At 39.5% G+C, this 72,089-nt stretch overlaps 1 protein-coding gene across 2 annotated transcripts; it reads left to right on the top strand.

Moving 5' to 3' along the window:
• Positions 1-2,244: 2,244 nt before the first annotated feature.
• Positions 2,245-31,890, top strand: LOC126248122 (heterogeneous nuclear ribonucleoprotein H-like). Of its 2 annotated transcripts, none has more exons than XM_049948815.1 (9): positions 2,245-2,316; positions 3,016-3,124; positions 20,284-20,442; positions 24,669-24,812; positions 25,762-25,900; positions 29,349-29,524; positions 30,423-30,697; positions 30,774-30,893; positions 31,019-31,890. In XM_049948815.1, exons 2-9 carry the CDS (start codon positions 3,028-3,030, stop codon positions 31,208-31,210), a joined length of 1,302 nt encoding a protein of 433 aa, XP_049804772.1. In that variant the 5' UTR covers positions 2,245-2,316; positions 3,016-3,027; the 3' UTR covers positions 31,211-31,890. The 2 variants fall into 2 exon arrangements, with proteins under 2 accessions (XP_049804772.1, XP_049804766.1); XM_049948809.1 differs by having other exon boundaries at positions 2,257-2,379.
• The last annotated feature ends 40,199 nt before the right edge of the window (positions 31,891-72,089 follow it).

Below are 72,089 nucleotides of genomic sequence, written 5' to 3' on the forward strand. Positions count from 1 at the left end.
AAATACCTTTATGCACGTTGTAATTACTGCAATCTTGTTCTCATTATCCCTATGGTAGTGATATATATATTCCAAGAGTCATCATTTAAACCCAGTTCTTGAAACTTTGTAACTATCCTGTGGGATAGTTTACTTCTATATTCAAGATTCCGCCAGTTCAGTGTCTCAGCATCTCTGTGGCACACTCCCACTGGTCAAACAAGCCTGTGACCCTTCATGCTGCCCTTCTCTGTATATATTTAATGTCTTCTGGTAGACCGATTTGGTACAGGTCGCACACATTTGAAAAATTTTCCCAGAAGGGTCACACAAGTGATCTGTAAAAAATCTCCTTTGTAGATTGATTGCATTTCTCCAGTATTCTACCAACGAAATGCAGTATGCCACCTGCTTTATCCACGACTGTCCCTATGTGATCATTGTATTTCACGTCCCTACAAATTATTAAATCCAGGTCTTTGTATGAGTCCAGTGATTCCCAATGTGACTCATTGATATCATGTTCATAGGATTTTTGGTTTTGTGAAATGCACAATTTTACATTTCTGAACATTTAAAGCAAGTTGCCAGTCTTTTTTATCAGTCTGAAATTTTATGAAGAGCTGACTGAATATTTATGCAGTTACTTTCAGACAGTGGTTCTTCTTCTCTTTCGAATAACCCATTTGGAGGGTACGATGAATCAACTTTGGCTACTCTTCATTGTATTAGATTTGTTCAGTTTCCAAATTTCCTTCATCCTTTTAGAGTGTTGTTCCCTTTCTTCTCGAGTCCACTATCGTCTAGTTATTTTCTTTCTCTCCTGAAATTCTGCCTTTTGAACTGCCTTTCTGAAATGTGTTCTGTTTTCTATTGTGGCTATTGTAACTCCAGCATTTTCAATGTCCTTTTCAGTCTCTATGAACCATGCTGGCTTGGATTTGTAGCTATTTAGTAATGTGAATATCCGCTTGGTTAGTCTGTTGTTATCCATTCTGAATATATCTCCAAAAAACTGTAGTCTCCTCTTCCTCATTACATCAGTTAGTTTCTCCGTTTTCAGATATAGCTCTCTGTTTGGTCTTAACCTGTATTCAGCATTATCGTTTCTTTTAGCTCCCAGTATTTTCCTTAAAATTCTTCTTTCGACCTTCTCTAGTTTCTCAAGATCTCCATTTCTTGTTAGTTTAAGTGTTTCTGCCGCATAGAGAGCTTCAGATCTGGCCACTGTTTGGTAGTGTCTTAATTTCGTGTTCCAGGACAAGGATTTTTTATTATAAACGTTTTTGGTCATATGAAACACTCTTTCCATTTTGTGCACTCTAGTTTCTATAGCTATCTTTTCTCTGGCATTGTATGTAATCCACTCTCCTAGGTATTTAAAGGAATCTGTTTTGTGTATTGTGTTGTTGTCAACTGCAATATTTTGAGGAGCATCACAGATGTTTGTCATAAACTTTGTTTTTTCATAGGATATTTGTAGTCCTACTTTGGCTGCTTGTTTTTGTAGTTCTCTTATTTGTTCTTGGGCAATTGTCTAGTGAATCTGTAATCAATGCCATGTCATCTGTGGTTCATTATAGATAACTGCATCATCTGCGAAGTGCTGAGATTACTATTGATATTGTTCACAAGGTTATTTATATATCACACGAACAGTACTGGTGTCAACGCACCTCCATGGAGCACAACCGAAATTACTTCTATATGTCGATGACTCTCTATGCAAGATAACTTGCTGCATTTTCCCTCCCAAAAAGTCCTAAATCCAATCCCAAATTTCGCTTTATACGCAATATGATTGTACTTTTGATAACAAACATAGATGTGGTGGACCTAATAGTCAAATGTTTTTTGGAAATACTGCACTATCTGACTGCCGTTATGTAGAGCTTGCAGTTTGTCATGTGAGAAAAGTGCGAGTTTCGGAATCCGTGCTAGTTGACATGGAGGTCGTTCTGTATTACGGACAGTATCTTATAACCTCACTTTCACCGATCGGTACTGGTTTAAACGAATTGATGCGAGGTGAACATCCGTTGATGTCTCGTGTGAACCGGTGTGTACTTGTATACACCTGACGAAACCATGTCATGTGCATAGTCAGTAGTTGATTAATTGATTTTGAAAAATATAAAAATATTTTATTTTAAATGAAAATTAATAATTATTGAAATTGCTTTCATATTTTAATGAATTGTTTTAGAGCATTGGAAGGCTGCATTAAGTAATATCTTTGTGTATGAATTGGAATGTAGTATCTTTGTTTAGGTTGACGCCATTCTTGTGGAAATCTTCGATCTTCCCGGTCCTGTAGAGTCGCCATCTTAATCGAACGTAGGTATTTTACTCATGGAGGAAACTCGTAGTACTGATGGGGATATGAAATCTGAAGTAAAGGTATGGAATTATTGTAATTATTTGTGAATGATGAATGTTGGAAGAATTCGTTTATTATATAACAAAATTGATCGACTAAGAAAAACATATCTTGCATAGCGTAAGTGGTCGGCTACGGGTGCGGGTGAAACAGCCATAACGGTTTTCGTATTCCTATTAAGGAACCCAATATATTCTTCATAAGTAAAGTATCAAGATTTCGTGTAGCTTAAAATCCAAGAATCTGAGCAGTCTGGAGGATTTCCAGCAAAGTGTCGTGAAATGTTGAAATGCATGAAGAAGCAAAACGCCGCATGTTAAAGGCATTGGATCTAGTGCATAATTTATTTCCCGTTTTGTATAGATATGAAATATTTTGCCCAACTAAAGGTTCCCGGAAAGTGTTATATCAGTGTTCTGCTTCCTAAGCTTTGTCAACGTGTTAGGATTTACACAAATGTTTTTCTCTTATGAATATTTGTAATGGCCAATGAGGAATTATGTTTTACATTGGTTTATGCCTTAGATATGTTCGTATGGCTTCAGATGTTCGTGGGGATACGTTTGCGTAGGATGTGAGATTATTTGTGTTAATTGTAGCAAGAGCATTATAGTGTTAGATGAATGATTTTCTCAGTGTGCAAAATTTATTTTCAGCCGGAAAGAAAGATGTCTGGCTCTGGTGATCATGACGACGAGGCTTACGTCGTTAAACTGCGTGGCTTGCCATGGTCGACTACGGTCGACGAAATTTTACAATTTTTCAGTGAGTATCGTAGAAGATAGTTTACCTTCCTTAAGCGGATGTCACTTTCTGATATAAAGTGGACGAGAGTGTAGGGCTTTTTGTGCTTGTAGTCGGAACTTAGTTGCATGTGACGTGAGCGAACACTAAATAGAATAAGCCTATTGTTAAAGGCCGGAACTGCTTCTGAGTTTAAGAGATTGGCGAATACCAGTACATAACAATGTTGTCATACATTTATGTTGCTGTAGAATTAGTTTTACTTCGAGCACTTTTATTGTTGAATACATAAGGCCATACATTCATTTAATGTTAGAAATGTCTTTAAAAGGTTTAGTCAGCAGGAAGATATGTTGTTTCACCTTGGGAATTTGATAATGCAAACTGTTGTTGGGATTACATTAAGCTGAAAATTTAGAATTTGTTTTCCAATTTTGGTATCAGATGTGAACAGTAAATGTCTACCCATGTATTTCTCTTGGCATTTGTACAGTTGTTTATGGGGTTGAAGTCAGTAAGGTAGATGATTGTTTTAGAAAAGTCAGTGGGGATCTTTATGGTTTAAATTTTACTTACGGCAGTGCTGGCATAGTGTGCTGATATTGGCAATGGCCGTTGAGTGCTGGGCATTGACATCCATATTAACACAAATATTTTGTTGTGAATTATTCACTTGATAAGGATAATTAACACATTTCCCTTGTTGTCGTGTTAAAATTTGCTTATTTTGCCAAAAATCGGCGGAATTTACAGTCTCGCCTCACTAACATGCTGTGCAGGTGTAGCTGTGAAAGAATTCTGAAACAGCGATTTATTAACTTTCCCCTCTGTTCCTCACTAAATTAAGGTCAGCATCTTACTAAAAGTGCATCCTTGGTGCAAAATAAATGTAACGTTTTTGCTTATGTTCCAAAACCCATAGCACTTTTTGTTTCACTAGCTAATGACAGCCTGAAATATTACTTTCTTTCATCAAAAAAGTCTAGTTAGTGGTATAACACGGTAGATGAAGATTTTGCATAATAACCATGTGGCAAAATACCCTGTGTGTGCTATCATTTGCCAAAATCTCATTTTGATTTGGGGAGCAAAATAACTGATGATGGTCGAAGTAGAGAGGATATAAAATGTAGACTGGCAATGGCGAGGAAAGTGTTTCTGAAGAAGAGAAATTTGTTAACATCGATTATTGATTTGTCAGAAAGTTGTTTCTGAAAGTATTTGTGTGGAGTGTAGCAACGTATGGAAGTGAAACATGGACGATACATAGTTTAGACAAGAAGAGGATAGAAGCTTTTGAAATGTGATACTACAGAAGAATGCTGAAGATTAGATGGGTAGATCACAAAACTAATGAGGAAGTATTGAATAGAATTGGGTAGAGGAGGAGCTTGTGGCACAACTTGACTAGAAGGGGGGATCAGTTGGTAGGACATGTTCTGAGACATGGAGGGGGGATCACCGATTTAGTATTGGAGGGTAAAAATCATAGAGGGAGACCAAGAGATGAATACATTAAGCAAATTCAGAAGGATGTAGGCTGCAGGAGGTACTGGGTGATGAAGAAGCTTGCACAGGATATAGTAGCATGGAGAGCTGCATCAAACCAGTCTCAGGACTGAAGACTAAAACAACAACATAGTGTCTGTAAAATTATTGAGAAAGATTCTAGAGCATGTGCATCAATTCTGTCATTGCTAACCACCCAAAAGTTTGCAAATGCTTGTCTGCCTCCCCTGAACAAATGAATGAAGTCACCCACCCCGTTATCCAAAACTAGTCATTGGACATCGGCCACCGTATCCTCCGCGAACTATACTTGTCATGGGTCTGCTTCCCAGTACAAGAATTTTGTAACTTTATTCCTGCATGAAAATGACTTTTGATATATATACGGAGTGGAATTTCTGTGGAATTGACATGGAATGTTTCCTTGTGATGGAATTGGAGGGACAGCCAAGATTGGCAGCCCACACTAGTTTTCAGAGACCTTCAGATAATGAAAAATTGATGCCTCGTGATTTAAGTTCTGTGATATTTCATGCTGCTTCTGCATTGCACAGAAAGAAATTGAACAAATTTATTTGGATCAGGAAAGAAACTTTGCCAAAGGCCACACAGTTGCTGGGACAGGCGAGTGTCCAGTTGAAGTCAGAGTAAGCAGAGCTTCCAGGACATAGTTCACATGTTGTGGCTTGTAATCTTGAAGTATAAGAGTTCGCAGTTTCCAGTGATGCTGCAATATTGACAGTTAATGCATTGAAAGCAGATGAAATTCCAGTTCTAACTACCGGATTACAGTCTGGGTAGTGGTGTGTGTGTGTGTGTGTGTGTGCGCGTGTGCGTGTGTGTAGTGTCATTGATAAAAAAATTACTTGTGCTGATTTCAGCTGTAGAAATGGAACCGGAGCTGTCCATCCAAGACATTGTGGAATCTAGGTTAAAATGTCATTGGTTTCAGAAATGGTTTGAGCTGGAACTCTAGCACCAGTCCACTGGAAGTGTAATGACCTACATCATTCATTAACAAAGAGCCTTTCCTTAATGTTTCACAAAAAATGTGAAGATTGCACTCAGCCCATCAACCATCACTTCACAATTTGTCTATCTAAAACAACTGTGTTAACTATCTATTATCCTACTACATTGCCTTATAGGAAGGCATAAAATCCCTGTAGCCATATGGAAGAGAGATTTTAATTTCCTTTATTTTAACAATACCAAGTGTGATGTCAAAGACAGGAGTACTGCTGAAGGCTGGTGCATAATGTAGTGATTTATTTATTGAATAGTAACAGCAAACATTGACTTGTGCTGTTGTCTTGAACAGCCGTGAGACTGATCTAGTATAGCTGCCGGTAGAGTGGACTTTTGCCGTCCTGCCTTAGCAGTCTTGTCGCCTGGGTACACCATCTTGGACGTTGTCTACATGTCACCTCCCTGTTACTGGCTGTTAGACTAGTTCTACCATTGGAAACTGTCCATACTTGACCTTCCTTGGGAAGGTGGGGGTGATTTAGTTCTGGTTGACACACGCCTGGAAGTTAGTAGTAGGCTAGGATATCAATACTGTCATTGTGAGTGTATCCGCATAAAAATATTAGTAAATTAAGGTCTCTCCACATATTCAAGTAGTAATATCAAAGAACACACTATCAGCAAGCACCATAAGTTGTTATTGCTCTTCCAAACTCCAGATCAGATGGGAGTTAGTGGTGCAAGTGAAACAGACAAGTAGATGTCCCCAGGGGTGTGATCAACTTCTTCAAAACCACCTGTACAGTGATGTTGGGTAAGAGTCACAGTATCACACCCTGAAGCTATTAACATGAGTGCCTGATTTGTGAATAATCAAAGAGGGATTTCGTGTGATTTGCTGGAGCCTTAGGTATGAGTTATGCAGAGTAGTGGTGTAGTGTAATGGTAAAGATAGTCCTAACATACAAAAAGTCATGGATTCAAATCTCTTCAGGTGCTTTGAAAAATATTTTTGAAACTTTGTTAAAATCACAATTTTTGTCATTCAGTTAGTTGGTTTTTTTAATCCTTTGTCACACCATTTAAATCAGTCTATTAACTTTATCATTTGCATTTTATTTTTTTCTTCCTACCACTCTTATCATTTGGAAAATTGAAGCTTCAAAGCCAATGGAATCAAAGTGAAATTCGGCAATAAGCAAGATTCCATAGTACAACCAAAGGAAAAATCCCAAAATTGTTTTATTCATATGATACGAAAAATATTTTTTGGCACATTTTATCCGACTGTCCATTCACCTCTGAGAACTTCTTTCTTAGGAAGTTGACGTAACAAATCGGAATGCCAGCTAAGGTCTAGTGTCCTGTGGTGGTGTAATAAATGTAAGCTTTTAAGTCAGTGCAGTCAAAAAGATATGGCCATTTACGTATCTCATTTTCATATCTTGCCAGTATCGATAACAGGTAAGAAATGTCGAAATTCTCAATTCTTGTGATGCATGATCTATCTGTTGACATAGTTAACTGTGTGGAACCCTTGGTGCGTGAGTAGTACTCGGAGTTAGTTGAATTTTTTGTTTATATGACTGTTATCGCCCAGAAAATGTCCCTCTTGTAGTAAATACATGTTTCAACCATTGCACCTCCACTATCCTCCGTTTTTTAACCAACAGATGAACATTTTAAAACTTTTAAATGTGATAGGTAAATGGAAATAATTAAAATGTCATGCAGAGTTTCCAAATGAAAAAAAAGGCAGAGAAATGAGAGCAAATAAAAACATAATACAATCATTAAAGTGATGAAGCAAATAATTAAAAGTTAATTAACAATATTTAAAAAGATGAATTGAACAAAAATATTTTGGATAAATGTTTACAAATAAGAAATTTCAGAGTACCTGATGAGAAATTGGAACACAGTCTTCCGCACGCAGGAACCCAACTGAACCATTACATTACACTGATATTGTGTAACATATTTAAGGCTGTTTCGTCAAGTGAAATCCTTTTTTGTCAATTACTTGCAAACGATGGTCCACTTCGAATGATTCCAGGTTATGAGACCTGGGACCCTAACATACACCACTGAAATGGTGATAATGGCCTCTTAATTCAACCAAGGACACCCGGGAAGGGCTGGACCAGTGACAATTTTACTCACTTCATTTACTGGCAGAATACATGTTTATTTTACAATTTCAATCACATAGCAGCCAATTCAGCATTATTTTTAAATTAATTAAAAGGCGAAGCAGTGAGAGATCCATTTAAAATTCAATGCAAATTTAAATAATTAACAGAAAATTTAAAGATTAAGGTATAAGTTGGGGTTCCAATACACATCAAAAATAGCTTAAGCCGAAGACAACAAGCTAAAGGATACAAATTCAGAATTATTCCAAGTATAACTTCAACAGGAGCATTACCGTATTTACTCGAATCTAAGCCGCACCTGAAACAATGACTCAAAATAAGGAAAAAAAATTTCCCAGATCTAAGCCGCAGCTGAAATTTGAGAATCAAAATTCAAGGGGAGAGAAAAATTTTAGGCCGCACCTCCAAATCGAAACAAAGTTGGTGCATTGTAATATGAGAGACAATTTAGGTCGAATGAATGACAATGCAGCTACAGTAGTTTGGTTCGAGAAGTAAGCTTAGCAGTTAAGCTTTACCAGGTAGCCATTGCTATGTGTCAAGCGCTCTGTCAGGTGCTCCGTCTGTATTTATACGGGTATCCTTCCTTTCTCACATGCTTCTTCTGGTTTGAATTGATTGCTTACTTTTCTTTGATCTGATAAGTGCCGTTCTTTGTTATAGGTGTTTGTCACTCTAAGCTGAAGATGCATTACTGTACTGTCATGCATTTTTTGTCGCATTCTGATAATGAGCGTTTATGGCCTGTCGCTTCTTGCGGCATGGCTTGCTTTTGTGCGTGCTACCACCGCTTACAAAAAAGGGATTTGGGGGGAGAGAGAGGGGGGGGGGAGAATCGTCTCATTAGCGAAACAATGGCAAGAGGCTGCTATTTGTTGTTACTTACACTGCTGCTTTCTTTGATAACGGTCAACAAGATCCAAATAATAGACTGCTTATGATGGAAGATGTTCTGAACGAGAGTTTAGCAAAGAAATTTTCTCCGTTTGAAAATCTTTGCAGACGCCTCTTAGTACATTACATTCTGCACAGAAGTTAGTCATCTTAGATTTAAAAATCTAGTCAATTGCCGTGCTTCATTTCTGACTGTATCACTATTGCGCATAAGAATAATATGAATATAAACATGACATAACATGATATGTATATTCTTCTGCGTTTGCTGTTGTCTCACTCTAGTTTCGTAGTTTATTAGGCAGTCAGAATTTAAATGAGATAGCAGCAAACATGAAAGAATACATGGCAAAATGTTTATATTTGTATTATTCTTATGGTGAAGAGAATAATGCATGTGATTCACAATTCGTAAAAGTTCCTATTAGCAACCGTCTTTGCTCACAAAATTCAGAACGTAGAGTTGGCCATATTGACAAACATCCATAACAGTTTTGCCAGTCGGATTTTCGTAGTACATTCAAATGCTGCAACATTCGAAGATAAAAAATACGGAATTTGTATTTACTTCGATTGATAATGTATGAAAATGCAGTGGTCGAAACTCGGGGCGAAGGAAAAAAAAGCTCGTCTTCCACCTTTTTTTTAATTTATTTACTGACGCAGAGGTTTTGGCGCCAGTATTTATCTTTGTGCCTGCAAAGCATGCCTGTGTAGCACTGCATATATTCGACGGCAGCAGTTAGTTGTGGCGGCACCTACCAACATTTTTCAGTACTTCCTTTACTTTGCACTCGATTCTAAGCTACAGGTGGTTTTTTGGATTAAAAAAAACGGAAAAAAAGTGCGGCGTAGATTCGAGTAAATGTGGTAAGTAGTGTGGCTGCAGTTGGAGGAAACAAGTGTGGGCTGCCGAACATATGCGCTCCAAATAGCGTAAAACAGCCAGTTCAGCAAGCAGACGAGGCATGGGTAGGTGGGGCCCGATCCTAAGTAATGCATACCAGCAGTGGATACAAGAAATTATTAATGGCAGTTCCCTGCAGCACAAATAATTTTAATTAGAATTCAAACACAGCCATGCATCAAATAATTAACTCTAAGGATAGAATTTAGTAATTTGAGCTCTTACCAGAAACCATGAAAACTTACTGCCTTTTAGCAAGTCAACCAAAATAATTAAAAAACCAGCTACAAATATTTAAAAAAAATGTCAGCAATATGATGGTAATTACAGAAAAATTTATCTTTCCAGCAAACCATTAAAGCAACTGCAAGGATACTTGCATGACATTCAAAGCTCATCAGTACACACATTAGTCCATACCAGTTCGGAGACAGCAAATGCATCCTGGAACAGATCAAAATTTATCTGTGCCACTTAATTAGAACAGATGCACTATATAATTCATTAAACAGCATTTAGCATTAGCTTCAAAGAAACCAGAACAACAAAAGCAAATTATAAATAGGCCAATAAACCAGCAGAAGAGGCACCTATTCAGACATGAACAATTAATCATCTGTGGTGCCTCCCATTGAAAATGATGGCCAATCATTTACTTTAAAAATCTGGATTAAAGGGAGGCGGTAACACCTACTAATGCACCCTGCCAAGATTCAATCAAAATAAGCTGTTTTCTGAAACGCGACACTTTATGCTGGCTTGATTTCATCGTCATATGGGTCATGTCAACTTGTGGTCGTGAATTTCTCGAGATATACATTAGACCTCTGTATAAGGTATTTTCCTTTATCTTAATTTTTTTAATGTATATTTTGTAAATAACTCCTAAAACAGTAGAGAACAAAAATGTATAATAAACCAAAAGTACTGGAGACCTGGCAGATGTTTAACATTAAAGCTCCCTCCTGGTGTTCTGAAATTTAGTGGACACCCGCACGCTAATGGGCTTCCTTTAACTTGCAAATTTAAGAACTTTCCCACTTCAACATTTTTCTGTAAATTGGAAAGTCACAGGATGCTATATTCTGTCATTTTAAGAGATACTACTGATGTAATTATAAACAGATACTACTGTTGAAAGCAAGGGGAAGCTACAGCTGTAATTTTTCCCAGGCGTATGCAGCTTTACTGTATGGTTAAATGATTGTGTCCACTTTGGTCAAATAGTCCAGTCCATTTGGATCTCCGGGTGGGGCTACTCAGGAGGATGTTTTTATCAGGAGAAAGAAAACTGGCGTTCTACGGATCGGAGTGTGGAATGTCAGATGCCTAGATTGAGCAGATAGGTTAGAAAATTTAAACACGGAAATGGATAGATACTGTAGGGATTAGTGAAGTTGGTGGTACGAGGAACAAGACTTCTGGTCTGGTGAATAAAGGGTTATAAATACAAAATCAAATAGGGGTAATGCAGGAGTAGGTTTAATAATGAATAAAAATTAGGAGTGCGGGTCAGCTATTACGAACAGTGCAGTGAACCCATTATTGTAGCCAAGATACACAAAGCCCACACCTACTGCAGTAAGTACAAGTTTCTATTCCAACTAGCTGCGCAGGTGATGAAGAGATTGAAGAAATGTACAATAAGATAAAAGAAATTATTCAGATAGTGAAGGGAGGGACAATTATTCATAGGGGACTGGAATTCAATAGTAGGAAAAGGAGGAGAAGGAAAAGTAGTAAGTGTAAATGGATTGGGCTTAAGGAATGAGAGGGAGCTGCCTGGTAGAAATTTGCACAGAGCATAACTTAATCACAGCTAACACTTTAAGAATCATGAAATAAGGTTGTATACATGAAGGAGGCTTGGAGGCACTGGAAGGTTTCAGATAATTATATAATGGTAAGAAAGATATTTAGGAACCAGGTTTTAAATTATAAGACCTTCCAGGTGTGGATGTGGACTCTGACCACAAACTATTGGTTATGAACTGTAGATTAAAACTGCAAAAAGGTTGAAATTTAAGGAGACGGGACCTGGATAAATTGAAAGAACCAGAGGTTGTAGAGTGTTTCAGAGGTATTAGGGAATGATTGACAGGAACAGGGAAAGAAATAGCGTAGAAGAAGAATGGGTAGCCGTGAGAGATGAAATAGTGAAGGTAGCAGAGGATCAAGTAGGTAAACAGATGAAGGCTAATAGAAATCTTTGGGTAACAGAAGAGACATTGAATTTAATTGATGAAAGGAGGAAACATAAAATGCAGTAAATGAAGCAGACAAAAATGAATACAAAGGTCTCAAAAATGAGATGGACAGGAACTGCAAAATGGCTAAGCAGGGATGGCTAGAGGACAAATGCAAGGAGGTAGAGGCTTATGTCACTAGGTGTAAGATAGATACTGCCTACAGGAAAATTAAAGAGACCTTTGGAGAAAAGAGAACCACTTGTATGAATATCAAGAGCTCAGATGGAAACCCAGTTCTAACTAGGGAACCTCCCCATCGTAGCCCCCTCAGATTTAGTTATAAGTTGGCACAGTGGATAGGCCTTGAAAAACTGAACACAGATCAATCAGAAAACAGGAAGAAGTTGTGTGGAACTATGAAAAAAATAAGCAAAATATACAAACTGAGTAGTCCATGCGCAACATAGGCAACATCAAGGATAGTGTGAACTCGGGAGTGCTGCGGTCCCTTGGTTAGTGTGAGCAGCTACGGAACGAGAGGTGCTTGGTTCAAGTCTTCCCTCGAGTGAAAAGTTTAATTTTTTATTTTCAGACAATTATCTGTCCATTTGTCGGATGCGAGGTAACTGCGCCGTAGTATGGGGACGCTACACCTAAACAAACATCGAAACACACGTCAGTCAACTACAGTGCACCGAAGAGAGAGTATTCCTGCTAATGAGGCTCCCTGGCTGGCAGTTGACTGTTTGCTACTTTGGACGAGAGTGCATTAAATACGTGAGATGTATTTCGTGGGCAATATGAATCCAGCAAATATAGCTCGCGACTTCAATAACAAGGTCAATGAATATTTTCCGAACTGTAAGGAATAGGAAAGTTCCTTAAGGGATCGGATGATCGTCGAACATTTGTATGATTACTTCCTACATTTGTTGATAAACAGTATGTGTGGTGATGACGATACCTTGCTGATTGCTGTGGGGCTGTACATACCAGATGAGATTGTTGACGATCAGTACGAAGAACACGAAGAGGAAATACTGGGACTTCAATCTGATGGTACTTCTTTGGGTTACATGAAGGAAATGCTCCAATACCGGTTACTGTCCAAACCAATTAAGACACAAATATAGATTATGGAGTGAAGTAACAAATTTAAGAAATTTAAAGGGATGAAGGAAAAAAGCACAATTAAATATTGCAAAGAAGTCGTGGAACGAGGTGGAACCCGAAGACAGAAGTTCAGTGAACTAGAAAACCATGTATACCGACAATTTATTAAAGCCAGAAATGAATTAAGTGCAGTGCATGATACAGACCTACAGATTTGGGGATTGTATTACACTAAACAAATAAGCCTGGACTTCAAGGATTCATTTCATTGGCTTGTCACATTCAAAAGAAAATACAAAATTATGAGCAGGAAGATTAATAAATATGTAAGCAAGAACTGCGCGAGTAAACTGGAAGAACTTTTAGAGTGTTCCAAGACGTTTGTTACAGCAACTAAAGTCAGATTCCAACAGTATGAAGACGCATATATTATCACCACACATCAGTCCGGTTTTAACTATGAAATGAAATTGACCCGCACGCTATAGTTAGTTGAAGGCGACACGGAATGTACTGTAGACCAGCTGCATGCCACTTCACATACAATATGCTCCGAACAAAGCAGGATTTCTTTTACCTACATTTTATTTATGTTTGCAGGGAAAAAAATGGTGTATTTGGACTGCAAGTTCAGCAACAGGTGAATAGGGTACTTGTGCAAATGCCGAATGTCATCCGAATTGCAGTGCGTCAGGAAAAATGGGGTCAATTATCAAGTTCAGGCACTCACACATAATCAACTTCGCTCTCCAAAATTGTAGGACATGTTCAGATTTGCTTGGGCATATGCAGAATTTGACAGTCTACACACGGAAAAATTTGAAAACGTTGAAAACCTATGTTTTGACACAGCACAGGGAAAACTGTGTGACCGTGAATCTGTTGCACTCATTTGTTGCAGTTTGTGACAAACTCTTATGTTTTCATCGTGTTTTTGGGAGTGATTATCACATTAACAAGAAAACCTAAATCGGGCAAGGTAGAAGAATCTTTTTACCCATTTGGCAAGTGTACAAGTTAGGTGGGTTGACAACATATTCGTCATGTGACGCGCATGCCATCACCAGTGTCGTATAGAATATATCGGACGTGTTTTCCTGTGGAGGAATCGGTTGACCTATGACCTTGCGATCAAATGTTTTCGGTTCCTATTGGAGAGGCACGTCCTTTCGTCTACTAATCGCACGGTTTTGCGGTGCGGTCACAAAAAACACTAAACTTACTACAGTGATCAGAGATGTCAATGAATGAATGGACAGATCATAACTTTGCGAAAATAAAGTAAGTTAACTTTTCACTCGAGGGAAGACTTGAACCTAGGACACCTCGTTCCACAGCTGCTCATGATAACCTCGGGACCACAGCGCTCCTGAGCTTACACTCTCCCTGATGTTGCCTATCTTGCACATGGACTACTCAGTTTGTGTATTTAGCTTATTTTTTTCATAGTTCCACACAACTTCTTCCTGTTTTTTCGATTGATCTGTGTTCAGTTTTTCAAGGCCTATCCACTGTGCCAACTAATAACTAAATCTGAGGGGGTTTTGATGGGGAGGTTCCCTTGTAAGCAAGGAAAGGAAAGCAAAGCAGAAAGGTGGAAGGAGAATATAGAGGGTCTATACAAGGGCGATGTACTTGAGGGCAAATTATGGAAATGGAAGAGGGCGTAGGTGAGGATGTAATGGGAGACATGATAGAATTATTTACAGAGAAATGGGAAAACTGGTAGAAGCTGATCTTGGGGAAGATCAGTTCGTATTCCGTAGAAATGTTGGAACACGTGAGGCAATACTAACCGTATGACTTATCTTAGAAGATAAAGGAAAAGTAAACCTACATTTCTAGCATTCGTAGACTTACAGAAAGCTTTTGACAATGTTGACTGGAATCACCAGAGACCAAGAGATGAATACACTAAGCAGATTCAGAAGGTTGTAGTGTGCAATAGTTACTTGGAGTTGAAGCAGCTTGCACAGGGTAGAGTAGTGTGGAGAAGTGCATCAAACCAATCTCTCTGAAGACAACTACTGATGTAATTATAAACAGTGTCTTCTCCGTTTCAGCTATCTGTATTATGTTAGTTACTAAAGACATAAAAAATGCAATTTTATAAGTTTTATGAATTATTTACTCAAAAGCCCCATCCGAAAACTTTTGAGAATTAGACAAGATATTGTTTGGTTAATTTATAGTAGTCAGTGCAAATGCAGTTGGAAATTTTTTTGTATGTGAAGTGTTTAACATTTTTCAGCATTCTGCATATTTTGCATCACTGAATTTCTAGTGTAAAATTTGCATGTTGGTAACACTGTTTCCAGCACTCCTGTTTATAACAAATGAGTTAGAACTTGCACACCTACCATAATGCTTTCAGTTTGGTTTGAGCTTTCTGTTAGCTACAGTGTCAGGGAAGAAATACAGTAGTGAAAGAGTGAGGTGTGTGGAATATGAAAACCCTCAGGTAGGTGGTTTTAAGAAGAGTGAAAAACACTTCATAGTTGTTGGAAATTAGCATCACATCCATTGCTCAGGAATTGCTACACCCACTACAAGAGGAAATTTAGTGACAACCCACGTAAATGATCATCCGAATGTGAAACTGAACAATACAGTACAGATGTTTATATTCATGTGTGTGAAGTTATGTTGAATTTTAGCATTTCTGCTGTATCCCCTACTATATCCCTCTTAAACATCCAGGAAACATAAAAAAACACAAGAAGAAAACAGTATGTAAAAAGGAAAGTGGAAGAAATTGTAACAAGTTTTACACAAGCAACGTCTTAAAAACTTTGAGAGTGTATATTGTAGATGAACTTGGTGCATAAACTGAGGATGTTCATGAAATGTGATGTGTGGTTTTGAAACCTAAATATTGCTATCTCAGCATCCACATGTACTTAGAAGATAGTCATTTACACTGATACCAGGTAGTTACTCGAAGCAGCAGATACAGAAATACTTCCTCACATTATTGAATTTCAAAAGCTCAAAGTCAAGAGGTTTTTGAGCATGCTTAGATTCTTATTGTGGGCATCTGTTGCAATATGATAAGATCGCTGTTGCTCTGGAATATTACCTAAGTGATGATAAATATTGCAGCGAGCAGTCATAACCAGGCTGATGTTATCTGTTGGTGAAAAGGTTAGAAAGGTGAAAAGATAAGAGAAATAGGAGAAGCATAGGAGTTATGCTTCTCTTGTTGATCTAGTCATTTATCTCCTAATGAAAAGAACCCAAATTTAAAAATTGGTCTTGCAAATTTCTGCTCCTTACATCCAAAATGGGTAAAATGGTGAAGGAGGTATGCACATGTATTTGCTGCACTAATTTGAAACTTGTTTGTTATGCCATAAGTAGTTTCACATGAAAGTAGTTCACAGAAATGAACATGATGCTTTTGTATGTATGTCAAGAGCCACAAGATAAATGGTAGTTTCAGGAGTGTGCAATGTGTCCTGGTGTTGAAGTGATGACTGTTGAAGCATTACACCTTCAGGACCCTGACAATAATGTAAACTGTGCATTGTGGGAGGCAGGGAAGTTGAAGACAGTAGAGCTGGAGAAGTTTGTTACAGAGGTTAGGCATTGGTTCATGAAAGGAATAGCTCACCATAATATTGGAGGATTCAGAGACAGGCCACAGTAGAAGTAAAATTGGCCACATCCCAGAATAATGACACATTATTTCATTTCGACTTTGCTGAGAACTGGTATGTTGCTTTTGCAACATGAAATTCAATGTTACCACTGGCACACATCACAGATATCAGTATTCACTTCCTAGGAACATCACACTCTTTTGCTATTATCAGTGACACACTCATTTATGCCAGTGCACATGCATGCTACACTGTCGGCATAATTGTTGACTTCGTATCTAGAGGCCATGCATTTCCTAGATATGTGTATGTGTCTTGATGGTACAGCATATCATTTTAAAAACTGCTTTCGGTTTATAGCTTGGACAATACTGTAGTACAGGAATTACAAAAAGAGGGTATTTTCAGCAAGTTGTGGAAAGTGCATGTGATGGGATAGGTGGTCTTCGTAAACATCTTGCAACAAGATTTAATCTCCAGCATGAAGCTGTTGAAGCTATAATAGATGCTACTGGATTGGTACACAACATATCAACATTTGTAACAAATCTGAAACTCTTAATTCTAAATGAAACTACATTAAGGGAATTCTGTTTAAAAAAGTGGTCTGCTTTTTGAAGCCTCTTGTAGGGATTTCATCAAGTCGCTACTGGGTTGCATCCTGGAGTGACACAAACATTGTGAGAACGGTTCTCCACAAAAAGCAGCCTATTACTGTGTGTGAAATGCAGAGATCACAGTATACTTTAGAAGACTTGGTAGTGGGCCACTTCATTTCTTGTGTGTATGACAATTAATGGTGGGTGGTACAGATACGTGTCTCATGAGCTGCAAGATATAACCTTTGACACCTAATGGTCCTGCTGATGCTTTCAAATGGCCATCTTGAGAGTAGTGTGCAGTTCCCATATCCCAAGTACTGCTGTTGTTGGATCATCATTGCCCGTGTGCAAATTCTGCTTGGTTATACAGCTTCAGTGAGAAGCAGATGAAAAAGCAAATTAATTCTTTTCAATGGTGCAGTGTTGATTGTTAAGTTGTAGGCAATTTTAATTCATGGAAAGTCATGAGGTAAAATCGTGATACAATAATTTGTGAATACTATCATAAAAAGAAAAAATGGGTATAAATATTCTAGATCTCATTTTTGTTTTAAAATATTTTTGAAGAAAATTATGAATTGTTTTCCAAATCTCTTATGTGGTAAAGTAATTACTTTGATTCAGAAATATCAGTTTTGCATCACATTTACATAAAATTGTGTGTCCATGATTTTTTTAGTTGGAGAGTAGAGCTAGCTGTACCCAAAAGATTTCTCACATTTTGTACAAACAAATATTGCCCATTCTGATTGTACATTCCCTAAATACAATTACCAATTCATGTACCATGAAATTTTTAGAACATTTAGGATGGGGGTTTTGGAGAAAATAATTTCTAAATAACCAAAAAATTTGATTCTTTCATCTTAACGTACAAATACATTGACAGTCCTTCCACTTTATCATTTCTCAAGACAGTTAACATTGTGACTTTTCATAGTTTTTTTCCAAAAAAGGAAAAAGCTCAGAAGTGTATATGTATTAATGTCTCGTAGTATTGAGAACAAAGTATTTATTGAAAATACAGATCTGTATCACTTTTGGCTTTTTATTTCAGTTTTCCCTTTCGTTGCGTTTTCACAAATACTCTTATTTAGAGAGGTCTGCAGGGATTTTACAAGTCACCAGAAAATCAAAATATTGTATTTTGGAGAGGTACTGTGTGGGACTTAAAGATAATTTTTTCGGTAAACTTTGTGATGTGACACAGCCACTCTTGACCTGTATGATTTGAGGTGAAATTGACCACAAGCACCATGGATAAATAAGGTTAACACAGACAACAAATTATAGTTGAGATATCATCCAATGAATCAGTTTAAAATGTCTACCAGATCTGTACCCAACAGAGGGAAGACAGACCAAAATGACAGTGAGCACAGCTCTGACAGTTGGCACCCTTCTGATAAATCGCAGCACAAGCCATCTCGGTACTCAATAACTTCAAACATGATCCCAGTATTGATTGCCCGTCAACAGCTAATACGGCAGCGAAGAGGCTCCATGGAAAGCTAGTTACAGCTTCGTTACTCAGCTCATACTTCCCACCAAACTGGCCACCATGCCAGAAACTGCCACATGAGATGGCGCTGTGCTCAAACGGCAATGTGTTAGTCTAACATCATACAAATACTGATATTGATACATAGTGAGAAAACCACCACAGCTCAACTGAACAGGTTGTTCCAAAAAGTTAAACCCACTCGTGGTAATTCTTACTCATTGCTTTAGTCTAGAACTTAGTCTACAACTTGCAGACGGTTCATTTTGCTATATCTGAAGCTTGCTTATTCCTTTTCCTGATTAAAACCTTTTGTCATTTATATTACAGAAAAAGGCAACATTTTATTTAGTTATCAGGGATTAACCTCACACTGATACAGGGTTCATTGTCATATACAATATAAATGGAAATATTACTTTTGTGTGCAGTTTGTGACCAATGACAAGCAGCTTGCAGCATGAGTAACCACTTAGACAGCTGGGTGCTTGTGGATGAGGTTGGACAAACAACTGATGTGCAGTCCAGCAGTTGTCAGACTGTGCATACGTGTGTGCACGCACATCCGTCCATAATCTGCAGCTGTGTGGCAGGTAGTCTTTGTTGCCTGTGGACTCCTGTTGTGCTGGAGGGATGCTTGTTCCGTGGGAAGTGTGGGAATATCTTGTTATAAAATATCTGCAAAGGTGTTTGCTAGTTAGCAATATGTCTGCAAAGTGTTCAGAATATGAGCTGTTGACTCATGTCCTATTAAATTTATTTTTGTGTTCTATGAATTATATTCAGTTAGTGAAAACTCTTTCACAGGTCATTTAATCTTCCTGATAGACTAGAGGAGGAAATCTATTGTTCAGAAGAAACCACTTGTCCCATTCGAAATGAAATAGTATGCCACTCGTATCCTGTTGGGGACACTTTTAAACCTTTTGCCAATGCTCTTCATAAAGGTTCCTCACATATGATGATTTCACTTGGTAATACAGTTGACTACCTCAACATGAGTTTCACATTTTTTTCATGAGATAATCTCGATACCATTAAAACCAGATACGATAGTGATGTGGTGTAACACTGGAATCTTATTCAGAACAGAATTTCAAATCTTTTTCAGACTTCTAGTTCAGGTTTTTTGTGGCATTTTTAAATAGCTTAAGGCAAATGCTTATATGGTTACTTTGGGAAGGACATGGCCAATTTCATTCCTCAGTGTGGGCTTAATCTCTGTGGCAGATGACCTCAGTTGGTGGGACGGTAAACCCCTAGCTTTCTTCATTAAAAAGTTAGTTATTAAATGTAAGATTAGGTCTCACTAATTGGCTGTGTGAAAATGTTAACTGAATGTTCTTGTGACAGTCATTTAATTCTAAAGTAATTATGCTTACCAAAATGTTTATTTTCCACACTGCCATACCTTCTTAATTTTGGTTTCCTGTGGTTTCTTAAATACCATTGTAAGTATATGCATATGTGGTTCCTTCAGCAAGGCCATGACATGCTGCGGTTGTATTCTCATTAAACCCTTTTGTTTATATTTACATCTGTATGTGAGTTAATGTTTTCTGTGGTATTAAGTTTACAAATTTTATATCATTGTAAATGTGTTACGTAAATGAATAAATTTTACACTATATTAAGAACAGGGTCACTCTATCTGGCAGTTGTAATATACGGTGGTTTCAAATAAATCTTTTTGTAGAAATTTTGTTGTTAGTACTAGAGAAGGAAAAAATTGTTTCAGATGATTGTCGTATCAAAGACGGCAAGCTTGGAATACACATGACAATGTCCAGGGAAGGGCGCCCGAGCGGTGAGGCATATGTGGAGATGGAAAGTGATGAGGACATAGAGAAGGCTTGCAAAAAGGACAGAGATCACATTGGACACAGATATATAGAAGGTAAGAATATTTTTATGAGCTGATAAACAAGGGTTCCAATGAAAATATTATTGAGGAGAAACTTGTACAAAAGTGCAATGATCTTGTGTCTGAACTTTCCATCTACTCTAAAGATCTTTAAATAGATATTTGTTCTGCATTTGAAGACTTGTCTCATGTTTTCAATGTTATTACTCCTGTAATGTTATAACAGAGTGATGTAGAGTAAGAAATAAAACATAATTGTCATGTCTTAACCAGATAAACAGTTTAATTTAATCAAATTTTTATTGGTTCATAATTCTCATGTCTTAACCAGGTAAGCAGTTTAATTTTAACAATATGTGCAGAAGCTGTTTTCTTGTTGAGGTAGGTGACGAGTTAAGGAATCAGGTTTTCGAGGGGTTTGGTCAGTTTCCTCCTGACTGTCCTGACGGTGTACTTGGGTTTGCTTGATGCAACAAGTGTGAGTCATACATGAACATGTTACCTAACTGATCTGCATTTGAATTTAGTGTGCAACTTCATTGTTATGGGAGATCTCAGTACAATGTAGATCTAATTACTTGTAATTGAGGTAATGGTATGTGTTTGGTTACCAGTCCATGTGAGATGTGCAGTAAAACTTTTTTTTTTTTTTTTTTTTTTTTTTTTCCTTTCTTCCCCCCCCCCCCCCCCCCCCCCCCAACAGTTTCTGGGAACCAAAATATTTTTTATTAAATGGGGTATCCTAAACAAGACATACGGTTTACCTCTAATATGCTAATGAAATGACATATAATCATTTAGGATTCTTATGTTTATGCTGCACACTTTCCATTATAATGGGCAGAAGTAACAGTATAGCCATACAAATCCACATAAATTAACTTTCCTTAAATATTATCAATCGTTTTAAAATTAAAAGTAGGGAAGTAAAGCTCGTTTTTTCTTGCCAGCCTAAAACACTAAGTGTTACTGATCTGTTTGATATTCGCTAGAACTAACTCATCTACACTGAATGAGGAAAATTAGTTTTTAACAGCGGCAACAAAACTTGCTAAATTAAACCATCTCCCTTACATGCTACCAGCCCTGCTTGATTCTTTATTGAAGCCTTGGTCCTCCCTTTGATGTGGAAAAGTCAGTGTGTTACCATCACAACGGTGTCCGGAAAAGTCAGGCTTGCTGGTATACCTACCTACCTGTAAAGTTCGGGGAAATCTCTGGCAGCTGATACTGACCAACAGCATGTTGGTATACCTCTCCAGGCAGCAACGAACATTCACAGCCTGTCAAATATTCATTCTTATTACCACCTTTCTTTCAAGGAATGAAGTAACTTCTGCACAGCAGCTATTCCATATTCGACTTCCATGGAATGAATTATGCCAAGATCGAGAGGATCATTGGGAGTACAGATGTTTTCTGTTATTAGTGGCTTCAGATTTCACTGTTGTCACTATTAACACATAAGGCCATCACTGTTTGTTTTTTTTGCTTCCATGATACTTTCCCCTCTTAACAGTAAGAGTGTATGTTTTTGAGGGGGAAAACTGTAGGAAAATCTGCTTCCATCAGGCATGAAGAAATATTTCTGGGCTTGTGTTGGTTATTAGTCATGGCAAAGTATTTGCCTTTCACTGTTAAATACTTTCCAATTCTACTTCCATCACTTAAATTTTGGTAATGGTGATTATAACTTTTTTTCCTGTACTACCAACCATTCACTGCCCTGAAATCTTCATGTGCTGGAAATCTTCATTCCTGGACTTCCTGTTGTAATAAATTTCCACTCGGGGAATGTTTCCACTTCTCATTTCGTGAAGCCATTTTATTAGTAAGAGGGTGTTTCGTAAGTCTGAGAGATCAGTATTTGGCGACAAACTGCATTGTTCCCTCTGGTAGTTGTATAGCTTTCAGTCGTGTTCCCATCTGTCAGATGAATTCAATCTGTTGCCATCATTACTTTCATGAAAAAAGGAACATTTGGATTTATTGAAGGTTTCAGGAATCTTCATGAACATTGGGTACAGAATGTTTAATATTCCAATGTTGAGGGGGTAGTGGAGAGTTGGGTGGCTGTGTACGTGTTTCAGTATAAAAACTGGAATGTTCTGGAGCTTCACATGGTTCCTGGTGGTATACTGAAGAAAATAAAATTTTGATCCGCTTTTCAGAAAGAATTAAAGAAGCAACACGGCTGCAAGTAATTGTCAAGTCATCTTCCATTGTCACTTTACCATAACAGATCCCATACAGAATGCCAGACTTGAGAGAACAGAGTGGAAAACTGAATATAGCACGCACACTTTGTTAACTAAACATATTTTGACTTGAAACTGATAACTGTACATTCAAATGGAATCTGTGGAGTCTCATTTTAATGATGGACAAATGCTGTCGCTTTATAGTGCAGAAGAGCCATGAGTTTCAGCATTCAGGAATGCTTGTTAATTATGCTGTATTTACTGCACAAAGGTGATGGTGGCCAATTGTATTTTGTTGCCATGTTGAATAGTTTAACATTAGGGCTGTCATCACAAACATTTGTCAGCTTCTGCTGAAGTGTAAGTTTTTAGGACAGAAAGGTCAATATCAGTCTTAACATAATTTTTATTGCACATCAAGATTCAGAAAACAATGAAGCTGTAATAAGTGCATATGTAGTCCACGTGACTACCTATAGTGCACTGATGACAGCTGTGCTGTTCGCTGGACTCGTCTGCATTAAAAAGACAGTATTACTGATGCTGACCTTTTTGTCCTGGGTTACCTCACGGTCGTGGGCTACAATCATTCCCATGGAATCAAACATGTTTAAGCTTTCTTCTTTGGCTGGCCATCACTACATAAAACTTCCACAGTGTAGAATTCAGCACAATATAATGCAATTAATTTGTGTGGACATAATGGTAACATTTTCTGTGATGGTGTACCATATGCAGAAATAACAGCATTTCAGAATTATCGAACAAAAACTAAGAATAGATTTGAATCTTCCCACACGCCATTCACAGTTGGAACAGGGAAGGGGGATCCATTAACGTACTGGAAGTACCCCCTACCATACACTGGTAGATGGGTTTGGAAGTATGATGTAGATATAAATGATAGTTTCACCTGGACTGATTGAAGGAATTCCTTAATAGCGGATCACTTAGTGCAGATGAAATTTTTGTTAATTGACGAAAATGGGATGTTTGGGAGATTTCTAGGTCATACTTTTAAAAAAGTTCCTTGACTGGACTTTCCTGTAAAAAATCAGTGAACTATTTGGTCATTGTGATTTTGAGTTCTTTAAAAGATGTCGTGACAGGAAATTGCACTATGGAAACGTGCAAATAAAAAGGGTAGTGTCAGTAGGCAGAAATCCCACTCATAAACTGTGTGCGATACCTTGTAAAGCTGAAAACAAGCTACTTGAAGGCTTTGGTTAGAGGACAGAATTTGGCTAACTGGTTTCTATTCACGTGACTGGACATCTTTTCATCATGCGACTTCTTTCCTGAGAGGCTTAAGTCCTTTAAATTGAAAATAGCAAGCAATTAATTGAAAGTGATGACAAACATTAAAATCTTGTCCAGCGGTTATACTGGGATCTTATTGGAATGTACTTCATAGTATTTGTCAATCAGAAATACAAAAAATTACCATTGCATCATTGGGTAAAGCAGTGGTGATCAATGATGCCCCCTCCCCTCCCTCCCCTCTTGCCCTCATTTGGTGTTAGGTTAGTCAGTAGAATGTTAAATTCTCATGTGATTGTAGGGAAGTTCATTGAAGTGCCTCATACAAGCAGCACTGTTGAATGTTCATTGTAAGCAACATTTCAGTATGTTACAAATCTTTTCAGGCAAGTTGAATCACAGTTACTGCTGTTTCCTCCAGATTATTTCAAGCAAGTGTTAAAGTTTCATTTGGGAAATATAAAGACCAGCCTGCCTCTTCTGTGGGCTGAACTTTCCCATGCCATCTTTATGATGACAGGCGATGTCAGAAATCCAACCTTTCTTGATTTTTCATGGTTTTTAAAGCTTTGCAAGTGAACAGTTAATTCAGGAATAAATTCTGAGTTAATTTTTGCTTTTGGAAGAGTTCTCTCCCTTCTTAAGTTATAGTAGTTACGAAATAGTATCATAACTTTTTCATGTTATCATTCTAGACCAATTTTTAGGAGAGTAGTTAAATCATCAAAAATGCTGTTAGAGGTGAAGTACAGTGCGTTTGCAAAGTAATTATAATGAAATATTGTACCCTTTTTGCAGTGTTTAAAGTTAAGCGGTCAGAGATGGAGTGGGTTGTAAAACGCAGTGGACTAAATTTGGAAAATGCTATGGATGATGGTTGTGTTAGACTTCGTGGCCTACCATTTGGCTGCTCTAAGGAGGAAATAGCTCAATTTTTCTCAGGTATGACTTAATTTAGTAGTAGCTTGTTTTTGAAATTATTTGTGTTCATATTTATTAAGATAATTTGTGGTCTTAGTAATCACTGTAATCTTCTAGAGAAATGTGCTCACCGATTGCGTAATTTTGATTGCCTCGAAAATTGAATGTTAGTTGGCTTAATTATGAAGGACAAATCTTTTGAGTGTTTTATTTTGACAGTATTGTATTCTTTGTTTTAAGCTTGTTGGGGTTGTTTGCAAAGATTTGTTTTTAAAGCAGTGACTCGTAGATGAAGGTGGCATTCATTAACACTTTATAAATCTACAGACTGTGGAATCTGAAATGTGAATATTATATTTTTCCTCTCTATACTTGAGTTGTAAGGCCTAGTTGTACTTCCTTTATTACTCTCTTCCTTCATGCAGTCCTTGCTTCTTTTATTGTTTATTTCTTATCTTCAAGTGATGTAAATTTGACACATGAAAACAGATTGCTATTAATTAGTTGGAGAGATGTATTGAAGCACTTGGTGTTAGATATGTGGCAAGTGGCACAGATAAGTAACTGTCTGTATGGGCAACAGTAGGATCATATTTTCCCGAAGTTCCTCACAGTTGGTACTCTTGTGCTTATGTTCTGAATACTGAAGTTCAAAGAAATATTTTTGTAGATCCTCTGCACATAAATTTCACATAAAAGCATATTCAACTGAATTGAAAAAGTTATTGTGTAACATTTTGGTTAAAAGTAGTATAAGAGCCTTCTTACAATGATAAGTGATCATGGGTAATGTCGTGTATAAAATTTGTATTACAGGAACTTCAGAATGTATGATACACTGTTTGAAATATTGCTTAAAATAAAATCTTTGCAAATGCCCCTTTTATTTCTGAATAATATTTTATTGCTAAAGGTTTTACATGCTTTTGTTGTGTGTTGATTCTGGGCATATTGTTTATTGGTTGGGTAGGGTTGGAGATAGTACCCAACGGGATATCCCTACCGACTGACTTCACGGGAAGGAGTACTGGGGAGGCTTACGTACAGTTTGTTAACAAAGAAGTGGCAGAGAAAGCTCTGCAGAAACACAAGGATAAAATAGGACACAGGTGGGGAACGTGTGCAATGCAATGGAAGGGAGGGCTGGGTGGGCTGAACCCCAACCTCCTATTCTATGGTATACAGTATCACTCTTTTAATCTTTAATTCATTTACTTATTTCATAACTGGGATTTATTTTCAAAAGTCAAACTGTAAGGATCTGAAATTACTGAGTAAGTATTTATCAGCAATATCATATTAAGCAATGCAATCCTTCCTAAGGCTTCTCCTTGTGCAGTAGGCAGTAATTTCAGATCCTTACTAGATGTAAATTCCAGGTATAGTTTTATATGCAGGTAAGGTAAAGTTGTGAATACCTACTGGCTCAAATGAAATTTTTTAATATTACTTGAATATGGAATCTGTTGTAATTTTTTACTTGTTGATTATGTATTTTAAAATTTTCTTGTAATTTAACAAGTGGTATTTTTCAGTATGCCATGTAATTAGAAAACATTCAAACTATAGTCCACACATCACACACTTCATTAATGATATGTTTCAGAATTTAATCCAGTTTTGCAAATTAAAAACCATTCATATTGTCAGATGCTTGTATCATTTCATTTACATTTTTATAGTGAAAACACTGTAATTATGTTTGCAATGTCTCATTCTCTTATACTTCGAAGTGTCTTAACATTGTGAACACCATGTTTTTACTGTTACTCATACAAGCATTTGCGACTTATTATTGTAGCTAATAATGTACGTAATAATCTGTCTTTGGCTTAATGCTGCATGCTTATATTCTTGCAGATACCACCCTACATACAATTATCATTTGTTACAGTCTTCCTCACAGCTGTAGTTGTGTAAAAATGTCCTAGGCTTTTCAAAATTGAAATACTCCAGTAACTGTCTCAGTTTCAAATAATTCACATGTTCAGTTTTTCCAGTGAATTTAGCTTCATATAATATTCGTACAGTGCACAGAATACACTAAAGCTCTTACGCTTGAAGTGACTTAGGTTATCATGATGCATTGACACTAAGGCAGTGGGTCACAGATCATAAGGAAATTCTTAATCTGTATGTGATGAATTTACAACCACGGACTTTGGTTTTCTAACATTCATTAGCAGCTGTTATTAGTCAGTGCCTTTGTGCAAAACAACTTGTGGCTGTAACTTAATGGTGCTGTGAAACAACCCTGTAAATTTTTGGTGTGCTGTTATTTAACAGTATTATTTATTGCATTAATGCTGATATTTATGTGTTGTTTCACTTGCTTAAGTGTAATTGCTGTTACACCATACTAGATGCCTCTAGCAAAGTGGATCGTGTGGATCTTAGTTATGAATGTTGTCCACAAAGTGGGTTGCACCTGTAGTTAATTTCATATTGCGTTGAACACTGGAATAATTCTGCATCTTAAAGCTGATTGGTCGCCTATGTGGCACCTTTATCTAGTTTTGTTGTTACAGTAAACATTTGGTAAAGTTTCCCTTTGTCACATGTGGATGATACACATACGCGACTTTGCCATTTCATACTTTTGTGTATTCCTCGCTTTGTAAGCTAATGGCTGTGTCATTTCAACACAATTTTGTATTTCAGTGTTCTGTGCAAATTATATTGGCTGACACATAGTAGTATTTTGAAAATATGAGAGTGTAATTTGTCTTTATTTCATGCACTACATACTGGCTACAGATACAAGAAGTAGGAAAACTGCACTGTGCCTTACAGGATAAAGCAGGATTGTGGACTCTGTAGTTATGCTCACATTTGGAGATGGATTAGAAATGTGTGCTGAAACAGTGGCATCTGTTAGTTTAAAACAGTGAATTATTGTGAACAGTGAAGTGAACGGGCTGTTTTAAAGTTTCCGAATAAAACACTTCGGTGGTCGCTTTCTGGGCATGGCTTCTGTAGTGTGTGTTCGTTCCAGATTGTGTACTTTCCATTACAGAAAATAAAATTGCAAGTTATATTGTGGAAAGCTGTATTCTGAAAAATGCAAGGGACCGCCATGTGACTCTCGTACACAGTCGATATTCCAAGAGAGCAGAATAGGTGGTGGTCAGTCCTATAGAATTTACGATGATTTGAGGTAATAATTGCGAGAAGAAATACAGAGGGTTTTAAATATTGCCCAGCATTTGTACACAAGTGTTTTTATTAGTGTAAAATTCATAATGTTTCAATTTACTTTGGAGCTGCTGTGTTACGTAACAGTTTTGCATGGAAAAATTTTTGCAGGTAGAAACTTTTCTAAACCATTGTTGTATTATTGACTAGGCTTCACTTAGTGTTGAATGTTTCTTGTCCTGGTTGTTAAGCTCCTTACCTGCAAATGTTTAAATATTAGAATATCAAGCATTTTTATAATAATTTTTAAAAATTGTAAAGGAGTGGCTAAGGAAGGAATTTCTCGGCTTTTAAACTGGAACATGGTAATAGTTCTTGGAACGTAATTGCCAGCTTTTCCTGCTTCACATTTGCATATTGAGGATTTTTGTTTGCCAGTAACCCTGTTCTACTTGGGCACATTCCTGTTTACATCCAGTTGTGTAAGGCATGCTGTAGTCTTCCTGCTGATTAAGATCCCACTATGTAGATGCAAAAATGCTCTGGTATTAAATGCATAAGGCAGTTAATATGTACAGATGTTAATATTAAAAAATAGGCTTAATTTTGGTGTTTCATTAAATTGTGTAAAAAGTAGACACTACACTGTTGAATGAATTGAAACTCTAATGTGGAATGTTGGTAGAAATTCATTACTTTTAAGATGAATCACCAGAGGGACACACCCAAGGGTTCCTTATGGGCCAGTTGGGGGTGGGGCCATGCAAGACAATGGATCCAAGTGATGAATGGGCGGGAGCTGAGCTCGTGAGGCCAAATTTTTGGTGTACAAAGTGATGATTCTCTTAATAACATCAGCTTAAGGTACTACGTAAGTAACTTTTGGAAAATGTGTAAGCAAAACTTAGGACAACTTGACCCAAAAAATTGGCCTCTGTTTTGAGCTAATCATCAGGCTCTGTTAAAGGTGGGTGGAATTTACTTTGAGTGTATCTAAGTGTGAAATAAAGCATTTGGATTATAAGCTGTTGAAAACTGCAGTGATATTACAACTTCATTACTCATTTAGCCAGATCAGTTGTATAGTTGTTCAGCTGAGTTTAGATAGATGGTTTTGAATGAAGCTTTTTTCATTCTGGACCATTTCCTGGTAGTTTTTTGCAGTATACTTGAAATGAGTAGATGTCAGTTTTAAAGAATAAAAGGAACACTTCGTGTAAGTTCCTTGAAGAAACAGACGTCCATTGTAAACAGTGTGTAGAAGAATTGAGTTGGATACTGCCAGTATACATATATTTTTTCTTAGGGTGTTAGTAGGTACACAGTAAGATAGCACAAATAACCAAATACTTATTTTTTCTCATTTTTATGATTTCCTTTGTTTTTGAATGTCGTCTCATCCTTCAAATCTGTTACATGCAGGTACATAGAAATATTCCGCAGCAGCCTTTCTGAAGTGCGTGCCGCTATTGGCCCAAAAATGCGTCCTTTAGGACCAGGAGGTTTCAACCAGCGTCCAGCTCCTTATGATCGTGGTGATAGATTTGGTGGCATAAATCGCTATAATAATATGGGTAGAGGATCTCGGAGTTTCAAAGGTAATCACTTGTTCTTGTTTAGCTTTTTAGCTGCATGTGTTAGTTGGATTTGGCAGTTAAATTAGATAGTGCATTGTCATTTTTAAAATGGTAAAGAACAGAAAATTTGTAAAATTGTTACCTAAATAAGATTCAGGTTTTGGTAACAAATGCCATTCATTGTTCACGTACATTTATTAACATAAAATATGTTCACTTCGAATCTCTAATGTGTTTCGTAGAAACCTTGTTGCATATCTGTGTAAAAACTGCTGAATCTTTCCTAATTAATGTAAGATTGCTGTTTTGTGTGCCTAAATTTCTTCCAATAGATGTAATATATGATTACTACTTCCTTCATAAGTGATTTAGTTATTACTTGTTTGTATTTAATGTATGTTAGTCAGTGATGAAACCATAAATATCTAGAGTGGACTAAACATTTATTGTTTTGCTCATTCTTAGTTTTTTGTTGTAAATTCTCAAATGTGAAAATCAAGTTTCGTAGATTTGTTTTGAATTTATTGAATCACTGTCGGGGATTTGTCAAACAATTCTGCTTTCAGTCAAATGTGAAAAATTGCAGCATCTTTCATACTGACAACTTCAATGTTCTTATCATTTATGTGGGAACTCTTCAAATTGTATTGGGATTGATTGTTGCAGGCACCATAATACATAATTGTTTCATTGTGTAGTTGAACAAGAAAATTACTTAAACACAGTTTTATATTTTATCAAAGTCTTTTTTACTGTGAAATGGTCATCAGATTTCAGACCATAAATCAAACCAAATTTTTCCAGCATGAGAAAATAAGATCCAGACATCAGACAGAATTGTTATTGCAGAGTTGCTGAATATTTGTTTTTATTTGTAGATGGAGAATTGTTGTGCAGTCATGCTTTTTTTGCATTATAGGTGGTTTTGGTGACTTCGATGATGGTCCAAGTCCATGGGGTATGAATTCATCATGGGGTGGGAGTGGAGGACCTGGAATGAGAGGTAACATGGGTGGTCGTGGTAGCAGTAGCTTCAACATGAGTATGAATTCAGGTGGATTTGGCAACATGGGTATGGGACGTGGAGGACGTTCTGGTGGAGGTGGAAACTGGAATGGTGGTGGAGGTGGTGGTGGCCACTGTATACACATGAGAGGTCTGCCATTCCGTGCAACACAGGCTGATATTGCTGATGTAAGTAATTACTCTTATTGTGTTCTAACTTGTTCTGTTGTAGGCCTGTGTACTGAAATGTCTCTTTTTCTATAAGTTTTTCAGGCCAGTTGTACCAGTCAATATTAGGCTCCTATACGACAACAGTGGCCGTGCGTCAGGAGAAGCAGATGTTGAATTTGCAACACATGATGAAGCATTAAAAGCAATGTCAAAGGTAAATTTTTGTGCTAAGCACTAACTTTCGAAGGTATATTGTTCATAAAATGAATTGCAATGTAATTTGATAGTCAAAAACTGATTATTTTGGTTGTTATAATATTAATTATGATGTTTGTCTAGGACAAAGGACACATGCAACATCGTTACATTGAACTGTTCCTGAATTCTTCACCTGGTGGTTCTGGCGGTATGGGAGGAGGCAACTTTGGAATGGGAGGTGGAGGATTTGGTGGTGGCGGATTTGGCGGAGGTGGTGGTGGCGGAGGTGGTGGTGGTGGATTTGGAGGAGGCAGATCAAAGTTTCGTTTTTAAATACTCTCCACTTCTATTACATTGGTTCTCAATGGAGATTTTCTCAAAGTTTCACAAGTTGTGAGAGACTTTAAGGTCAGACACTTCTTTCTGTTATTGCTACTGTTTTGCTGAGTCAGTGTTCTCTTCAGTGCACTTTGAAGTTTAGTCCACTTTAGTTGTGGTTGAATTAGTTTGTGCTGTATAAGTTTAGCTGTAAGCCAGTAAAATTAGTGGTGCAACACTAGTGTTTGTTACTTTGGCACAAAGATTAAGTTTGGTACTACACACAACACAAATTGTTAAATTGTACATTCCATCTGTAAAACAGCCATAAATTGAAGTCTGGTAACTGTAATGTCTTCAGTGTACTGAGACTGAATGGTCAGTAGTAAATACTTTAGATCTCTATTAGGGAAACTGACAATTGACGTTTGTGTATTTAATGTTAATTACTTTACTCATAACACACAGTGAGAAAGTAGATAAGCAAGAAATTGGAGGCTGGTAACGATTTACAGTGTATGTGGCATGATTCCTACTATTGTAGCCATTGACATATTCGGTAGATCAGACAGGTTGGGTGAGTATTTCAAACTGGATCATAACTACTTCAGAAGTGGCGAAGGCTATGGAAACAAAAGATTAAATAGCAACTTCACATGTACTGAAGATACAATAAAGACTGTTAAAGATTTTAATTTTGTTCATTGACATTTTTATTGCTGTAATATTGAGTAGCAAACATTAAATGTAATTGGCATATTTACACAAAATTGTATTAATTTCTGGCTTTGTTTCCAATTCTTGGAAACTTTGACTTTAGGCAGGAAGTACCTGATGAATTAAGTTCAAAATAAGTGATCAGTGAATTTTATGCATAATGTCAATGTATGTTCAGTTTAGAGTGGAGTGCATGTGACAGTATACTGTGAACTAAATTCTGGTACTCATTAGCAAAATTATTGGTACACTTGTAGAAAATAAGTTTGTGATAAAATCATAATTAGCTAGCTTTAGTAAAATTAGGAGCTTAAGTATCATTTAGGTTATATGTTTTAGTGAAAGTGAAGAAAGGCTTTTAAAACAAGCACTTTTAATCAGACAAATGCTTTACTTGTTTCAAAGCATTGAGAATTTGTAATTAGTTTGTTACTTGAAGAAACCTCTCATATAATTATTCAGGCCAGGAAAAAATTATCGAAGTCTAATGTTTATTGATTGAACGAATGAACAAACTTGTACAACAGTTTCATTTCAATAAAATAAATTTTGTATTTTTTTTAGCTCTCAGTTTAATGTATTTTCTTATCAGAATTGTTCTTCATTGCCTAAAAGTACATACTCATTTGGATCCATAAAAAGTACAAGGTATCTGTGATTCAATAGTCTTACTGGTCTTTGGTGTGAATCCAGTGATGTTATGCTTTGAAATGTTAGCACAATATTTTTTACAAATACAAATTTGCGTGCCATTGTTGGCTAGGAGACAGCAAGGGATATGTTCCCGTGTAAACCCACGTTATATGCAGAAGACTCTGGTTACTGGCTCAACTAAAAATTATACTGCCACACAACTTACAACACTTTTCACTGCAAGTTAGGTGCAGGGACTTGATTTATATAGTTGCTGTATGAAGACTTTCCTGTAGTGGTCAAAGGGAAACAGGTTTTCTCTGGTAATGTCTTTATGATGGGTGTAAATGTTTTCATAATGCTGTTACTTATTTTTTAATTTCCACTGCTTTGTTTTCCCAATTTTTCTGGTGGCTACACACATTCATAATCAAATGTCTCCAGACAATTTTGTTCATAGAAAGTTACTGCCTTTCCAATCTGTGTTTTTAGAAATTCCACTTGGGTTAGATCAAAGCTATACAAAAGGTGGCCTAAAACTTTCTAATTAAACTATGAATTTATTACCTACGTGCTTAGAACTGTCATGATCAAATAAGTGGTGCCTCTTGGGGGTATTGCTGAAGTTGTCACTTAGCAAATCAGAGGGCCATTTGTAACACACTTGTCTAGAGCAAGGATTCCCAAATTTTTCCTTTGGCGGAGCACTTTGAATCCTGTTAATTTGTTGGAGCATCTTGTTCATTTTGAAGGTTTAATAAAAATTTTGAAAATAACTTCTTATTCACTGTTTGCTTCAGTTTTAAATAATAACTAATGACTCAAAAATCATAATAAAAGGTTAAGAAATTGAAGGAAATTATGCCACATTAATTTTTTGTCGAGTGCTTACTGTGGAATATATTTTGGGAAACCCTGGTTTAGAGCACCAACTCTTAAGTTTGCTTCAAAAATATATATGTTCACAAAAATATTTTCCCCAGTTTACACAATTTCTAGTTTTATTATTTCTCTCAAAAATCTAGTGTTTAAAATGTTACGGGCACTCATTTCTCACCAAAAGAAGTAAAATAAATCAAACTTAGGTGATGTTGACAGTGTTGTTCTGTGGACAGTTGTGATGAGTAGAAAGCTGCTCAAGTCATCTTCCTTATGCCACACTGTAATTGTGTTAAAAAAAAAAATTTAACAGAACTTATGCGGTATATGATGTGCTTACCTTTTTAGTGTTGGCATTTATTTGCACAACCTGGCACAATTTACTATCTACTCTAAATGTCCAGGCATTGAGGGTGTTTATCCTGTTACCAAGTAACACACTGCCATAGTGGTGTGCATGTAGGTGGGTGATAGGTTGATTGTGCAGTGGCATCAAGTAGTGTAGTCAGTAGTGTTGTCAGTCTGTCCGATGTGCTTCATGGACCAGGTAGAACATTTGATTTCCATGTTAGTTTAGATATGCCGAGGAGACTTCCCTCCTAAAGTATCCATTATGGAAAACTATTAGTTGTGAAGTGATAGTGATAGTTTCTGCATGTAATGCTTTTTAAGGAGTCAGAAACATAAATAGTGGCTCAATGGAGCCCTTGTACATTGCCAGTTATCAGGATATTCAACAACAGGAGTATGAAGTGTGGGATCGATGTTTCACTGATCTGCTGAAGGGGCTCACAGGCATCATGCAGGCACCTGTGCTCACTAGTACAGTAACAGTATGCAAGTTTCTTGTAGAATCCAAGCCTGCTGCTTCTTATTGTCGTCAACGTTGAAGAATTTCTTTTATCTTCAAAGATCATCTCTTAAATTCATGGCATATTATGTTTTGTGTTAATGGATTTTTTGCAGTAACATTCTTACAAAATATTGAACCAATTTTGTGAGTATTGATCAAACACATCCATAATGCAGTACACGTGTCATATTGTCTGATTTTCCTAATTGAACCATCTGTGTGAATAGTTTACTGTTGGTTACACTGTAAAATACTTCAGTCATATTAATCAGCAGTACATGCTGCGTGAAGTGATAGAATATAATGGATTGCTGCTCATAGACTTAAAAATACCTGTTCAGACAAGGTTGCAGTTACGACCAGAGCAGTGACGACGAAACAAACTATTGCTTCTCAGTGCACGTGATTATAGTGGTAGAGCAGGCAGGGTGGTATGGAGGGGAGTGGATTTAACATGTATATTTCTGAGTGGCGATCAGAACGATAGTGACTGCGGCTGTGTTCAGGTGTTGCTGGTAGCTGGCGCTTGTTTCCTTTGTTGTACTGTTGGGAAAATGGCACCAGCAGGAGCCTTGATAGCATTCGTTTTACATGATGTCCTTTATGGAACCAGTGAAACAGGTATCATGACAATTTATTCATTGTGGACAAGTTTGAGTTAGCAGCAGTATTACAAACAAGTACAGAATACATTTCTGTAATCTATTTCTGTTACTGTCTTCAAATGATCAGCGATAAAGTTGAAGAGCACAGCTGACATACACGTGAAAATTGCTTTATTACATGAAAAAAGTTTTGGAAACTGTCTCATTTGGACAACTTTATTTGAAGATTTCATCTTGTCTGAAAAGTGCCTTGTATAGAACACTTCATTTCTATTTGCTGCTCAACAACACTCGGGGATCCTTCATCAAAGACTGTCATGGAGAACGTGTATATTTTACAATATCAGCAAATTCTCGTGAAGTTTCTATTGACTTTCAAAATTTGCTCCACTTAGCATTCATTACTCCAAAAGAACATTCAGTTAATTGTTGTGGTCTGGAAAAGCTTCTATTGAAATATTCTTTCCCTGGATCTAAAACCCATCGACTTGAGTTGATAAAATGCCTCAACAATGGATAAGCCTCATCTCGCAGAAGGCAGAGACCTGATGTCTTTGGTAGTGGAGTCAGGTGGTATATTGAAGTCCCCTTGTTGCATCAAGCAAAATACACTAGAAGAATGTCAAGCAAAATACACTAGAAGAATGAAATCTACCACCTTCTCTTTCATTTCCATACCACCCAAAACTGATTCTAAAGAATTTCCTGAGTGGACCTGTAACTGCATGTAAGGGTAGTTGAGGTAAGATTTTATAGTTGTAAACATTGTACCAGAAGGTGTTTTAGACTAATATATTTGTCAACATCGTGGACTGCACTTGGGATTTCTAAATGTTGAATAAATCACTTACAGTATTTAGTAAATTTTCAGAATGCACTTGTGACTGGAGGCAATGTCACAACACTGGTAGTTGACTCCAATTCTGACAATGGTTATGAATCCTATTGTGAATGCCTGAGCCATGTCTCAAAAACTACTTACAGGAACCTGTAACAATTTTTATTCCACCAGCAGTTGACCTTAAATTACATTATTCCTTAAAATAATAATTGTATATTGCAGTAGATACGGAAGTTCCATACAGTAAGACGGTGGCAACCTTCTCTCCTCTTTGAGTGCTATCATTTGCCAAAATTTTGTTTCGATATCTCAAACCATTTGAGATACAAGGGATTATGAATATTTCATTCTTGCTTTTGTCTAGGCATGCGAGTGGATTGGTATGCGCTGTAAAAGATTCATTTTCTTTAGAATGGGCGTGGTTATAGATTTTATCCCAAATTAAAGAATAGTTCAATATGTTGGCTATATTTGGGATGCACCAACATATGATTTAACTTTCACCACACACATTCATAACATCTATTTTTCATTGCAGATTGTTAGGTTTTCTTGCAGTAGCTTGCTTAATTTTGAAATATCGGAGTGGCAATGATTAACGAAATCATAAGCAGTTCGTCATGAAGCTTATGAATACAGCTGTGACGTGAGAATAAATTTTTTTACTGGATTGTCTTAAAAATCATTTGAGAAAGATTATCGGTCAACTTGTGCATTTTCTGTTTACGCGGTCAAGCGAGTGTGCTTGTGTGCCTGCTGTTGCACTGCTCCCTGGCCCCACTGCACCTGGGTGCAAAGCAGTGCTTCAGCAGTGGCCCAGTGTGGAGCTCTGCCCTGCTCTGTTGCACTACTCCACTATCATCTGAGGCCAAGAAAATGTGGGTGAATTGGTTGCATAAAATGGAGTAAAGTGACTTTAAACCTTCTATTGTACACTCAGTGCAAAAAATCCATTAGCTTGCTTTCACAGACACCAAATATTTGCAATAGCACATAATTTCAAATATGTAGATCCAAATAACTAAAAAATTAATGGGATAAGATTTTGCAATTGTACTATTTTTACTGACAGTCAGATCTGTGTACCCTGACATCTAGCAAAAAATAAGGAAAATATTGTATGTTACAGAATTAGTTTCATTTAAAAAATACCTCCTCACATGTCTGACTTTATAAAGAATGCTGTACTAAATTATATTTGTCATGTTCTGTGCTATTAATACGTTGAGTGTTGCATGCTAATGATGTTTGACCACCAGCCAGGCACATTATATTAGGTATGATTCTCTGCTTTGGCAGCCATATGGCAGTCAGTGTGTACAAGAAAGTTGCACAGCATACTCAAAATAAGCTGTAATTTCACAATGACTATCATCGTTTTGTTGTTTCAGAAAATATACGAAGACAGTAACTAGTTCTCGAAAGAACAGTTACTGTTGACGACCGTGCAGCTTTTCCCTGGAATAAATGATGACTTAACTGACAACCTCAGCTGCCGACAGGTGTTGTTGTTTCAGAGAATGTTGTTATGGGGGGGGGGGGGGGGCGAAGTGATACCTGAATAGATGTTTTACTGGAGATAGGGGTTTTGAGAGTTGTCTGTGTGTAGTTTGTAGGCCTTTGACATAGAGCATATTTTCATATTAAGATTCTTGCACTCTAAATTTATCAACCAGTAACAAAACTTCCTCGAAAAGATAAAATGTAATAGACAGGGATGAGTGGGAAATAAGAACAGATGGCTAGAGGATCTAAAATTGTGGTATTGTCATAACCAGGTAGAAACTGCATACGTGAGCACACACTGGCTATATGTTGAGATATTGTATTGCAAGATTCTGTTCGAAGGAAATTTACTGTAGGAGTTGTCAGTGAGATGGAATATAAATTTTTCGTGTTGTAAAACACTGTGGCCTGGGAAACACTTAACTATCACCTGTTTGCTACTTAAACAATGGAAAGTGCAGGATGAAATATCAACAGTGTAGGAAAAGGCAGATTGCTTCTTACCATAAAGAAGACATGTCAAGTTGCAGACAGGCACAATTGTCTGCAACTTGAGGTCATCCTTACGGTAAGTAGCAATTCCTACATTGCTGTTTTCTATTTAATACTTTCACTTTACACATTTACTGCACCTAAACTGACAATCAAGAACAATGCAGTACTGCTCTTTGGCATTCCCACTCCTAAGTTTCAGGGTGCAGGTAACAGAAATGTTCCCTATTACCTAAGTAACACTGGACCTAAATTACAGTCCACAAATGCCAATACTACATTCAGAAGTCAACATGCTGCAGATCCAGTCATATGCACTTACCCAAGGAAACAATAAATTAGGAGCTAGTCACCACATAGGGGCTGCATAAGATAGCAGGGCTATGTTTTAGCAACACACTGTTGGGTTGTTGACATTAGTTATGCTGACACAGTGGAAGCTGATTGTGAGCAAAGAGTGAACACTTAAGTTCTGTGTTAAACTCGGAGAAAACCCTTGGTGACACTAGAACAGTAATTAAACAAGTATATGCAAGTGAGGCACTCCCAAGAAGTTATTTGAAGTGGCACGGAAGGTTTCATGAAGGCAGAGATTCAGTGCAAGATGATTCCATAATTGATCACCCGTCTATAACAAATATTGATACAAATGTGGAATGTGTAATTTATTGCGAGAAGACCATATCTGTGTGCAATATCAGAACAACTTCATTTGAATCGTGATGTGTGTAATAAGATTTTATGTGAAGGTTTACTGAAACTTACTGCAAAACTTGGCCCTCACACACTAACAGAGGAACAGGAGGAGGAAAGACGAATTTCTGTTGAACTGGATATAGCTAGACGTGGTCTCACATTTCTGTCAAAGATTATTACTGGGGATGCAAGTGGGTGCTACCATTGACGTGCTGAATGGTGGAGTCCTGGAGCACCAACTTCGAAAAAAGTCAAACGACAACCTTCAAGAACAAAGACAATGTCTGAACACATTCGTTGAACATAAAGAATTAGTTTACCATGAGCATTGTCCTCCATGTCAATGAACCAAATTGTGTATATCTAACTCTTGAAACTGTGGATTTTTTTTTTTTTTTTTTTTTGCAAGAACTGGGCACAGTTTTTTGTTCAAGTTACATACTACAGATTATAATTAGAAAAGGGGCCTAACTCAGCTGCAAATTCAGTATAGAATCTGACTGGGATTCCATCAGGCCGTGGAGCATTTTTCAGTTTTACCGATTTCAGTTGTTTCTCAACACCACTGACACTAATAACTTGTTTTATTCATCTTTTCAGTGGTACAAGGATTAAATTGGGGGCAATTCTCCTTGGTTTTCCTTTGTAAAGGAACATTTCAAAACAGAGTTAAGCATTTCAGCTTTTGCTTTGCTACCCTCAATTTCACTTCCTGTCTCATTCGCTAGGGACCTACACTTTGTTTTACACATACTATGCAGTAATCTTTGTGTCTTTACAGTGACTGCATACCATAGAGGTTCACCTGCATTGTGAATGGTTCTGCTGGGGTACATAACTATCCATTGCATGGTCAGCTGTTCTTTTAAACTTGAGCCAGAGTTCCTCTACATGCTCCTGGCATGTGCTGAAAGTTTTAAGTTCCTAGTTGAGATATGACACTACTGAACTTCGAAAAAAATTGTCCCCCTGTGAGCTTGGAGAACAGATCCTCGGGACGCGGGAGGGGATAGTCTTCAACCTGTAGCTGAGGGTTAAGCATAGCCTTGAAGTGTCCACAAACTTGCAGACGCCCATCTTGTCTCTTGAGGACGACCAAGGGTGTCACCCACAAACTGTAACAGACTGGAGTGACAACTCCCTCCATGACGATTACATTGTGATTATGGAACTTACGTACAAGTGAAAGGAGGTTTTTTCTTTCTAAAATTTTCGGTTACATCAGGAGTTGGGTCTGGTGGGCAACAGAAGGATCCAGTTATTTTATGCTCACACCTGGCACTGAGTCTTGCCTAAACAATCCCACTTGCAGATTCAGTTTCTATCTCAGTGGATTTGAGTGTCTTGTCTACTATGACAAACACTATCTCCAATTTCCATTTGCCTGTCCTTTTGTAATATATTTTCCCCAAAAATCTCACTGCTATCAATTTCATGATTCAACCAACTTTTTGTACCTATATTATGGGAGTTTAAATGCTTTTCGTGAGCGCTTCTAACACTGGCACTTTGTTGCGAATGCTTCAGCAGTTTAGCATTGGGATTTTAATTCTCTTAACTGTTTTTGTTTTGTCAAACAGTATTTTGTGTTTGTTTATAATGCTGTGCCCAGCAACTGCAGATATCTCATGTTCTTCACTGTTAATAGGCCATTGATGTTCGGCACAGCTGTTGGAAATGGTATTGGTGGACTGACTGTTCCACTTTCACAAGGATGTTTAAATCCCAGGGGTCCTGAGGCAGTGTGTGTCATTAAAAAGGGTGTAGCATCTCTTTTATTTTGCTGGATGTAGCACTGCAGAAAGGAAGGAACGGAAGTGGTGGCTCATCACATAATGTTCAACATTTCATATCATGTGAACTACCTCTCAGAACATGGACTGCTTCAAATGGTTAATTCAAAATCCGTGTAATCCCTGTCAAATAGATTCTGCTCTGTTAACCAGTGTATTTAAAACTGCTTTCTTCTGGACTGGACGGTGAAAACTCTGGACGCTAAGATATAAATAAATGTGCATCAGCTTGCCGTACACTGAGTGGCTGAGACATCCATCCAACTTTCATTGTAGCTGTTATACTGGAGTTGTCCCTGAGAGCCGACATCCCATACAACACCACAGAGGACGAGGTTGTCTATGCCCAAGGCATACCCAAAAGCACCATGGTAAATACCGGCTATTTACATACGAGATAATGGAAACAGACATGCCGAGCACTATTTCCTGCAGGGGGAGCTCTAGCCACGGCCTACAGGAAGTATCACTATGCCAAAACCTGATTGGCTCGAGACAGCTATTTAGGTGCTAGAACCAGGTCCGAACTTCAGTTCATGCCAGATGCCGACCTCATGTACTGCGACCGTCGAAGATTATGTCTTTGTGTTGGAATTGGACTGTTACTTGTGTGTGTTACCATGAACCTTTGTGGAAAATTAGAAGTGAACTTTCATTTGCTTCAATTAGGAGACTTATTTCGTTATTGTTACCTTATGTTTGTATGTTCAATCATCAACCTTGTGACATTAAATCAGTAAAAGTTGGGTTTATGAAAAATTGTGAATTGTCAGTCATGACACAAGTGGCGACAAGGATGGGATCTGTGTGTGTCTTCCTCATGGTGAAAGTTGTCCTTCAGCAGCTGGTCTGAAGTGTGCATGACTTACTACAATGTTTTCAGAACGTTTATTTACGGAACTCTTGCAAAACTGCCCGGTTCCGCTGCCCCCGCCGTTTCCCGCTTTCGACAAGGATGCTGAAGACTGGGAAACATATTAGTAGTGGTTCCGGCAGCATTTTCAAATCCACCAGGTTGTCCAGGAGGCTGCTCGTTGTTCCTACTTTTTGTCTTGGAACCAGTCCAAAGTGTATGTTCTCTTGATGAAACTCCAACCTCGACTTCCGGATTCTTTGACTTTCTCCCAGATTTGTGAGGTTCTCGCAGCTTATTACCGAAGACGGTTCCACGTGTTGGCTGCCCGTGTCGAATTTTACCAGTGTTGCAAGAAGGCTGGCCAATCCTATTGCCAGTGGGCAGCGGAAATGCAAGGTCCCAGCCGGAAATGTCACTTCAACACACGAGTCTCCAAAGAATCCTACATGGACAAGATGGTCTGCAACCACCTCATCCAGGCCGCCACGACGCGGCTTTCCGGTGCGATGCTCTCAGACTCGACGATCCTGTTCTGGACCAGGTCATTGATCTCGCATTAAAGTACGAAGTCTCTACGGCGGCCGACAAGCGTTTGGAATCCTGGGCGGAAGTGGCAGCCCTCCGTGACCACGATGCCTCTGAGCACGTTGCATCACTTACGGAGGTCGAAGACGTTGTCGCCATCAGTTCCAATATCGTGTTCTGCACAGTGCACAGCATTGACAGGGCAGCCGCCCTGTCCAAGGCTTTGTGCTCTAGGACGGCTCCACAGGTCCGGCACATACCGTCAGTGCACGGAGGCCCCCACGGCCTTGCCAGTGCCGCCAGCCCCTCCACCTGCCGTCCTGCGCAGGATGCTTTAAGAACCATGCACAGGAAGACTGCCCTGACAGGTGGGCATATTGTGCAGTGTGTACCCGTAACGGACATGTCAGCTCGGTCTACCAATCTCAGCACCCCCCCTCCTCATATGGCCAATGACCATCGAGGGCCTCTACCCAATGATGTCAACCAGGTGCAGCCTTCGGGATCTTCCAAGTTGATGATCGACGTTCAGGTCAACGGTCAGCCATTGCAGATGCAGGTGGATACTAGAGCAGCGGTCTCACTGATCAACTATTCCTCTTCCGTGAAGATTGGAGTGCCCCCCTGCAGCCCACACCTCGGTGCCTCCTTACTTATAAAAAGAAAGCGATTGCCCTCTTGGGTCAGTTCATGGCTTCTGTCATGTATAAATCAATTCGCCGGGAAGTTACCTTCCTTGTGGTCAACAATGCGGCCACGGCGGATCTCTTCGGGTTGGATGCCTTCCGGGCCTTTGGCTTCATCATCGACAACAATGTTCATCTGGTGTCTTCCCAGGTTCCGTTCCCGGCAGTCAATACCTTGCGCACAGAATTCCAGGACCTCTTTTTGCCGGGTATCAGCTGTGCTCAAGATTTTCAAGCGTCGCTCCAGCTGAAACCATCTGCCTGCCCGATGTACTTCCGGCCAGGCAGGTTCCCCACGCCCTCCAGCAGCCTCTTCAACAAGAAATGAATCATCTCACCATGGAGGGAGTTGTTACTCCGGTCCTTTACAGTTCGTCGGTGACACCCTTGGTCATCCTCAAGGGACCAGATGGGTGTCTTCGTATTTGTGGTGACTTCAAGGCTACGCTTATTCCTCAGCTACAGGTTGAAGACTATCCCCTCCTGTGTCCTAAGGACCTGTTCTCCAAGCTCGCAAGTGGACAATTTTTTTCGAAGATTTGACTTGCCAAGGCCTACCTCTAAATACCTTTAGATGAGCCTTCTACTCACTTGGCCGTCGTCAGCACCCCATATGGGCTGTTCCGGTTGAACCACCTCATGCATGGTATCGTTAGTGCACCGGCCATTTTTCAGCGTTATTTGGAACAACTCTTGCAGGATGTGCCTGGTTCTATAAACTTCTTCGATGACATTGTCATCACTGGCCATACTGCAGATGAACATCTCTAAAAGTCATCTGAGACAATTGTTCCTGCGCCTGTGGACTGCGGGCCCAAAATGCAACCTTGCTAAATGCTCCTTTTTTTTCAACCTGCTATCTCCTACCTGGGTCACATTATTTCCCGCGATGGCTTATCGCCTACCTCCTCCCACATTGCTGCTATAACAGCCCTTCCTCGTCCACACAATGTCCACCAATTGCAGTCTTTCCTGGGTAAGATTGCTTACTATCGAAAGTTTATTCCCTCCGCTGCCCACATTGTGGCACCCCTCCCATCACCTATGCTGAAAGAATGTGCCTTTTCATTGGTCCCTGGCTTGCGAATCGGCTTACCAAACCTTAAAGCAGAGGTTGCACTCTATGGAGTGTCTCATGCCATATAACCCCTCTCTTCCTCTCCTCTTGGCTACGGACGCCTCAGACTATGCTATTGGAGCTGTCCTTTCACACCGTCTGCCTGATGGATCAGAACGCCCGGTGGCATACATATCTAAATCTCTTACAGAGGCCCAATGCAAATGTTCTGCCATTGTGTTTGCCTGTACCAAATTCCTCCCGTACCTTTACGGTAGGTCTTTTCACTTAATTACTGACCATAAGCCCCTCGTGGCCTTATTTTCTCCGTCAGCCCAGTTACCCACGAAGACTTCCCACCGCCTGCTGCGATGGGCCCTATTCCTTTCACGTTTTAGGTACACCATCCATTTCCGACCCACCTCCCAGCATGCCAACAGCGATGCCTTGTCTCGGCTCCCCTCTGGCCAGGATTCGGCATTTGATTTGTCGGGTCTCCTAATTTTTCAGGTCGATGACGACATACAGGATGCACTGGGTGCATTCCCAGTCACATTTGAGAGGGTGGCCACAGTGACGACTGCCGATCCGCTCCTCCAACTGGTGCACCGCTATGTTCTCTGTAGCTGGCCGACACTTCCTCCGCCTCGCGCCCAGGCTGACCGATTCTTCTTCTCCATCTGCCATCAACTGGTGGCTGTCAACGAGGTGCTCCTCCGTGCTGAAAATGATGCCACTCCACGAGTCATCATACCAACTTCCCTGCCGTCAAGGATTCTCCACGTCTTACGTCAAGGTCACTGGGGTATTGCCCGGACGAAAACCCTCGCACGTTGCCATGTCTTCTGGGCAGGCATGACAGTGGACATGGAGTGCATGGTACGGTGTTGTCAGCAGTGTACTCAGGTCCTTCCCACTCCGTGCCGGTCCTTCCAGTCCTGGCCAGCTGCTTCCCTCACATGGGAAAGCATCCATGTGGATTTTGTGGGACCCTTCCTCGGCGCTTACTGGTTACTCGTCACGGATGCCTACTCCCACTTCCCTTTCATTATCTGGTGCTCCTCTATCACCACAGAGAATACCATCATGGCCCTGTCAAAAATATTTTCCATTGAAGGCCTTCCTGACATCTTGGTATCCAACAACAGTCCGCAATTTTGTAGTCAAGAGTTCGCCAGTTCTGTCACGATAATGGTATCCACCATTTCTTTACCCCTCCTTTCCATCACCAATCCAATGGAGAGGCAGAGCGCCTTGTTCGCACTTTTAAAACTCAGATGAAGAAGTACACAGAGGACCGTTCTCCAGAAGAAGCTCTTACGTTATTTCTCAGTACCTACAGGGCCACGCCGGTAGGTGACAAGAGTCCAGCCGAACTGCTCCATGGTCGCCAGCCTCGGACCCTATTCCATCTTCTCCTGCCACAGGCCTCCCCGATATTCATCCGGCTCCAAGGTGTGGAGTTTTTGGCCCCAGCCCAGCTGGCTTCTGGGGGTCAATATCCAGCCCTGTGGTCAACTGTTTGACGTATGCCTGGATGACAAGGTAGTTTTGTGTCACCGCAGCCAACTGCATCCTTGTTTCCTCGAGCAGCTGCAGCCCCAAATGCCCCCTCCCCTCTCCCCCCCCCCCAATTGCCAGTCCTTACCTTGGGGCCTATGTTGATGCCCTCTCCTCAGTTGGTGGGTGATCTTCCCGGAGATAGCCACCGGATGCCTGCTGCTCGTCCCGCGCCGCCGCATACTCCGGACTCTGTACAACTCCAGTACCTTCCCCTGAACCCGCTTCCCGGCCCCTCTTGAGCGCCGCCTCGGTTGGACGACGCAGACGTCCCCGTGCCGCTTGCCCAGCCCGACGTTGCCTCGCACCTGCCACCGCTGCGGAGTTCTAGCCGCCTCGGCCAGAAAGCGGCACCCTACTCTCTGGCGGCCGGGTTCCACCACCTCCTTCAGGAGGACTTAGCTGCAGATCAGCCTACAGCACCAGGCTATATTGGTACTCCCTCCCCGCGGTCACCCGTGTCGCACCAGCTTTTCCAATGGGTGAGGCATGTTATACCAGAGCCAAGGTAGCCCCTGAGGGCCGGCAACCCATATAACACCACAGAGGACGAGGTTGTCTATGCCCAAGCTGTACCAAAAAGCACCTTGGTAAACACTGGCTATTTACATACAAGATAATGGAAACAGACATGCTGAGCATTACTTCCTGCAGGGGGAGCTCGAGCCATGGCCTGCAGGAAGTATCACTATGCCAAAACATGATTGGCTGGAGAGAGCTATTTAGGGGCTAGAACTAGGCCCCAAGTTCAGTTCACCCCGGATGCCGACCTCATGTACTGCGACTGTCGAAGATTACGTCTTCATCTCGGAATTTGACTGTTATTGGTGTGTGTGTGTGTGTGTGTGTGTGTGTGTGTGTGTGTGTGTGTGTGTGTGTGTGTTGCCACGAACCTTTGTGAAAAATTAGAAGTGAACCTTTGTTTGCCTCAATTAGGAGACTTTTTTCGTTATTGTTACCTTTCGTTTGTATGTTCAGTCATCAACCTTGTGAACTTACATCAATAAAAGTTGTGTTTGTGAAAAATTGCGAATTGTTAGTCACAACAGTATCAGAACATCTAAAAATGGCAGCCTTGGTTCTTACTGTCTGTGGTGATTGGGATGTTCGGGTACAAGCTGTTCCTATGTTCAAGAAAGTGCTCAAGAGCTTCTATGCTGTATGCCCGGACAATAGATGTGACTTCAACATTGCAATATAATGAAGATTGACTATGGGAAGCCAAATTTAATGGTTACTTCTCAAAATGTTCCATAAAAAAATTGTCCACTGGTGGAAACAACAGAGAACCCACAGCTATTCTGTTCATCATTCCATAAAATTTACTGCCATACAAGAAGTAGGAGGTCGTCATAATATGTTGGAATTACTTTTAGCATTTCAGGAGGAAAATATTCTGCCAACAGCTTCAATGTGTCACCCACAGGAACTTTTGTAAATAGTGAGACCACATACAGGCCGACTAAAATATCGGTTGGGCCAACTCTAACCTGTTTAATTTTCCCAATGAACACTAGTGTTTTTGATGTGATGTTTGCAGTGGCCAACTAGCAGTCATCAACTATTTGGCTAGCCTGTAGGTCAGAGAGCCAATAGCTGAAGTAATTGATCTAAATGGAATACCTTTCTTGTGGACCTTATGTAATTTGTACAGCCTGGGAGATACAGGAGCTCAAGCTTTTAATATTTTTCAAGACATCCTATGGCAGTCTTGAATTCTTCAGGAGTTCCACTGTTTTTCTGTTGTATGACAGAGTTGGGTCCAATTTAGGAATTTGTACGAGCTGTTTGCCAACAGTTATGCCACTTTTCTGTGATATTCAGTAGTATTAAGAACAACTGTGGCATCTCATCTGGAAGTATCACAAGGTCTTCACCATTTTGCAATGCGCGGAGCCCCCCCCCCTCTAGCCTCTACTGATGTTAGATTTGGGTGGCTAGGCTGAGGCTAAAATGTGAGTGGTGGTAGTCTTACCTTGTCGGTGGTGTCTTGAGAGGGATGCCCCCACCATGTGTTCCATTCCCCTAATGAGATCACGATAGGTACAGCAGGAGCAAAATTCAATCCTTAATTAAGAGCCGAAATGACTTCTTCGTTCAGTTTCTAGTCCGACAGGTTGAGGACATCATGTACCATTCTGTGAGGTGACACCAATTTTTGCAAGTTGCTCCAATTTCATTGTTTGTTTAGCCGTTGTAGTGCTACAGTAAGCTCTTTGATGGGCTGCACTGAGATATCAACCCACTCCCAGTTGAGATATCAGAGAACTGCAGATAAAAAGAAATGGCAATTACATGAACAGTGTGCTTTGGCATTCAATTTGTACTTTGTATGTTGTATCCTTTCTTTAATGATAGCTATGCTGTAGAAATAAGAATGTGTGTGAAGAACTTCAACTGTTTTTCCTAGCAGAGCATGGAAGCGAGCTCTCAGTGCAGAGAAGAGGCAGAGTGATTGTCACAATGTTTACACCACTAAGGGAGTGGTGGTGGTGACAACATCTGCACCAGCATTACATAATTACTGACCAATCACAAGCTCTTTGTGGACTATATAAGGCTACCACTGCAGCAGTTTAGGCATTTGCTGCTGACAAAGATGATGGAGGTAATCGTAAGCTTGAGGTTTTACCCTGAGCTGATGCAGCAAGAAGTCTGAAAATATTTATACAAATCACTGTTATTTAAATATGTTGATACATGGGACTCCAATTCTGATACCTTAATCCTTTGAAAAATAACTTTCAATGTCAATAGCATGGTATTTAAGCTACGTTCAAAAATGGAGTTCAGTACCATGAGCTTACAGCTTAATTTACTCTCTGTATTAGTATTCAGTGGAGATATATTTCCTATATCCATTTCAAAAAAGAGTGGTTTGTTTTAAGGACCTCATTTCTCTATTAAATTTATGAAATGACACTGTGGGAAATTTGGAAAAATATGCGATGAAATTTGTGGCATCCTACCTACTGTTTATGGCGTGTTGTTGCCCCATAGAGTAATGACATCTCTCATCATGCTTGCTGGCAGGTGCAGTTAGAATAGGCTACCTGTCAAGATTGCCCTATTACATCCTTTCTGCAAATGCATGAGCTGCTTGTCCACTCTTGCCCATATGTCACTGGCTGGTGCAGCATGAGCTACAGCCTGGCTGTAAGATTTCCTGCATGTCAGCTGTTTGCCAACTTGTGTCAGTGGGCACAAGCCTGGTTTGTGGAGACAATTCCCCAAAGTATAAGTACGATAAACTATTTCTATCAGCAACAGACACGCCACCTTCAATTGTATTTAATCGTTCATTTTCCAACACCTTTATTGCTTGGAGATTCTTGCCAGCTACGGCAATTTACAACTATAATACCAACTGTTCATAGGTCTACCCTCGTCCCTTGCTTGACCTGTACTTTTTGAGATTGAAATTATTTTTCGATTTTCTACTATAACCTAAAATACTATCCAGTAATCTCCTCACAGCCCCTGATACCTGTGTAGCTGCCCCTTGTGTGTAATGGACTCCTGGCCTATTATGTGGGACCTGGTTCTTGACCATCCCATGATGCAAGTCAAGGTATCTGCAGCCTACATGGTTGTAGAACTGGCTGAGCCTTTCATTCAGAACCTCCCGTCGACTTTGTGCCAAGTTCTGCAATCGGCCATCAACAATATTACAAATGGTGAGCTCTGTCTTTGTCACACAAGAAAGACTAGCAGACTTTACCACATCAGATAGCTGCCAGAAACCAAATAGGATTTCTTCTGATCCAAGGAGATACACATCATTAGAATCAATGTGAGCCACCACCTGCAATTGGTTACATCCTGAGCTCTTTATGACATCCATAAGTACCTGTTCCACATCTAATATGATTCCCCGCAATATGCATCCTGGACTTTCTCCCTCCTTGGCAGCCATATCCCTAAGGGGCCTAATGTTGCCTAATTTTGGAGCTCCCCAATGATAAGTAATTCCACCATCTGTGAATGCCCGGGTCTTGCAGACTGAGAAGCTTCTTCTGAAACATGGCAAGTGACATCAGTCACAGATAGCAGCTGAAACCTGTTTGTCATAAGAACCGGGGAGGCCTTTTGACTGGCCAAGTTGTAAACTTAGAAGATTAAATGGCAACCAGATGCAAAATTACTGAGCAGCTGTGACTGACTTTGTGATAGGTCAAGATGAGTACGAGTATGTGGTGGAAATGCAAGTGAGAAGGAGCAGAGACATAAACACTCTGAAGAAATATTGGACTTAAATTTCCTGATAGCTAACCATGTTCAGATCAGTGTAACAGAAAGAGATATCTCATTTGGTCACAACAATTATGGCTGCAGTGGGAACTATAAAAGTAAAACTCAAAGGAACATAAGTGCCACAGAGGAAAAGCACAAACTGAGTAGGGACATTGTTGCATAATTAAGATTGGTATACATTTGGCTGAATGTGAGCACATCCCCACCAGGAACAGTAAAAACTCTGTATATCAACATGAAAATGCCGAAATGCAGGGGAAGTAATTTGGTGCTAATGGAGCATCAGTAAATCTCCAAGATTGATGGTATCTAAATTTAATGTGGTCTTCAAGGAGAGATGCTTTTAATTGTTTCCAGAATGAAATTTTGTCGAAATCTACCAGAAGTTTCAAAGAGATTCTGGTCATTTGTAAATTCCTTCACTGAGAAATGTCGATGGCAATATTTCCGATGACAGTGCCACCAAGGCAGAGTTACTAAACACAGTTTTCCAAAATACCTTCACCAAACAAAATGCAAAAAACTTTGGAGAATTAAAATCAAGAACATCTGCATATACATGATTACCCTGCAATTTACAATTAAGTGCCTGCCAGAGGGTTCATTGCTTCAGCTGCAAACTATTTCTCTACCATTGCACTCTTGAACAGTGTGCAAGAAAAATGAGCACAAATGTTTTCAATCACACTATGATGTCTGGAATTCATCAGTAGGAAAAGGGAGAGAAGGAAACAAAGCAGGTGAATATGGATTGGGGGGGAAGAAATGGAAGAGGAAGCCGCCTTGTAGAATTTTGCACAGAGTATAACTTAATCATAGCTAACACTTGGTTCAAGAATCATAAAAGAAGGTTGTATACCTGGAAGAAAACTGGAGATACTAAAAGGTATCAGATAGATTATATAATGGTAAGAGAGAGATTTAGGAACCAGGTTTTAAATTGTAAGACATTTCCAGGGGCAGATGTGGATTCTGACCACAATCTATTGGTTATGAACTGCAGATTGAAACTGAAGAAAATGCAAAAAGGTGGGACTTTAAGGAGATGGGACCTGGATAAACTGAAAGAACCAGAGGTTGTAGAGAGTTTCAAGGAGAGCATAAGGGAACAATTGACAGGAATGGGGGAAAGAAATACAGTAGAAGAAGAATGGGTAGCTCTGAGGGATGAAGTAGTGAAGGCAGCAGACGATCAAGTAGGTAAAAAGGCGAGGGCTAATAGAAATCCTTGGGTAACAGAAGAAATATTGAATTTAATTGATAAAAGGAGAAAATATAAAAATGCAGTGAATGAAGCAGGCAAAAAGGAATACAAACGTCTCAAAAATGAGATCGACAGGAAGTGCAAAATGGCTAAGCAGGGATGGCTAGAGGACAAATGTAAGGATATAGAGGCTTGTCTCACTAGGGGTAAGATAGATACTGCCTACAGGAAAATTAAAGCGACCTTTGGAGAGAAGAGAACCACTTGTATGAATATCAAGAGCTCGGATGGCAACCCAGTTCTAAGCAAAGAAGGGAAGGCAGAAAGGTGGAAGGAGTATATAGAGGGTTTATACAAGGGCGATGTACTTGAGGACAATATTATGGAAATGGAAGAGGATGTAGATGAAGACGAAATGGGAGATGAGATACTGCGTGAAGAGTTTGACAGAGCACTGAAAGACCTGAGTCAAAACAAGGCACCGGGAGTAGACAACATTCCATTAGAACTACTGATGGCCTTGGGAGAGCCAGTCATGACAGAACTCTACCATCTGGTGAGCAAGATGTATGAGACAGGCGAAATACCCTCAGACTTCAAGAAGAATATAATAATTCCAATCCCAAAGAAAGCAGGTGTTCACAGATGTGAAAATTACCGAACTATCAGTTTAATAAGTCACAGCTGCAAAATACTAACGCGAATTCTTTACAGACGAATGGAAAAATTGGTAGAAGCGGACCTCGGGGAAGATCAGTTTGGATTCCGTAGAAATGTTGGAACACGTGAGGCAATACTAACCTTACGACTTATCTTAGAAGAAAGATTAAGAAAAGGCAAACCTACGTTTCTAGCATTTGTAGACTTAGAGAAAGCTTTTGACAATGTTAACTGGAATACTCTCTTTCAAATTCTGAAGGTGGCAGGGGTAAAATACAGGGAGCGAAAGGCTATTTACAATTTGTACAGGCACCAGATGGCAGTTATAAGAGTCGAGGGGCATGAAAGGGAAGCAGTGGTTGGGAAAGGAGTGAGACAGGGTTGTAGCCTCTCCCCGATGTTATTCAATCTGTATATTGAACAAGCAGTAAAGGAAACAAAAGAAAAATTCGGAGTAGGTATTAAAATTCATGGAGAAGAAGTAAAAACTTTGAGGTTTGCCGATGACATTGTAATTCTGTCAGAGACAGCAAAGGACTTGGAAGAGCAGTTGAACGGAATGGACAGTGTCTTGAAAGAAGGTTATAAGATGAACATCAACAAAAGCAAAACGAGGATAATGGAATGTAGTCAAATTAAATCGGGTGATGCTGAGGGGATTAGATTAGGAAATGAGACACTTAAAGTAGTAAAGGAGTTTTGCTATTTGGGGAGTAAAATAACTGATGATGGTCGAAGTAGAGAGGATATAAAATGTAGACTGGCAATGGCAAGGAAATTGTTTCTGAAGAAGAGAAATTTGTTAACATCGGGTATAGATTTAAGTGTCAGGAAGTCGTTTCTGAAAGTATTTGTATGGAGTGTAGCCATGTATGGAAGTGAAACATGGACGATAACTAGTTTGGACAAGAAGAGAATAGAAGCTTTCGAAATGTGGTGCTACAGAAGAATGCTGAAGATAAGGTGGGTAGATTACGTAACTAATGAGGAGGTATTGAATAGGATTGGGGAGAAGAGAAGTTTGTGGCACAACTTGACTAGAAGAAGGGATCGGTTGGTAGGACATGTTTTGAGGCATCAAGGGATCACAAATTTAGCATTGGAGGGTAAAAATCGTAGAGGTAGACCAAGAGATGAATAGATGAATACACTAAGCAGATTCAGAAGGATGTAGGCTGCAGTAGGTACTGGGAGATGAAGAAGATTGAGTAGCATGGAGAGCTGCATCAAACCAGTCTCAGGACTGAAGACCACAACAACAACAACATATGATGTCTCCTGTTTTATTGTGATGATCATTTCTCCTTGTGTAGGTGGGTGCCAAAAAAAGTTTTCACATCCTGGGGAGAAAGTTGGTGATTGAAATTTTGTGATAATATCCTGCCACAAACACCTTTGTTTTAATGATTCCCACCCTAATTTGTGCATTGTGCCTGTGGTACACTCTCCCCTATTTCACAATAATACAAAATGAACTTCCCTTCTTTGAATTTGTCGGTCCTCCAGCAATCCTGCAGGTCCCACGCAGTACAGAAATATCCTAGAAAAGGTGGACAAGTGTAGTGTAAGCAGTCTCTTTTGTAGACCTGTTGCATTTTGTTACTGTTCTGCCCTAAATCACAGTCTTTGGTTTGCTTTCTCTGCAGCATTTGTATGTGATTGCTCCAGTTTAAGTTACTCATTTTGTAATACAGAAGTATTTAGTTGAATATACAGCCTTTAGATTTGTGTGATTTGTTGTGTAACCGAAATTTATTGGATTCCTTTTAGTACTTACGTGGATAACTTTACACTTGTTATATACTTAGAGTCAATTGCCACTTCTTGCATTATACAGATATATTGTCTAAATCATTTTGCAATTGGTTTTTATCATCTGATCACTATACAAGACAGTAAAAGACACCATCATCTGCAAACAAGCTAAGAGGGCCACTCGGATTATATCCTAAATTGTTTTTGTTGATCAGGAACAACAGAAGGCTTATAACACTTCCTTGGGGAACACAAGGTATTAACCTTTCTGACAGGAAATCACAAATCCAGTTGCACAGCTGAGATGATACTCTATAGGCATGCTATTTGATTATAAAAGTCAACTGTGAGGAACAGTGTCAAAAGTCTTCTAGAAATCTAAAAGTATGGAATAGATTTAACGTCCCCTGTCATCAGCATTCATTACTTTGTGAGAATAAAGAGCTAACTGTGTTTCATAAAAATTATGTTTTCTGAATCTTTGTTGGATATATGTCAAAAAATTATTTTCTTCAAGGTAATTCATGATGTTTGAACACAGTACGTGTTCCAAATTCACAAATCAAGCCTAGTGATATGGATCAATAATTCTGTGGATACTCATACTTCGTTTCTTGGGTTTTGGTGTGACTTGCGCAATTTTCCAGTCGTAAGGTATGGAAGGCCAGCTGCCAAAATGAGTAACTTCGAAGTAATACCCTCGTTGTAGCAAAGGAACTTAATTTATTTAATAAAGACAAGTCTTCCGGTCCAGACTGTGTGCTAGTTAGATTCATCTCAGAGTATGCTAATGTAATAGCTTCATATTTAACAACTGTATACAACCACTGGCTTGACAAAATATCCATGCATAAGGACTGGAAAGCTGCAAAGGTCACATCAATACACAAGAAACGAACTAGAAGTAGTACGCTTAATTATAGAAACAAACCACTGACCTCAATTTGCAGGAATCCACTGAATTATAAACCCGTATTACTGACATCAGTTTGCAGTAAGATTTTGGAAGTTGTACGGTATTTGAACATTATGAAATACTCCGAAGAAATGATCTATTGACACATTGCACAAATTACGAAAATATCATTCTTGTGAAACATAACTGGCTCATTTTTCACATGAACTACATAATGAGATCTATTGACAAAGGATCTCAAGTTGACATTTCTAGATTTTCAGAAGGCTTTTGATACCACTGCTCACAAGTGACATCTAATCAAACTGCATGTCTATGGAGTATCATCTCAGTTGTGCAATGGATTCGTGATTTCCTGTCAGAAACGACGCAATCCATAACAACTGATGGGAGTCATTGTGTAAAACAGAAGTGATACTTGGCATTTCTGGAGAAATTGTTACTGGTTCTCTTGTGTTTCTAATCTATGTAAATTATTTGGGAGACAAAGTAAACAGCCCTCTTAGATTGTTTGCAGATAATGCTGCCATTTACTGTCTGCTAAAGTCATCAAAAGATCAAAACCAATTGCAAAATGATTTAGACAAGATATCTCTATGGTACAAAATGTTGCAACTGATCCTAAATAAGGAAACGTCATCCACATGAGTATTGAAAGGAATCCATTAAATTTTGGTTACATGATAAATCACACAAATATAAATGCTTTCAATTTAACTAAATACCTATGGATTAGAATTAAGACTCATAATGTTGCTAGGAAGGTGAGCCAAAGACTGCATTTTATTGGCAGTACACTTACAAGGTGCAACAGGTCTACGAGGTTTGTCCGGAAAATACATATAAAAGTTGAATAATAACTTTATTTTACAATTATTCAGGTATTACAATATGGTCTCCTTCAAAGTACGTGCCCTGAGACGCGATACACTTCTGCCAACGCCGTTTCCACTGTTGATAACATTGCTGAAAGTCTTCAGTTGTGATGTTGTTCAGTTGCTGTGTCGTTTCTGCCTTGATGGCTTCCATATCTCCCAAGTGCCACCCCTGAAGCACCATTTTGCATTTCGGGAACATGAAGTCACACGGGGCTAAATCGGGTGAATAAGGCGGGTGGTCTGTCACGGTGATTGAGCTTCGGGCCAAAAACTCTTGCACAATGAGCGACATGTGAGCGGGCGCATTGTCGTGATGAAGGATCTACCTGCCCCCTTTTGCCAACTCCGGTCGAACGCGGGCCACACGAGCTCTGAGACATTTCAGAACTTCAACTTAAAAATTTCCGTCCACTCTCTGGCCGGGAGGGACAAATGCCTTGTGAATAATGCCCCTAGAATCAAAGAAAACAATCAACATTGTCTTCACATTGGACCTTGATTTTCGTGAGATTTTTGTTCTCGGTTCTCCTGCTAGTTTCCACTCCTTGCTTTGAGATTTGAGCTCCACATCAAATTCGTAAAACCAGGACTTGTCTCCAGTGATGACTCAGTTGAGAAAGTCCCCTCGTTCCTCTGCTTCCAACTAATCCTCACAGCACTCAACCCTCTTTGCTTTCTGTTCTGGCGTCAAGAGCTTCAGTACGATTTTTGCACACAATTTCTTCATTTCAAGTTTTTGTGTCAGGATTTCGTGAACGATTGTTTTGGGGATTGACAGCTCGTCGGCAATCATTCTGACTGTCAATGTTACGGTCTTTAAGAACACAAGCCCTAATTCGTTCAATATTTGCATCGGAACTCGATGTCGACGGGCGTCCTGGGCGAGGGTCATCGTTCACTTCTTCTTGGCCATCCCGGAACCTTTTTAACCACTTGTTCACGGTTGGTTCCTTCAGAGAATTGTCTCCGTAAACCTGTTTCAAACACTCAGAAATCTCACGGCCATTCTTGCCTAGCTTTGCAAGAAACTTGATGTTGACGCGCTGTTCCTCAATCAGAGAGAGCTCCATGCCGACGGCAGGTGAAAAAGGGTAACTGTCAACAAGCTGCCGCACACTCCCACCTTCACGCAGAGTGCTCTGACTCGAACTGAGTGATGATGGGATTGATTACAGCAGTAGTCCTACCTGGCGGTGACTGCAACTTGTAACATAAAGACATTATTCAACTTTTATACGTATTTTCCAGACAAACCTCATACTGTAGAGGCAACGTACACTGCTCTTGTTCAGCTCCTCTGGGATATTGCAGCATGGTTTCAATGGGAACTTTGCCAAGTAAGATTGATGGAGCACATCGACAAAGTTCAGGGAAGTGCAGCTCAGTTTTTATTATTGGGAAATAAGGGCAACACTGTCACAAGTGTGATACACGAATTGGGGTGACAATCATTAAAACGAAAGCATTTTTCTTTGCAGAGAGATCTTTTCACACAATTTCAGTCACCCAACATTCTTTTTGAATGCGATAATATTTTGTTGGTGCCCACTAACATGAGGAGGAATAATCAAAATAATAAACTAATAGAAATTAGAGTGCACTCAAAAAGATGTAAGTGTTTGTTTTTCCTTTACACTGTTTGGAACCCACTGTGAGGCACTTGTGTGGGTATTGCAGAATAGCCATGCAGATGTAGATGAATAATATGTTTATAAGCACTTTTGATACACAAAAATATGTAGCATGCAAAATACTCTTTGTAACACTTATTTAAACAAAAGTAAGCAAATTTAATCCAAATACTTTATGTAGTTATTTGACTTTCAGATCAGGAGGAGCAAATTAAGCACAGCAGTATTCCTCAAATTCAAGAATGATTTCACGTAAGATTTTGAACACGTAATCAGTTAATATCATTAAAAGTGCAAGTAAGTACTTTCAATTTTATAGTCACTGAGAAAAATTTAGGATCAGGAACAGGCCAATAACATGAGTGACTTGACTTAGTGGTCATAATGTTCTCCTGTATATGTGCATTCAGAGTATATTAATCCATTGAAATGAAGCAAAGTGATACATGCATTAGTACAATTCTAAAAATCTTTACATTTCCTGGAGGTGTCTATGAGATAATCTGCTGTGGTGATTCACTGAAGAGTATTACGCAATTGTGGGACTTCTTACAGTTTGCTGTATGAAATTTTTTCTGGCAGCATCTAGTAATTTGGAGCAGTCTACAATATGCCACACTGCAACAATACATGTCAGCCTCCATGTGTAGTTCAGTGTTATAGTGTGCGGTGCAGTGCAGTGTTCTTAGCAAGTGAATCACGGCTGTCTGAGCAGTTCCACCACCAGCTGCCTGGGGCGCTGTATTTTCTATGCTTTTTCTGTGTGTGTCATTTATTCTTTTATTTTGTGATTTTTCTGGTTATACATACTCCTTACCAACATTCTGTTATTTGGTGTTACCAAATTGTAGCCTCTAATAAACTCCTTTTATGACAAGGATTAGAATTCCAACTACGGCATCCTGTCCATTTATAAGAGTGATGTCAGGAGTGCATTCCTAATAAAGAGTTTTGAATAGTCAGTACAAGTGTTGTTCACTTAGACACCATAAATATGTCAAGTGAAAGTTGGGTAGCCAAAAGTAAAGAATTGAAGCTGATCCTGACAAATGATGACCCCAACATGATTGGTATCTCTGCCACCGTTATGGTCAGATATCCAATCCTTTAATTCACACAAGCAGAAGCCAGTTTTGTTGTGCAAGGATAACAGCTGACATGGCTAAGTTTGCACTCACAGTAAGCCAGTTTGACCACTGATTTGCCACTGAAGTGCAAGACACAATTTTGGCACCACCAGGAACAGACTCGTATACCAAGCTCAAATCAGAATTGATATGACTGACCGCATCCCAAGAGGATCACTTATGACAAGGTCTTGCTCAAGAAGAGATGGATGATAGAAAGCCATCCAAGCACCTGGAACACCTGTACAGTAAGGTTGACACAGTCACTGTACCAGATAACTTGTTGCACATGCTATGGAGCAGTTGTTTGCCAATGCAGATAAAAGCCACAGTTGCCTCACAAACTGACATGCTGTGATGTAGATGGCCAATCGAATACAAGACACAATCACGTCCACACAGATCAGGTAGTCAGTGCGGGATAACAGGGCAACAGCTGCAGCAACAGTAGCAAGGGATGACCACAACTCACTTGCATCAGAGGTCGACCTGTTTTGTGCTCAGGTCAGTGAGCTGTTATAGCAAGACAGCTCTACTAATGGCAGAGGTCTGTACCGATGACATTTAAGGAGTAGATCTTCTGGTGATACCATGAATCCACAAGGTGGTGTGCAGATATGCTTGTACCGTCACGGGTTCGGTGATCAGGCAAAGAAGTATTCATCAGTGTGCTCTCACCCAAATGCAAGCAATGATCAGTAGGAGGCACAATTTATTTCCAGACATCCTCCAAGTGCCTGTTTGTCACTGACAGAGGTTCTGGCATGAAATTCTTGATAGATACTGAGTTGGATCTCAGCATCCTGCCCCGAACGTCCATGTATCGTTGCCGGACTTAAACTGCCTTCAGCTTGATGGCCACTAACATACCACAGTCTCGATGTATGGTACTCAGCAGATGGAGCTTGGCCTTCGACTGCACCACCCTTACACATGGCTCTTCACTGACACTACATCAGTCTGGCCATCATCAAAGCAGACCTCCTGGTACACTACTGACTATTTATGGTCGTCGCAAATGCTCGCTTGGTGGCAGTTGTCACCAGCTTAGTAGTCACTGGTTTCCTCTGCAGCACAGCATTTTACAGTGGAAAGTTGATGCAGGCTTCTGGGGGTGAGTATGCAGAGTTGTTAAGAAACTACCCATATTTGACCAGGCTGCCTGGTGCTCCTAAGTGCCTATCACATGACACAGTACATCACATAAAGACACCAGATGGACCCCCATAATGTGTCAGCCAAGACTTTTGGCTTCAGTCTGCTTACCAACAGCAAAGGCTGAATTTGATTCTGTCATACATGAAGGCATACTGCGGCTACCTAAAAGCCCATGGTCCTTTCATTACACTTGGTGCCAAAGAAATGTGGAGCCTGGCACCTATGGGGCTACTATTGCATGCTTAACTCATGAATGGTGCCTGACAATACCCTGTACTGCTTTTGAGGGATTATATTTTCTTACTGTCTGGTGCCACTGTATTCACTGTCATGGACTCTACGAAGGCATATACTCAGTTAATGGCAGCCGTGGAGGATATACCAGAGACTGCCATAATCATGCCTTTTAGTTTATGCGAGAGCATGTTTATGACATTCAGCTTAAGATATACAGCTCAAACATGGCAGAGATTTATAGATTCCATTCTTCAAGGACTACTGTTCTGCTGTCTCAACAATATTCTGGTGTTCTCCACCGAACTGGAAAAACATCATCAGCACCTACGTGATATGCTCAATTTCTAAAGGCGACACCTTCTCCATGTGGCAGAGTTACAGAAACCTTTGATGGCAGCATTGTCAGATCCTGATGTTAACGGCAAACCTCTTGCGGACTGAACAGATAATATGTGCTCCATGTTTGAGGCTGCAAAGGAGAGCATGGCTGACACAGTGCTTTTAGTGCACTCGAAGCTTGATGCACCACTAGCTTTGTCGTGAATGCGAGCCAGACCCCACTGGTGCAGCACTCCAAGAGGAGGTGGATAATGCCTGTCAGCCACTCCCACAAACTGTCACCTTCACAAAGAAAACGGAGTGTATATATCATCATGAGCTCAAATTGAGGAGCAAATCTCCAAGGTCATGGAATGTGTCTGTACATGAAATTACAACATAAAAGTAATAACAGATAAAAATAAAATGTTTATAAACTTGAAAAAAGTCAATCCATAAGTATAAGTAAATGCAATCAACAATATAACAAGAATCAGCTTAATTTTTCAAGGAACTCCTTGACAGAATAGGAGTGACCCATGAGGAAACTCTTCAGTTTCAATTTGAAAGCGCATATATTACTGGTAAGATTTTTTAATTCAAGTGCAGCTTATTGAAAATGGATGCAGCAGTATACTGCACACCTTTCTGCACAAGAGTTAAGGAAGTCTGATCCAAATGCAGGTTTGATTCCTGCCGAGTATTAACTGAGTGAAAGCTGCTTATTCTTGGGAATAAGCTAATATTGTTAATAAGAAATGACAGCAAAGAATATATATATTGAGAGGCCAATGTCAAAATACCCAGACTTGTGAACAGGGGTCGACAAGAGGTTTATGAACTTATACCACTTATTGTCCAAACCGCCCATTTCCGAGCCAAAAATATCCTTTTAGAATTGGAAGAGTTACCCCAAAATATAATACCATACATCATAAGCGAACGAAAATAAGCAAAGTAGACTAATTTTTCATGTCAAACGATCACTCACTTCTGGTACTGTTCGAATAGTAAAAATGGCAGCATTAAGTCTTTGAACAATATCCTGAATGTGGGCTTTCCACGACAGTTTACTATCAACCTGAACACCTAGAAATTTGAACTGTTCAGTTTTACTAACCATATGCCCATTCTGAGAAATTAAAACTGGGTTTTGTTGAATTGTATGTTACAAACTGTAAAAACCGAGTCTTACTGTGATTCAGTGTAAGTTTATTTTCTACAAGCCATGAAGTTGTCATGAACTGTACTATTTGAAACCTAGCCAATGTTGCACACAACATTCTTTACTACCAAGCTAGTGTCATCGGCAAACAGAAATATTTTAGAACTATCCCCAATACTTGAGGGCATATCATTTATATAAATAAGGAACATGAGTGGCCCAAATACTGATCCCTGGGGCAACCCCCACTCAGACCCCACATCACAGCCATTCTAAACATTGGGAATAATGACCTTTTGCTGTCTGTTGCTCAGGTAAGAGGTGAACCAATTGTGAGCTACTCCCCATATTCGGTAATGGTCCAGCTTCTGGAGCAATATTTTGTGATCAACACAGTCAAACGCCATAGTTAAAAAAAAAAAAAAAATATATATATATATATATATATATATATATATATATATATATATATATATATATATATATGCCTAGCATTCAAAACCTTTTGTTTGACTCATCCTGTACCTCACAGAGAAAAGAGAACATAGCATTTTCAGTTGTTAAATGACTGCTAAAACCGAACTGTACATTTGATAGCAAATCGTGTGATTTAAAATGATCAATTATCGTTGCATACTAAGCCTTTTCAATAACTTTAGCAAACACTGATGGCCTAGAAATAGGTCTAAAATTGTCTACAGTATCCCTTTCTCCCTTTTTATAAAGCGGCTTTACTACTGACTACTTTAATCATTCAGGAAACTGACCATTCCTAAAGGAAAAATTACAAATATGACTAAATACGGGGCTAACATGTGCAGCACAGTACTTTAATATTCTGCTGGCACTCCATCATAACCACAAGAGCCTTAGTCTTCAGTGATTTAATTATTGACTCAATCTCCCCCTTACCTGTATCACAGAGGAGTATTTCAGACATCAATCTCGGAAAGGCATTTGCCGAGAAAGTTATATGATTCCCTGTAGAAACTAATTTTTTTTTTTTATATAATTCACTAACAAGGCTCAGAAAATGATTGTTAAATACTGTACATATATCTGATTTATCAGTAACAGAAATATTTTTACTACAAACTGACTTCATATCGTCGGCCTTGTGCCGCTGACCACACACTTCCTTCACAACTGACCATATGGTTTTAATTTTATCCTGTGAATTAACTATACTATTTGCATACTGTATACTCTTTGCCTTCCTAATAATATTTTTAAGCACCTTACAGTACTGTTTGTAATGGGCTACCGTAGCTTGATTGTGACTACTTCTAACATTTTGATATAATTTCCACTTTGTTCTATGTGATATCCTTATCCCACTAGTCAGCCACCCAGGCTGCCTATTACTGCTAGTACCATGTTTAGAACATTCTAATGGAAAGCAACTCTCAAAGAGGATGAGAAATGTGTTAAGGAAAGCGTTGTATTTGTCATCTACGTTATTGGCACGATGACAATCCTGTCACTCTTGTTCCGTAACGAGGTTTAAAAAACTCCCTATTGCCATTCGATTAGCTTTTCTACGTAGTTTGTAATTATATGTGACATTTGTTTGAGTACAAAAACCTTTTAATGTTATAATTTGTGCATCATGGTCTGAAAGGCTACTGTTCCCCTGCACCCTAGTTGGAAAGAAAAGCAGTCTGCATCAGATCATATGAATTTAGGAGATCTACCAACACCCTTTTTCTTGCGCCATCATATACAAAATTTATATTGAAGTCACCACATATAACTAATTATTGGTACTTCCTACAAAGTGAATCAAGAACCCTCTCTACCTTCAGCATAAATACTCTGAAGTCAGAGTTAGGGGACCTGTAAAAAACAACACTTAGAAGTTTAGTTTCACTAAATTCAACTATCCCTGCACCACATTCAAGTCTTTACAATCTGTTCAGACCAGGAGCCTTTAACATATGCATTCTTTTGGAACAGTGCCAACTGTTCACCCAGGCAGTTTAATCATCTCGAATTTTTGGCCCAGTTCATGACAGACATTAGACACGTAGCCAGAATTAATAATGTCATTGTAGACTGTCTGTCGCAGGTCAGAAGAGCTTCGAGTCCAATAGATTTTTTCATACTTGCACAAGCACAACAGGAAGACAAAGAGCTCAGAACATACATCAAGGACATTGCATCAGCGCTGAAGTTGCAGCTCATGCACGTATCATGTGAAGATACACGTCTGTACTGTGATGTGTTGTGTAATCGACCTTGTCCTTTCTTGCTGCCACTATTCAGAAGGCAAGCTTTTAACATTGCCCATGAGTTGTGCCGTCCAGTTGTGCATCCGGCCTATCATCTGGTGTCTCAGTATTTCCTGTGACCATGCATGCAGAAAGGGAATGGGTCAGATCTTGTCTCAAGTGTCAATGCTGCAAGATTATCCACCATGTCCTAGTCCCAAAAGTGACTTCCCAGATACCACAACTCGCTTTGACATGTACATTTGGACACTGTTGGACCACTTCCCCCATAAAAAGGGTAGAGGTACTTATTAACAATGACTGATCTTTATTCCCATTGGCCTAAAGCAGTATCGGTTGATAATATCAAAGTCGAAACATTAGTTTCTGCCTTTGCTGTGGCATGGTTGGTGAGATTCAGATGTCTGCTGCATATCACCATGGACTGCGAATATCAGTTTGAATCAGATCTGTTCACTCAACTGGCAAAGTTTTGTGGTTGTACCCATCACAAGACTGCTACCTAACATCTGGCAAGCAATGGGATGATCAAAAACTAGCACCGTTGATTGGATGCAGTGCTAGTGTATCATGAAGAGACCTGGTCATTGGCAGTACCAGTTGTACTACTTGTCTCGCAAACAACTTCCAAGTCTGGCATTAGATCATCATTAGCAGAATTGGTTTATGGTAAGACACTGCAACTACCTGGCGATTTTGTCAACACAAATTTCTAAAAGGTTCTGATATGGATTTCTAAAAGGTTCTGATGTTGAGAAGGCTATCTACACTTACAGTGAAAATGAGCTTAATTCATTAGACAAAAAATTGCAGGCAACTGGTATATTTTGTGATCTGTCAAAGGCATTTGACTGTGTAAATCACAATATCCTTTTAAGTAAACTAGAATATTATAGTATAACAGGAAATGCTGCAAAATGGTTCAAATCTTATATCTCTGGCAGGAAACAAAAGGTGTTATTAGGAAAGAGACATGTATCAAGCTATCAGGCATCATCCAACTGGGAACTAATTACATGTGGTGTCCCACAAGGTTCCATTTTGGGGCCCTTACTTTTTCTTGTGTATATCAATGACCTTTCATCGGTAACATTACCAGATGCCAAGTTTGTTTTGTTTGCCGATGATACAAACATTGCAATAAATAGCAAATCAAGTGTAGTCTTAGAAAGATCAGCCAATAAAATATTTGTGGACATTAATCACTGGTTCCTAGCCAATTCTTCGTCACTAAACTTTGAAAAAAACACACTACATGCAGTTCAGAACTTGTAAGGGGTGTCCCAAGAGTATATTTCTAACATACGATGACAAGAAGATAGAAGAAGTGGACAGTGTTACATTCTTGGGATTACAGCTTGATAATAAATTCAACTGGGAGGAGCACACCACAGAACTGCTGAAGCGTCTTAACAAATCTCTGTTTGCAATGCGAATTTTGTCAGACATAGGGGATATAAAAATGAAAAAGCTGGCGTACTATGCTTACTTTCATTCCATAATGTCATATGGGATAATTTTTTGGGTAATTCATCAAGCCAAGCTAAAGTTTTCCGGGCACAAAAACGTGCAGTGAGAGTTATATGTGGTGTGAACTCAAGAACATCCTGCAGAAGCCTGTTTAGGGAACTAGGGATACTAACTACTGCTTCCCAATATATTTATTCCTTAATGAAATTTGTCATTAAAAATATATCACTTTTTCAAACCAACAGCTCAATTCACGGAATCAATACTAGAAATAAGAATAATCTTCGCAAGGATTTAAAGTCACTTAGTCTTGTACAAAAAGGTGTGCATTATTCAGGAACACACATTTTCAATAACTTGCCAGCAGCCATAAAAAGCTTAACAACCAATGAAATTCAGTTTAAGAGAAGCCTAAAGGATTTATTGGTGGCCAACTCCTTCTACTCCATTGATGAAGTTCTTAGTAAAACCAACTGATTTGTATATAAGTACAACATAACTTCTGCACGATTTCAGTGCAGTAATGTGTTCATTGAAAATTTGTGTGTGTGTGTGTGTCAGTATAATCTAACTTCTACACCATTTCAGTGCAGTAATGTGTTCATTGTAAATAAGTATTACAGTAGTTGTATTACCTTATAAATAAATAAAAAACTTTATTTTAAATTCAGTGCATTAGTATTTGTAAAATGACTCTTAAGTGTTCATTAAAAAACGACGATCATTCCACTTGGGACCTGTGGAATGGTACATTAGCTTATTTGTTTTAGTTGTAAATATTTGTCATGTATTGTTGTTTTTCTGACATGTTCCACATCCTGGAGGACCTCCTCACTACAGATCAATTGGAATGAAAGTAAATCTAATCTAATCCAATCTAACAAAAACAGTAGAGACAGCCATGTGAGATTAGCCAGCTTTTTTTTTTTGCATTGCTTGAGAGAGCATGTTTCCATGATCCATCCTCCGAAAGCTCCATGGCATGGCATACTGCTCTACTTTGTGCCTCAAGACATTAAGTGGTGTACACATGTTATGCTCTGCACAGAAGGTGTTAAACCACACTGCAGGTCCCAATATTCCAGCCTATATAAAGTTTTCCAATGACATACACACACAATGGACATTCTGGTGAATGGCTATGCTACAACTGTCTCATTGGACCATGTTAGACCAGCATATGACTTCCACGACACACCACCAACAGTGGCTCAATAGAGGCGTTCACCCACCTCAGATTGAGATGCTCTGTTTCAAGCACCACCACTGCAGCATCTGCAGTTCCTCTGACGTGGATGACCCACTCTGGCCACCTGGTGCACCTCCCAATGTGATTACTTGATGCCAACATTCCACTTCCACTTGGAAGGCTGATGTAGTGGCCTACACATCAGCCTCCACACACTAATGTGAAGCTCAGTTTTTTGTAGTGTACAGTGCAATGCAGTTTTCTTAGCAAGTGAATTGCCATTTTCTGAGCAGTTCTGTGCCCAGCCACCTGGGGTGCTGTGTTTTGTTTGTACTTTTATATGTTTTCTGTGTGTTCCATTTATTCTTTGTTTTGGTGATTTTGATGGTAATGTGTGCTCTTTGCCAGTGTTCTGTTATTTGGTGTTACTGAGTTGTAACCTGTAATCAACTCCATTTATGACAGGGATTAGAGTTCCAATTATGCCACTTCTGTCTTGTCCATTTATAACAGTGACATCAGGCACACATTCCTGATAAAGTTTTAAAAAGTCAGTACCAGTGCATTTCATTACTCTCTACAAACATGTCAAGCAAAAGTCAGTCAGCCAAAAGCAGATCTGAACCCAAGAAGCAGATAATTTAGCCACTCCTTTCATTTCAGTGGCTTGCCACAGACTGACTGTTCTACTGTTAATGCAATTACTTAGTGCCCTTGCATCTTTTCATTTGGTGCATTTAGACCTCACAGACATAAAGGGACTGCACTGCAGCTTGTCTACATTACACACCTTAAGATTCCCAATGCACGAACAAGTGAAGTTACAGAATTGTTTCATTTTTAGATTTACATCATAAACAAAATATATCTTGTAACAACATACAATAATCACAATAGATTAATATTTACATCAATAGTATAAAGTGTCAGGGTGGTAATACCAGTGATATAAAATATAAGTATTATAAGTTCTCATTGTTCTTCCTTTCTATTGGCCACTAAATGTGTGAACGTGCTTGTTTCGCTTTAATGCTGGTTAACTGATAGTAGCTTTTGTCTGGAAGATGTCCAAAATATCTTGTCTTCACATTCAAACACGGCATCCTGCTGCTTCACACAAATGGCAGTTAGTTCCTAAAAAGTAAAGCAGTCATCAATCTGAATATTTTTTTTAACGCTACAGTTCTCTACTAAGCATAGTCCTGTTGGGGATGGTATGCCATTGCCTCTGTCTGACCTCTTTAACTGACAGCCTGCCAGTCATTGAGAGTCCCACAATTTAATGTGAATTCTGAACCACAGTTCACCATGGGATTTTTCACATCAAAGACATTGCCAAAGATGATAAGTGACAGATAAAAACCCCAAGATTGATCAGGAATGAAACCCTGAAATCTTTGGATTTGTAGTCTGCCACTTTACGACTGAGTCATGTACTTATTCTTGGTAAATCTGAAATGCTGAGGCATATCACAACCTGTGTGGTCAGACAAAGTTGCACTTTTTGACACAACCAAACTGACAATCTTACTGGATAAACTTCCATATCATTGTTATGGATTGGCTGCTGTTTCATAGCCTCTCTTGTCTATGGTCATTTGGTCAGTTATGTCAAAGGACATCAGAATTAATTCTTTGCAGCACTGAAGGATTTGAGGTATCACCGAGCCACCAAGGGAGAAACCCCACAGTCAGAATAAATGACCAAGTTGTGAAAAAAGGTAAGTATATAGATAGTTTGGTACACGCTTGGACAAGAAACGAAACTTTTATGCACATGTAGACATCATCTGCCAGAGAGGCAGTAAAATCCTTAACAAAACAGCAACAATTGGCCAAAGAAATTTTCAACTGCCACAAAGTGCAATAAGAATGTACCACAACACAATCTTACCTGCTGTTGTGGGCTACAGGCAAGGACAGCACAGGTTCTATGGTGAGCCCATAGAAGTGTGCTCCTGTGCCTGACAGGCGCCTCTAGAGCAGCATCGACTGAGATGCTGCTGGTGATAATAGGCTTCCTACCTCTAGAGCTAGCAGTAAGGAAGAGACGTGCAAAATATTGGCTCAAAAAGGGTGAAAATGATAAAATAGAGGAGATACTGGACACAAGAGCCACGCCAAATAAGGAAACAAAGGCTTGTGTTGACAGAGAATGTCAAGAAATCAGGGACAGGATTGAAGCAGGGAGGAGAACTTAACAGTTTCTTCCTAACATAAAGGAAGATCAAGAACCTTGTACTTCCTTCTGCTCAAGGGAGTTATACACTGCCTCTTGGGACATGGTCCATATTCCAGCTACTTACTGAAAATGTGACAGTGCACCACAGGCATTTGTGAATATGGAGCAGTCTGCACTCAGGACCATATTGTCTGGGAATGTGCCATTAGGCAAGATGTTAAAGACCAGGATAGGAACCTCTGTAATACAGTTGTCTGTGGTATTATCTGAACTTGCTGACAGCCAAAATATCAGTTTATGAACTGCAAGCCAACATGGCTGAGAGACAGGCAAGAAGAGGCCACCTAGTGACAATGACATGCACCATGGCAGAACATGCACATGCAACAATTTTCCAGAAACAGCAAGGAGAGCTGCGGCGAGGACCAGGAGGGATTTACTGAGACCATGGCAGCCATCTCTCAATCTGTACACCTTGCCTGGCCCAGCACCACAGCGATTGTCAATCCTGAGTTGCACCACAGCATGCTGAGGGCTATGAGACAAGTGAGAAATCTAGCTTGGTCATGATACTAAGTGCAGTAGTGTAGTGTTGCATAGCTGTGTAGTTCAGAATTATAAATTACAACACTTGTGACTCAGCAGTGCAGCATAGTGTAGCAGATCAGTAGCATGAGCCTTCTGGATTCCAAATGAACAAATATCTGTAGACTTTTTTTCTTTTCTAAAAATTATTATTATTATCATCACAACTATAGTTAGTTCGCTTTCGTGTAGCTATTTCGTATAGATCCCCCCCCCCTCCCCCCCCCCCCCCCAAAAAAACAGCTTCAATGCTTTGGTTATACTAACACATCTGAAATTATGTTAAAATAGTATGTGCAACATTTGGTGTGTTCTTATATCTAGATAACAGAATAAAAGAAAACAATAGATAAAAGAGGTCAAGGTGGTCTGTGTCACAAAATTTCTGATATACTCTAATTCCAAGTGTGTTCTTCAAGCTAATCAATGCTCATACTTGGCAGAAAAGCAAATTCTGGGGACGCTATGTGAGCAGGAAGGGAAATGTTTCTGTTGGGTGCAGGTGTTTTGTTACAGAGCTGTCAATATCAGGGTTATCAGTGACCATATTTAAAATAATATGTACTTTCTTCTTCCACCAGTCTGTTGACTGGTCTGATGCAACCTGGCTCTCTTGTGCCAGCTTCTTCATCTCAGAGAAGCACTTTCATCCCATGTGCTCAATTATTTGTTGGATGTGTTCCAATCTCTGTCTTTCCTTACAGCTTTAACCCTCTACAATTCCTTTTGGTATCATAGAAGTTATTCCTTGCTGCCTTAACTCATGTCCTAGCATCATGTCCCTCCTTCTTCTCAGTGTCTTTTCATCAACAATTCTGCACAGAACCTCTTCGCTCCCATCTTATCAGTCCACCTAATTTTCAACATCCTTCTATAGGACCACAACTCAAACACTTTGATGCTCTTCTTTTCCTGTTTTCCCACAGTCCATGTTTCATTACCATACAGTGCCGTGCTCAACACACACACACACACTCACACACACACACACACACACACACACACACATTCTCAGAACTATCTTCGATACTATTAGACTTCTTTTGGCCAGGAATGCTCTCTTTGCGTGTGATAGTCTACTTTTATATTCCCCTTGCTTCATCTGTTGTGTGTTACTTCACTTCCAATGCGTCAGACTTCCAGAACTTTGTCTACTTGATGGTCACCAGTTTTGATGTCAAGTTTATCACTAGTTTCTGCCAGTCCTCATTCATATTCTGCATTCATTAGATTGCTCATTCAGTTCAACAGGTCCTGTAATTCTTCTGTAGTTTCACTGAGGACAGCAACGTCATCAGTGAAACTTATCTTTATATCATTTCACCATGAATTTTAATCCCACTATTGATAATTTCTTTTGTTTCCATCATTGCATCATTGGTAAATAGATTGAAGAATAGAGTCAAAAGTCCACATTCCTGTTGCTAGAGCCCCTTGTGCCCTAAACCTGCATATATTACTCTCAGAATAGCCAGGAGTCCATATAAAATGATTTAAGAGATGTAAAATAATACTGATTTTTCCTTTTCACCCAAGATTTCAAGAGTAAAGCTGAACTTTTCTTGGATTGTCTTTGTGAATCAGTGCCCAGTACTTCCTCATACCAATTCTGTGTAATGTTCATGTTGATGTCCCTCATAGCAAATGCTGTAGTGCATTGGAAATGCTCAGAGCTGCAATAAATCTAATTATGTGCCTATAACGGGATGTACAAGTAGCAAATCTAATTTAAATAATAGTCTGGGATGTGATTGTGGTGCTTTTATTTATAAACTCTGTAAACTAACTCATCATTCTGACAACTGTTGCAGGGCTGTACATGCCACCAGCCGTCTGTCCGAAGGGGCATAAAATGTGATTCATCTGAGAAGGCCGCTCGTAGCCACTCAGTGGACACACAGTTGCAACATTTGCAAGCAAATTCCAGCCTTCATCACCGATTAACAGGAGTCAGCATGTGTGCCTGAACCTGTCACCTGCACGTTTGCTGAATGGTCATTGCGGAGACTCTGTTGGTAGCCCCTTGGTTTATGTGGCAGTCAGTTGCTTAACAATTGTATGTCTGTTCACTCGTACAAATCTCTGCAGCCATGGTTCACCACTGTCATCTACGGCTCATTGTGCACCTTGTCTTGGTGCTGGTTTTAAATAGCACCATTTTGCCATGCATGGTATGCTTTAAGCATGGCAGTACACAAACAGTTTACAAACTTAGCTGTTTTGAAACTGCTTCCACTTTTGGTCCAAAAGCCAATGATCTTGCCCATTTGGAAATCATATAAATGGCTCCATTTCGACATTATGACAACAAATGCAGTGTTTTGTGCATCTCAACTGTTCCTCCACTTCTCCTGCTGAAGCAGGGGGTCTACAAAAGCATCCAATGATCATGTTTGATCCACCTTTAACACTGCTGTTACTTCTCTCTCTCTCTCTCTCTCTCTCTATCTATCTATCTATCTCTGGCTTGTCTTACATTTGCGAATGAATCTTTTGTAGTTCAGAAAACTTCATACATTAAATATTAAGAATATTAATTAATAATAAGAGGTGGAGCCCCTCCACACCCACACCAGCATGATGGTCAACACAAAAGGTCTACTGCCATCTCTGCATAAGGGTTAGTATTCACTAAAGTGAGGTGTCGCAGGATGTGGGTACTGCGATGTTTGCGTATGTCTGGTTAAGATTAACCATTAATACGCGCTCATCTGGAGGTAGATTGGTCGAAATCTGACGAAGGGTAGCGGTTTTAAGGGCAGAGTAAAAAAAGTGCCAAGGCAAGAGCCAAGGGAAAAAAACCTCTGCGATAGTTAGGTTGGGTGGTAAGAGCAGTAGCGGTTTTCTTGCTGCCTGCGATAGGTTGTGCAAGGATAGGCTTTGTTAGTAGTGGGTATCATGCATGTCGATACCTTGACGTTGTGCGTTTGTGCTGCTCGGCGGCTGGTGCTGGGTGCTGGTACAGAGTCCTCGGTCAGTGTCAGCAACCTGCAACAGTTAGGTTTGTTATCGATCTTGTGTCCGATAGGTCATATACCGGAAGCACAGTGTGAGGGAATGTTGGCAGATTGTTTGTGTGTCTGTGGGCGAGCTCGTCGGTGTCCCTGCTGTGGCCTGTTGGTCGGCTCTAATAGCAGCTGGTAGTTGCCAGTCAGTGTTGCTGATATGCAAGGGCTTACCGACGTTTGTCGCTGTTTGCGTATGTTAGTTTACCATAGGTGTTATGCCCTAGCTAGCAGTGTCTTTGGCCACTTGTGTTTCCACCTGTGGTTGTGTCGTAGTTTCCCAGAGTGAGGATGAAAGGATTGTTCGAGTGTCTCGAGTTCCTGTATAGTCGTGTGGCGTGTTTTTTGAATACTTCCTTGAGGGTATCAAGGCGGTATTCATTCCACGGTGCGTGTGTAGCGTGGAGCATTGCTAATGATTCGTAGCACCTTGTTCTGTATGATCTGCAGGCGGCGCAGTCATGTGGGAGCTGCATATCCCCAGACGGGAGCTGCGTACGTCATCAGAGGTCTAATCAGTGTCATGTATAAGGACCTCGACACCCTCCTATTCAGTGTGCTTTCCCTGTTGAGCATTGGGTAGAGCTGTTTGAGCCTCGCGTGCGCTCGGTTGGCAACGTATTCGATGTGGTCCCCCCATGTAAGTTTCCGGTCCAGCCAGACACCAAGGTATCTGACTTTCTCTCGGAAATGTATTGGGTGTGTATGTAGTGTTATTGGTCTACAGTGTTGGTGTTTGCGCAGTAGTTTCGGTCTGCATGTGAACAGAACTGCTTCGCACTTGTCGACGTTTACTTTAATACGCCATCGCTCCAGCCAAGGCTCAGCTGTTCTGAGTGCTGTCTGTATTCGTGAGTTGATGTTCGACGGTTTCCAGTCTTGTGCGAGGATGGCTGTGTCATCCGCGTAGACGGCTAACGTCGTGTTTCATGTCGCTGGGAAATCATTAATGTACAGGTTAAACCAGATGGGCCCTAGGATGCTTCCTTGGGGTACTCCAGCTTGGATACCGTGTTGTGTTGATTGTTTATCCTGCACGTTAGTGTTGAAACATCTGTTCGTGAGATATGAGTGTATGAGACGTACGAGTCCATCCGGGAAACCAGCTTCGCTTAGTTTGCGTATGAGTCCGTTGTGCCAGAGACGATCGAAAGCCTTTTCGATGTCTAGGAACATGGCCCCTGTGGCTTTGTTCATGTTGTAGCCGTGTGTTATATGTTCGACTACGCG

Source organism: Schistocerca nitens, chromosome 1, assembly GCF_023898315.1.
Source record: "Schistocerca nitens isolate TAMUIC-IGC-003100 chromosome 1, iqSchNite1.1, whole genome shotgun sequence".
Classification (NCBI taxonomy): Eukaryota; Metazoa; Arthropoda; class Insecta; order Orthoptera; family Acrididae; genus Schistocerca; species Schistocerca nitens.

What these genes read in the sequence shown, in the direction of transcription:
- LOC126248122 (XM_049948809.1), top strand. Translation starts at nt 2,332, where the DNA reads ATGGAGGAAACTCGTAGTACTGATGGGGATATGAAATCTGAAGTAAAG. An exon ending in CGAAATTTTACAATTTTTCA is followed by an intron (nt 3,125 to 20,283) that starts GTGAGTATCGTA and finishes AAATTGTTTCAG; the next exon opens with ATGATTGTCGTATCAAAGAC. An exon ending in CACAGGCTGATATTGCTGAT is followed by an intron (nt 30,698 to 30,773) that starts GTAAGTAATTAC and finishes TTTTTCTATAAG; the next exon opens with TTTTTCAGGCCAGTTGTACC.